The sequence below is a fragment of the Triturus cristatus genome, chromosome 1_1 (genome assembly GCF_964204655.1).
Source record: "Triturus cristatus chromosome 1_1, aTriCri1.1, whole genome shotgun sequence".
Taxonomy (NCBI): Eukaryota; Metazoa; Chordata; class Amphibia; order Caudata; family Salamandridae; genus Triturus; species Triturus cristatus.
The window spans coordinates 1,298,230,905-1,298,300,968 of record NC_140579.1 but is presented as its reverse complement, the minus strand read 5'-3'; the positions used below and the strand labels follow the sequence as shown (position 1 = coordinate 1,298,300,968).

At 45.4% G+C, this 70,064-nt stretch overlaps 1 protein-coding gene across 1 annotated transcript; it reads left to right on the top strand.

The window, feature by feature from the left end:
- The first annotated feature begins 35,256 nt into the window (after positions 1-35,256).
- Positions 35,257-48,187, top strand: LOC146871994 (uncharacterized). The gene is made up of 2 exons (XM_085599805.1): positions 35,257-36,304; positions 40,661-48,187. The coding sequence occupies exon 2, from the start codon at positions 40,703-40,705 to the stop codon at positions 47,165-47,167; it is 6,465 nt and encodes a 2,154-aa protein (XP_085455931.1). The 5' UTR covers positions 35,257-36,304; positions 40,661-40,702; the 3' UTR covers positions 47,168-48,187.
- The last annotated feature ends 21,877 nt before the right edge of the window (positions 48,188-70,064 follow it).

Sequence of the window (70,064 nt, the reverse complement as noted above, 5' to 3'; positions counted from 1 at the left end):
GCGCAGTGGTGTTTGGGTTGTGTAGGGGGTCATGCTGGGGGTAGTGTTTCAAGGTTTAGGGTAGCATAGTGGTGTTTGGGTAGTGTAGGGAGTCGTCCTGGGGGTAGTGTTTCAGGTTTTAGGGTACCACAGTGGTGTTTGGGTAGTGTAGGTGGTCGTGCTGGGGGTAGTGTTTTAGGGTTTCGGGAAGCGCAGTGGTGTTTGGGTAGTGTAGTGGGTCGTGCTGGCGGTAGTGTTTTAGGGTTTAGGGTAGTGCAGTGATGTTTGGGTAGTGTAGGGGGTCGTGCCTGGTGTAGTGTTTTAGGGTTTAGGGTAGCGCAGTGGTGTTTGGGTAGTGTAGGGGGTCGTGCCGGGGGTAGTGTTTTAGGGTTTAGGGTAGCGCAGTGGTGTTTGGGTAGTGTAGGGGGTCGTGCCGGGGGTAGTATTTTAGGGTTTAGGGTAGGGCAGTGGTCTTTGGTTAGTATAGGGGGTCGTACCGGGGGTAGTGTTTTAGGGTTTAGGGTAGCGCAGTGGTGTTTGGGTAGTGTAGGGGGTCGTGCCGGGGGTAGTGTTTTAGGGATTAGGGTAGTGCAGTGTTGTTTGTGTAGTGTAGGGGGTAGTGTTTTAGGGTTTAGGGCAGTGTAGTGGTGTTTATGTAGTGTAGGGGGTCGTGCTGGGGGTAGTGTTTTAGGGTTTAGGGTAGTGCAGTCGTGTTTGTGTAGTGTAGGGGGTCGTTCTGAGGGTAGTGTTTTAGGGTTTTGGGTAGTGCACTGGTGTTTGTGTGATGTAGGGGTCGTGCTGGGGGTAGTGTTTTAGGGTTTAGCTTATTGCAGTGGTGTTTGGGTAGTGTAGGGGGTCATTCTGGGGATAGTGTTTTAGGGTTTAGGGTAGTGCAGTGGTGTTTGTGTAATGTAGGGGTCATGCTGGGGGTAGTGTTTTAGGGTTTAGGGTAGTGCAGTGATTTTTGTGTAGTGTAGTGTGTCATTCTGGGGGTAGATTTAGGGTTTAGGGTAGTGCAGTGGTGTTTGTGTAGTGTAGGGGTCGTGCTCAGGGCAGGGTAGATTTAGAGTTAAGGGTAGTGCAGTGGTGTTTGTGTAGTGTAGAGGTCGTGCTGGGGTAGATTTAAGGTTTAGGGTAGTGCAATGGTGTTTGGGTAGTGTAGGGGGTCATGCTGGGGTAGTGTTTTATGGTTTAGGGTAGTGCAGTGGTGTTTGTGTAGTGTAGGGGGTAGTGCTGAGGGTAGTGTTTTAGGGTTTAGGGTAGTGAAGTGTTGTTTGTGTAGTGTACGGGGTAGTGTTTTAGGGTTTAGGATAGCGCAGTGGTGTTTGGATAGTGTAGGGGGTCGTGCCGGGGGTAGTGTTTTAGGGTTTAGGGTAGTGCAGTGTTGTTTGTGTAGTGTAGGCGGTAGTGTTTTATGGTTTAGGGCAGTGTAGTGGTGTTTATGTAGTGTAGGGGGTCGTGCTGGGGGTATTGTTTTAGGGCTTAGGGTAGTGCCGTGGTGTTTGTGTAGTGTAGGGGGTCGTCCTGAGGGTAGTGTTTTAGGGTTTAGGGTAGTGCATTAGTGTTTGTGTGATGTAGGGGTCGTGCTGGGGGTAGTGTTTTAGGGTTTAGCGTATTGCAGTGGTGTTTGGGTAGTGTAGGGGTCCTGCTGGGGGTAGTGTTTTAGGGTTTAGGGAAGTGCAGTGGTTTTTGTGTAGTGTAGGGGGTCATGCTGGGTAGGATTTCGGGTTTAGGGTAGTTCAGTGGTGTTTGTGTAGTGTAGGGGGTCGTGCTGGGGGTAGATTTAGAGTTAAGGGTAGTGTAGTGGTGTTTGTGTAGTGTAGGGGTCATGCTGGGGTAGTGTTTTAGGGTTTAGGGTAGTACAGAGGTGTTTGGGTAGTTTAGGGGGTTGTGCTGGGGTAGATTTAAGGTTTAGGGTAGTGCAGTGGTGTTTGTGTAGTGTAGGGGATAGTGTTTGAGGGTTTGGTGTAGCGCAGTGGTGTTTGGGTAGTGTAGGGGGTCATGCTGGGTGTAGATTTAGGGTTTAGGGTAGTGCAGTGGTGTTTGGGTAGTGTCGCGGGTCGTGCTGGGGTAGTGTTTTAGGGTTTAGGGTAGTGCAGAGGTGTTTGAGTAGTGTAGGGGGTCGTGCTGGGGTAGTGTTTTAGTGTTTAGGGTAGTGCAGTGGTGTGTGGGTAGAATAGGGGGTCATGCTGGGGGTAGTGTTTAAGGGTTTAGGGTAGCACAGTAGTGTTTGGGTAGTGTAGGGGGTCGTGCTGGGGATAGTGTTATTGGGTTTAGGGTAGCGCACTGGTGTTTGGGTAGTGTTAGGGGTTGTGCTGGGGGTAGATTTAAGGTTTAGGGTAGTGCAATGGTGTTTGTGTAGTGTAGGGTGTAGTGCTAGGTTTAGTGTTTTAGGGTTTAGGGGAGTGCAGTGGTATTTGTGTAGTGTAGGGGGTCGTGCTGGGGGTACTGTTTTAGGGATTAGGGTAGTGCAGTGGTGTTTATGTAGTGTAGGGGGTCGTGCTGGGGGTAGTGTTTTAGGGTTTAGGGTAGTGCAGTGGTGTTTGGTTAGTGTAGGGGGTCGTGCTGGGGGTAGTGTTTTAGGGTTTAGGGTAGCGCAGTGGTGTTTGGGTAGTGTAGGGGGTCATGCTGGGGGTAGTGTTTCAAGGTTTAGGGTAGCACAGTGGTGTTTGGGTAGTGTAGGGAGTCGTGCTGGGGGTAGTGTTTCAGGTTTTAGGGTACCACAGTGGGGTTTGGGTAGTGTAGGTGGTCGTGCTGGGGGTAGTGTTTTAGGGTTCAGGGAAGCGCAGTGGTGTTTGGGTAGTGTAGGGGGTCGTGCTGGGGGTAGTATTTTAGGGTTTAGGGTAGTGCAGTGATGTTTGGGTAGTGTAGGGAGTCGTGCCTGGTGTAGTGTTTTAGGGTTTAGGGTAGTGCAGTGGTGTTTGGGTAGTGTAGGGGGTCATGCCGCGGGTAGTGTTTTAGGGTTTAGGGTAGCGCAGTGGTGTTTGGGTAGTGTAGAGGGTCGTGCCGGGCGTAGTGTTTTAGGGTTTAGGGTAGTGCAGTGTTGTTTGTGTAGTGTAGGGGGTAGTGTTTTAGGGTTTAGGGCAGTGTAGTGGTGTTTATGTAGTGTAGGGGTTCGTGCTGGGGGTAGTGTTTTAGGGTTTAGGGTAGTGCAGTCGTGTTTGTGTAGTGTAGGGGGTCGTCCTGAGGGTAGTGTTTTAGGGTTTAGGGTAGTGCACTGGTGTTTGTGTGATGTAGGGGTCGTGCTGGGGGTAGTGTTTTAGGGTTTAGCTTATTGCAGTGGTGTTTGGGTAGTGTAGGGGGTCTTGCTGGTGGTAGATTTAGGGTTTAGAGTTGTGCAGTGGTGTTTGTGTAGTGTAGGGGGTAGTGTTTTAGGGTTTAGGGTAGTGCAGTGGTGTTTGTGTAGTGTTTGCGGGTTCGTGCATTGGTGTTTGTGTAGTGTAGGGGGTAGTGTTTTAGGGTTTAGGGTAGTGCAGTGGTGTTTGTGTAGTGTAGGGGGTAGTGCTGAGGGTAGTGTTTTAGGGTTTAGGGTAGTGAAGTGTTGTTTGTGTAGTGTATGGGGTAGTGTTTTAGGGTTTAGGATAGCGCAGTGGTGTTTGGATAGTGTAGGGGGTCGTGCCGGGGGTAGTGTTTTAGGGTTTAGGGTAGTGCAGTGTTGTTTGTGTAGTGTAGGCGGTAGTGTTTTATGGTTTAGGGCAGTGTAGTGGTGTTTATGTAGTGTAGGGGGTCTTGTGGGGGTATTGTTTTAGGGCTTAGGGTAGTGCAGTGGTGTTTGTGTAGTGTAGGGGGTCGTCCTGAGGGTAGTGTTTTAGGGTTTAGGGTAGTGCATTGGTGTTTGTGTGATGTAGGGGTCGTGCTGGGGGTAGTGTTTTAGGGTTTAGTGTATTGCAGTGGTGTTTGGGTAGTGTAGGGGTCCTGCTGGGGGTAGTGTTTTAGGGTTTAGGGTAGTGCAGTGGTTTTTGTGTAGTGTAGGGGGTCATGCTGGGGTAGTGTTTTAGGGTTTAGGGTAGTACAGAGGTGTTTGGGTAGTTTAGGGGGTTGTGCTGGGGTAGATTTAAGGTTTAGGGTAGTGCAGTGGTGTTTGTGTAGTGTAGGGGGTAGTGTTTGAGGGTTTGGTGTAGCGCAGTGGTGTTTGGGTAGTGTAGGGGGTCATGCTGGGTGTAGATTTAGGGTTTAGGGTAGTGCAGTGGTGTTTGGGTAGTGTCGCGGGTCGTGCTGGGGTAGTGTTTTAGGGTTTAGGGTAGTGCAGAGGTGTTTGGGTAGTGTAGGGGGTCGTGCTGGGGTAGTGTTTTAGTGTTTAGGGTAGTGCAGTGGTGTGTGGGTAGAATAGGGGGTCATGCTGGGGATAGTGTTTTAGGGTTAAGGGAAGCGCAGTGGTGTTTGAGTAGTGTAGGTGGTCGTGCTGGGGGTAGTGTTTAAGGGTTTAGGGTAGCACAGTGGTGTTTGAGTAGTTAAGGGGGTCATGCTGGGGATAGTGTTATTGGGTTTAGGGTAGTGCACTGGTGTTTGGGTAGTGTAGGGGGTCATGCCAGGGGGAGTGTTTTAGGGTTTAGGGTAGTGCATTGGTGTTTGTGTGATATAGGGGTCGTGCTGGGGGTAGTGTTTTAGGGTTTAGGGTAGTGCAGTGGTGTTTGTGTAGTGTAGGGGGTAGTGCTGAGGGTAGTGTTTTAGGGTTTAGGGTAGTGAAGTGTTGTTTGTGTAGTGTATGGGGTAGTGTTTTAGGGTTTAGGATAGCGCAGTGGTGTTTGGATAGTGTAAGGGGTCGTGCCGGGGGTAGTGTTTTAGGGTTTAGGGTAGTGCAGTGTTGTTTGTGTAGTGTAGGCGGTAGTGTTTTATGGTTTAGGGCAGTGTAGTGGTGTTTATGTAGTGTAGGGGGTCGTGCTGGGGGTATTGTTTTAGGGCTTAGGGTAGTGCAGTGGTGTTTGTGTAGTGTAGGGGGTCGTCCTGAGGGTAGTGTTTTAGGGTTTAGGGTAGTGCATTGGTGTTTGTGTGATGTAGGGGTCATGCTGGGGGTAGTGTTTTAGGGTTTAGGGTAGTGCAGTGGTTTGTGTGTAGTGTAGGGGTCATTCTGGGGAGGATTTAGGGTTTAGGGTAGTTCAGTGGTGTTTGTGCAGTGTAGGGGGTCGTGCTGGGGGTAGATTTAGAGTTAAGGGTAGTGTAGTGGTGTTTGTGTAGTGTAGGGGTCATGCTGTGGTAGTGTTTTAGGGTTTAGGGTAGTACAGAGGTGTTTGGGTAGTTTAGGGGGTTGTGCTGGGGTAGATTTAAGGTTTAGGGTAGTGCAGTGGTGTTTGTGTAGTGTAGGGGGTAGTGTTTGAGGGTTTGGTGTAGCACAGTGGTGTTTGGGTAGTGTAGGGGGTCATGCTGGGTGTAGATTTAGGGTTTAGGGTAGTGCAGTGGTGTTTGGGTAGTGTCGCGGGTCGTGCTGGGGTAGTGTTTTAGGGTTTAGGGTAGTGCAGAGGTGTTTGGGTAGTGTGGGGGGTCGTGCTGGGGTAGTGTTTTAGTGTTTAGGGTAGTGCAGTGGTCTGTGGGTAGAATAGGGGGTCATGCTGGGGATAGTGTTTTAGGGTTAAGGGAAGCGCAGTGGTGTTTGAGTAGTGTAGGTGGTCGTGCTGGGGGTAGTGTTTAAGGGTTTAGGGTAGCACAGTGGTGTTTGGGTAGTGTAGGGGGTCGTGCTGGGGATAGTGGTTTTGGGTTTAGGGTAGCGCACTGGTGTTTGGGTAGTGTAGGGGGTCATGCCAGGGGTAGTGTTTTAGGGTTTAGGGTAGTGCAGTGGTGTTTGGATAGTGTTAGGGGTTGTGCTGGAGGTAGATTTAAGGTTTAGGGTAGTGCAATGGTGTTTGTGTAGTGTAGGGGGTAGTGCTAGGTTTAGTGTTTTAGGGTTTAGGGGAGTGCAGCGGTATTTGTGTAGTGTAGGGGGTCGTGCTGGGGGTAGTGTTTTAGGGTTTAGGGTAGTGCAGTGGTGTTTGGTTAATGTAGGGGGTCGTGCTGGGGGTAGTGTTTTAGGGTTTACGGTAGCGCAGTGGTGTTTGGGTAGTGTAGGGGGTCATGCTGGGGGTAGTGTTTCAAGGTTTAGGGTAGCAGAGTGGTGTTTGGGTAGTGTAGGGAGTCGTGCTGGGGGTATTGTTTCAGGTTTTAGGGTACCACAGTGGGGTTTGGGTAGTGTAGGTGGTCGTGCTGGGGGTAGTGTTTTTGGGTTTAGGGAAGCGCAGTGGTGTTTGAGTAGTGTAGGGGGTCGTGCTGGGGGTAGTGTTTTAGGGTTTAGGGTAGTGCAGTGATGTTTGGGTAGTGTAGGGAGTCGTGCCTGGTGTAGTGTTTTAGGGTTTAGGGTAGCGCAGTGGTGTTTGGGTAGTGTAGGGGGTCGTGCCGGGGGTAGTGTTTTAGGGTTTAGGGTAGCGCAGTGGTGTTTGGGTAGTGTAGAGGGTCGTGCCGGGCGTAGTGTTTTAGGGTTTAGGGTAGTGCAGTGTTGTTTATGTAGTGTAGGGGGTAGTGTTTTAGGGTTTAGGGTAGTGCAGAGGTGTTTGGGTAGTGTAGGGGTCGTGCTGGGGTAGTGTTTTAGTGTTTAGGGTAGTGCAGTGGTCTGTGGGTAGAATAGGGGGTCATGCTGGGGATAGTGTTTTAGGGTTAAGGGAAGCGCAGTGGTGTTTGAGTAGTGTATGTGGTCGTGCTGGGGGTAGTGTTTAAGGGTTTAGGGTAGCACAGTGGTGTTTGGGTAGTGTAGGGGGTCGTGCTGGGGATAGTGTTATTGGGTTTAGGGTAGCGCACTGGTGTTTGGGTAGTGTAGGGGGTCATGCCAGGGGTAGTATTTTAGGGTTTAGGGTAGTGAAGTGTTGTTTGTGTAGTGTATGGGGTAGTGTTTTAGGGTTTAGGATAGCGCAGTGGTGTTTGGATAGTGTAAGGGGTCGTGCCGGGGGTAGTGTTTTAGGGTTTAGGGTAGTGCAGTGTTGTTTGTGTAGTGTAGGCGGTAGTGTTTTATGGTTTAGGGCAGTGTAGTGGTGTTTATGTAGTGTAGGGGGTCGTGCTGGGGGTATTGTTTTAGGGCTTAGGGTAGTGCAGTGGTGTTTGTGTAGTGTAGGGGGTCGTCCTGAGGGTAGTGTTTTAGGGTTTAGGGTAGTGCATTGGTGTTTGTGTGATGTAGGGGTCATGCTGGGGGTAGTGTTTTAGGGTTTAGGGTAGTGCAGTGGTTTGTGTGTAGTGTAGGGGTCATTCTGGGGAGGATTTAGGGTTTAGGGTAGTTCAGTGGTGTTTGTGCAGTGTAGGGGGTCGTGCTGGGGGTAGATTTAGAGTTAAGGGTAGTGTAGTGGTGTTTGTGTAGTGTAGGGGTCATGCTGTGGTAGTGTTTTAGGGTTTAGGGTAGTACAGAGGTGTTTGGGTAGTTTAGGGGGTTGTGCTGGGGTAGATTTAAGGTTTAGGGTAGTGCAGTGGTGTTTGTGTAGTGTAGGGGGTAGTGTTTGAGGGTTTGGTGTAGCGCAGTGGTGTTTGGGTAGTGTAGGGGGTCATGCTGGGTGTAGATTTAGGGTTTAGGGTAGTGCAGTGGTGTTTGGGTAGTGTCGCGGGTCGTGCTGGGGTAGTGTTTTAGGGTTTAGGGTAGTGCAGAGGTGTTTGGGTAGTGTAGGGGGTCGTGCTGGGGTAGTGTTTTAGTGTTTAGGGTAGTGCAGTGGTCTGTGGGTAGAATAGGGGGTCATGCTGGGGATAGTGTTTTAGGGTTAAGGGAAGCGCAGTGGTGTTTGAGTAGTGTAGGTGGTCGTGCTGGGGGTAGTGTTTAAGGGTTTAGGGTAGCACAGTGGTGTTTGGGTAGTGTAGGGGGTCGTGCTGGGGATAGTGGTTTTGGGTTTAGGGTAGCGCACTGGTGTTTGGGTAGTGTAGGGGGTCATGCCAGGGGTAGTGTTTTAGGGTTTAGGGTAGTGCAGTGGTGTTTGGATAGTGTTAGGGGTTGTGCTGGAGGTAGATTTAAGGTTTAGGGTAGTGCAATGGTGTTTGTGTAGTGTAGGGGGTAGTGCTAGGTTTAGTGTTTTAGGGTTTAGGGGAGTGCAGCGGTATTTGTGTAGTGTAGGGGGTCGTGCTGGGGGTAGTGTTTTAGGGTTTAGGGTAGTGCAGTGGTGTTTGGTTAATGTAGGGGGTCGTGCTGGGGGTAGTGTTTTAGGGTTTACGGTAGCGCAGTGGTGTTTGGGTAGTGTAGGGGGTCATGCTGGGGGTAGTGTTTCAAGGTTTAGGGTAGCAGAGTGGTGTTTGGGTAGTGTAGGGAGTCGTGCTGGGGGTATTGTTTCAGGTTTTAGGGTACCACAGTGGGGTTTGGGTAGTGTAGGTGGTCGTGCTGGGGGTAGTGTTTTTGGGTTTAGGGAAGCGCAGTGGTGTTTGAGTAGTGTAGGGGGTCGTGCTGGGGGTAGTGTTTTAGGGTTTAGGGTAGTGCAGTGATGTTTGGGTAGTGTAGGGAGTCGTGCCTGGTGTAGTGTTTTAGGGTTTAGGGTAGCGCAGTGGTGTTTGGGTAGTGTAGGGGGTCGTGCCGGGGGTAGTGTTTTAGGGTTTAGGGTAGCGCAGTGGTGTTTGGGTAGTGTAGAGGGTCGTGCCGGGCGTAGTGTTTTAGGGTTTAGGGTAGTGCAGTGTTGTTTGTGTAGTGTAGGGGGTAGTGTTTTAGGGTTTAGGGTAGTGCAGAGGTGTTTGGGTAGTGTAGGGGTCGTGCTGGGGTAGTGTTTTAGTGTTTAGGGTAGTGCAGTGGTCTGTGGGTAGAATAGGGGGTCATGCTGGGGATAGTGTTTTAGGGTTAAGGGAAGCGCAGTGGTGTTTGAGTAGTGTATGTGGTCGTGCTGGGGGTAGTGTTTAAGGGTTTAGGGTAGCACAGTGGTGTTTGGGTAGTGTAGGGGGTCGTGCTTGGGATAGTGTTATTGGGTTTAGGGTAGCGCACTGGTGTTTGGGTAGTGTAGGGGGTCATGCCAGGGGTAGTATTTTAGGGTTTAGGGTAGTGCAGTGGTGTTTGGATAGTGTTAGGGGTTGTGCTGGGGGTAGATTTAAGGTTTAGGGTAGTGCAATGGTGTTTGTGTAGTGTAGGGGGTAGTGCTAGTTTTAGTGTTTTAGGGTTTAGGGGAGTGCAGTGGTATTTGTGTAGTGTAGGGGGTCGTGCTGGGGGTAGTGTTTTAGGGTTTAGGGCAGTGCAGTGGTGTTTGGTTAGTGTAGGGGGTCGTGCTGGGGGTAGTGTTTTAGGGTTTATGGTAGCGCAGTGGTGTTTGGGTAGTGTAGGGGGCCATGCTGGGGGTAGTGTTTCAAGGTTTAGGGTAGCACAGTGGTGTTTGGGTAGTGTAGGGAGTCATGCTGGGGGTAGTGTTTCAGGTATTAGGGTACCACAGTGGTGTTTGGGTAGTGTAGGTGGTCGTGCTGGGGGTAGTGTTTTTGGGTTTAGGGAAGCGCAGTGGTGTTTGGGTAGTGTAGGGGGTCGTGCTGGGGGTAGTGTTTTAGGGTTTAGGGTAGTGCAGTGATGTTTGGGTAGTGTAGGGAGTCGTGCCTGGTGTAGTGTTTTAGGGTTTAGGGTAGCGCAGTGGTGTTTGGGTAGTGTAGGGGTCGTGCCGGGGGTAGTGTTTTAGGGTTTAGGGTAGCGCAGTGGTGTTTGGGTAGTGTAGAGGGTCGTGCCGGGCGTAGTGTTTTAGGGTTTAGGGTAGTGCAGTGTTGTTTGTGTAGTGTAGGGGGTAGTGTTTTACGGTTTAGGGCAGTGTAGTGGTGTTTATGTAGTGTAGGGGGTCGTGCTCGGGGTAGTGTTTTAGGGTTTAGGGTAGTGCAGTCGTGTTTGTGTAGTGTAGGGGGTCGTCCTGAGGGTAGTGTTTTAGGGTTTAGGGTAGTGCACTGGTGTTTATGTGATGTAGGGGTCGTGCTGGGGGTAGTGTTTTAGGGTTTAGCTTATTGGAGTGGTGTTTGGGCAGTGTAGGGGGTCTTGCTGGTGGTAGATTTATGGTTTACAGTTGTGCAGTGGTGTTTGTGTAGTGTAGGGGGTAGTGTTTTAGGGTTTAGGGTAGTGCAGTGGTGTTTCTGTAGTGTAGGGGTCGTACTGGGGGTAGTGTTTTATGGTTAAGTGTAGTGCAGTGGTGTTTGTGTAGTGTAGGGGGTAATGTTTGACGGTTTGGTGTAGCGCAGCGGTGTTTGGGTAGTGTAGGGGGTCGTGCTGGGGGTAGTGTTTTAGGTTAAAGGGTAGTGCAGTGGTGTTTGTGTAGTGTATGGGGTAGTGTTTGAGGGTTTAGTGTAGCGCAGTGGTGTTTGGGTAGTGTAGGGGGTTGTGCTGGGGGTAGATTTAGGGTTTAGGGTAGTGCACTGGTGTTTGGGTAGTGTAGGGGGTCATGCTGGGGTAGTGTTTTAGAGTTCAGGGTTGTGCAGAGGTATTTGGGTAGTGTAGGGGGTCGTGCTGGGGTAGTGTTTTAGTGTTTAGGGTAGCGCAGTGGTGTTTGGGTAGTATAGGGGGTCATGCTGGCGATAGTGTTTTAGGGTTAAGGGAAGCGCAGTGTTGTTTGGGTAGTGTAGGGGGTCGTACCAGGGGTAGTGTTTTAGGGTTAAGGGTAGCGCAGTGGTGTTTGGGTAGTGTAGGGGGTCATGCCGGGGTTAGTGTTTTAGGGTTTAGGGTAGCGCAGTGGTGTTTGGGTAGTTTAAGGGGTCGTGCTGAGGGTAGATTTAAGGTTTAGGGTAGTGCAATGGTGCTTGTGTAGTGTAGGGGTAGTGCTGGGGTATTGTTTTAGGGTTTAGGGTAGTGCAGTGGTATTTGTGTAGTGTAGGGGGTCGTGCTGGGTGTCGTGTTTTAGGGTTTAGGGTAATGCAGTGCTGTTTGTGTAGTGTAGGGGTTAGTGTTCTAGGGTTTAGGGCAGTGTAGTGGTGTTTATGTAGTGTAGGGGGTGGTGCTAGGGGTAGTGTTTTAGGGTTTAGGGTAGTGCAGTGGTGTTTGTGTAGTGTAGAGGGTTATCCTGGGGGTAGTGTTTTAGGGTTTAGGGTAGTGCACTGGTGTTTGTGTGATGAAGGGGTCGTGCTGGGGGTAGTGTTTTAGGGTTTTGGGTAGTGCAGTGGTGTTTGTGTAGTGTAGGGGGTCGTGCTGGGAATAGATTTAGAGTTAAGGGTTGTGCAGTGGTGTTTGTGTAGTGTATCGAGTCATGCTGGGGTAGTGTTTTAGGGTGTAGGGTAGTGCAGTGGTGTTTGTGTAGTGTAGGGGGTCGTGCTGGGGTAGGTTTAAGGTTTAGGGTAGCGCAATGGTGTTTGGGTAGTGTAGGGTGTCATCCTGGGTTAGTGTTTTAGGGTTTAGGGTAGTCCAGTGGTGTTTGGGTAGTGTAGGGGCTCGTGCTGGGGGTAGATTTAGGGTTTAAGGTAGTGCAGTAGTGTTTGTGTACTGTTTGCGGGTTCGTGCATTGGTGTTTGTGCAGTGTAGGGGGTAGTGTTTTAGGGTTTAGGGTAGTGCAGTGGTGTTTGTGTAGTGTAGGGGGTCGTATTGGGGGTAGTATTTTAGGGTTAAGGGTAGTGCAGTGGTGTTTGTGTAGTGTAGGGGGTAGTGTTTGAGGGTTTAGTGTAGCATAGTGGTGTTTGGGTAGTGTAGGGGGTCGTGCTGGGGGTAGTGTTTTAGGGTTTAGGGTAGCACAGTGGTGTTTGGGTAGTGTAGGGGGTCGTGCTGGGGATAGTGGTTTTGGGTTTAGGGCAGCGCACTGGTGTTTGGGTAGTGTAGGGGGTCATGCCAGGGGTAGTGTTTTAGGGTTTAGGGTAGTGCATTGGTGTTTGGATAGTGTTAGGGGTTGTGCTGGAGGTAGATTTAAGGTTTAGGGTAGTGCAATGGTGTTTGTGTAGTGTAGGGGGTAGTGCTAGGTTTAGTGTTTTAGGGTTTAGGGGAGTGCAGCGGTATTTGTGTAGTGTAGGGGGTCGTGCTGGGGGTAGTGTTTTAGGGTTTAGGGTAGTGCAGTGGTGTTTGGTTAATGTAGGGGGTCGTGCTGGGGGTAGTGTTTTAGGGTTTACGGTAGCGCAGTGGTGTTTGGGTAGTGTAGGGGGTCATGCTGGGGGTAGTGTTTCAAGGTTTAGGGTAGCAGAGTGGTGTTTGGGTAGTGTAGGGAGTCGTGCTGGGGGTATTGTTTCAGGTTTTAGGGTACCACAGTGGGGTTTGGGTAGTGTAGGTGGTCGTGCTGGGGGTAGTGTTTTTGGGTTTAGGGAAGCGCAGTGGTGTTTGAGTAGTGTAGGGGGTCGTGCTGGGGGTAGTGTTTTAGGGTTTAGGGTAGTGCAGTGATGTTTGGGTAGTGTAGGGAGTCGTGCCTGGTGTAGTGTTTTAGGGTTTAGGGTAGCGCAGTGGTGTTTGGGTAGTGTAGGGGGTCGTGCCGGGGGTAGTGTTTTAGGGTTTAGGGTAGCGCAGTGGTGTTTGGGTAGTGTAGAGGGTCGTGCCGGGCGTAGTGTTTTAGGGTTTAGGGTAGTGCAGTGTTGTTTGTGTAGTGTAGGGGGTAGTGTTTTAGGGTTTAGGGTAGTGCAGAGGTGTTTGGGTAGTGTAGGGGTCGTGCTGGGGTAGTGTTTTAGTGTTTAGGGTAGTGCAGTGGTCTGTGGGTAGAATAGGGGGTCATGCTGGGGATAGAGTTTTAGGGTTAAGGGAAGCGCAGTGGTGTTTGAGTAGTGTATGTGGTCGTGCTGGGGGTAGTGTTTAAGGGTTTAGGGTAGCACAGTGGTGTTTGGGTAGTGTAGGGGGTCGTGCTTGGGATAGTGTTATTGGGTTTAGGGTAGCGCACTGGTGTTTGGGTAGTGTAGGGGGTCATGCCAGGGGTAGTATTTTAGGGTTTAGGGTAGTGCAGTGGTGTTTGGATAGTGTTAGGGGTTGTGCTGGGGGTAGATTTAAGGTTTAGGGTAGTGCAATGGTGTTTGTGTAGTGTAGGGGGTAGTGCTAGTTTTAGTGTTTTAGGGTTTAGGGGAGTGCAGTGGTATTTGTGTAGTGTAGGGGGTCGTGCTGGGGGTAGTGTTTTAGGGTTTAGGGCAGTGCAGTGGTGTTTGGTTAGTGTAGGGGGTCGTGCTGGGGGTAGTGTTTTAGGGTTTATGGTAGCGCAGTGGTGTTTGGGTAGTGTAGGGGGCCATGCTGGGGGTAGTGTTTCAAGGTTTAGGGTAGCACAGTGGTGTTTGGGTAGTGTAGGGAGTCATGCTGGGGGTAGTGTTTCAGGTATTAGGGTACCACAGTGGTGTTTGGGTAGTGTAGGTGGTCGTGCTGGGGGTAGTGTTTTTGGGTTTAGGGAAGCGCAGTGGTGTTTGGGTAGTGTAGGGGGTCGTGCTGGGGGTAGTGTTTTAGGGTTTAGGGTAGTGCAGTGATGTTTGGGTAGTGTAGGGAGTCGTGCCTGGTGTAGTGTTTTAGGGTTTAGGGTAGCGCAGTGGTGTTTGGGTAGTGTAGGGGTCGTGCCGGGGGTAGTGTTTTAGGGTTTAGGGTAGCGCAGTGGTGTTTGGGTAGTGTAGAGGGTCGTGCCGGGCGTAGTGTTTTAGGGTTTAGGGTAGTGCAGTGTTGTTTGTGTAGTGTAGGGGGTAGTGTTTTACGGTTTAGGGCAGTGTAGTGGTGTTTATGTAGTGTAGGGGGTCGTGCTCGGGGTAGTGTTTTAGGGTTTAGGGTAGTGCAGTCGTGTTTGTGTAGTGTAGGGGGTCGTCCTGAGGGTAGTGTTTTAGGGTTTAGGGTAGTGCACTGGTGTTTATGTGATGTAGGGGTCGTGCTGGGGGTAGTGTTTTAGGGTTTAGCTTATTGGAGTGGTGTTTGGGCAGTGTAGGGGGTCTTGCTGGTGGTAGATTTATGGTTTACAGTTGTGCAGTGGTGTTTGTGTAGTGTAGGGGGTAGTGTTTTAGGGTTTAGGGTAGTGCAGTGGTGTTTCTGTAGTGTAGGGGTCGTACTGGGGGTAGTGTTTTATGGTTAAGTGTAGTGCAGTGGTGTTTGTGTAGTGTAGGGGGTAATGTTTGACGGTTTGGTGTAGCGCAGCGGTGTTTGGGTAGTGTAGGGGGTCGTGCTGGGGGTAGTGTTTTAGGTTAAAGGGTAGTGCAGTGGTGTTTGTGTAGTGTATGGGGTAGTGTTTGAGGGTTTAGTGTAGCGCAGTGGTGTTTGGGTAGTGTAGGGGGTTGTGCTGGGGGTAGATTTAGGGTTTAGGGTAGTGCACTGGTGTTTGGGTAGTGTAGGGGGTCATGCTGGGGTAGTGTTTTAGAGTTCAGGGTTGTGCAGAGGTATTTGGGTAGTGTAGGGGGTCGTGCTGGGGTAGTGTTTTAGTGTTTAGGGTAGCGCAGTGGTGTTTGGGTAGTATAGGGGGTCATGCTGGCGATAGTGTTTTAGGGTTAAGGGAAGCGCAGTGTTGTTTGGGTAGTGTAGGGGGTCGTACCAGGGGTAGTGTTTTAGGGTTAAGGGTAGCGCAGTGGTGTTTGGGTAGTGTAGGGGCTCATGCCGGGGTTAGTGTTTTAGGGTTTAGGGTAGCGCAGTGGTGTTTGGGTAGTTTAAGGGGTCGTGCTGAGGGTAGATTTAAGGTTTAGGGTAGTGCAATGGTGCTTGTGTAGTGTAGGGGTAGTGCTGGGGTATTGTTTTAGGGTTTAGGGTAGTGCAGTGGTATTTGTGTAGTGTAGGGGGTCGTGCTGGGTGTCGTGTTTTAGGGTTTAGGGTAATGCAGTGCTGTTTGTGTAGTGTAGGGGTTAGTGTTCTAGGGTTTAGGGCAGTGTAGTGGTGTTTATGTAGTGTAGGGGGTGGTGCTAGGGGTAGTGTTTTAGGGTTTAGGGTAGTGCAGTGGTGTTTGTGTAGTGTAGAGGGTTGTCCTGGGGGTAGTGTTTTAGGGTTTAGGGTAGTGCACTGGTGTTTGTGTGATGAAGGGGTCGTGCTGGGGGTAGTGTTTTAGGGTTTTGGGTAGTGCAGTGGTGTTTGTGTAGTGTAGGGGGTCGTGCTGGGAATAGATTTAGAGTTAAGGGTTGTGCAGTGGTGTTTGTGTAGTGTATCGAGTCATGCTGGGGTAGTGTTTTAGGGTGTAGGGTAGTGCAGTGGTGTTTGTGTAGTGTAGGGGGTCGTGCTGGGGTAGGTTTAAGGTTTAGGGTAGCGCAATGGTGTTTGGGTAGTGTAGGGTGTCATCCTGGGTTAGTGTTTTAGGGTTTAGGGTAGTCCAGTGGTGTTTGGGTAGTGTAGGGGCTCGTGCTGGGGGTAGATTTAGGGTTTAAGGTAGTGCAGTAGTGTTTGTGTACTGTTTGCGGGTTCGTGCATTGGTGTTTGTGCAGTGTAGGGGGTAGTGTTTTAGGGTTTAGGGTAGTGCAGTGGTGTTTGTGTAGTGTAGGGGGTCGTATTGGGGGTAGTATTTTAGGGTTAAGGGTAGTGCAGTGGTGTTTGTGTAGTGTAGGGGGTAGTGTTTGAGGGTTTAGTGTAGCATAGTGGTGTTTGGGTAGTGTAGGGGGTCGTGCTGGGGGTAGTGTTTTAGGGTTTACGGTAGCGCAGTGGTGTTTGGGTAGTGTAGGGGGTCATGCTGGGGGTAGTGTTTCAAGGTTTAGGGTAGCACAGTGGTGTTTGGGTAGTGTAGGGAGTCGTGCTGGGGGTAGTGTTTCAGGTTTTAGGGTACCACAGTGGGGTTTGGGTAGTGTAGGTGGTCGTGCTGGGGGTAGTGGTTTAGGGAAGCGCAGTGGTGTTTGGGTAGTGTAGGGGGTCGTGCTGGGGGTAGTGTTTTAGGGTTTAGGGTAGTGCAGTGATGTTTGGGTAGTGTAGGGAGTCGTGCCTGGTGTAGTGTTTTAGGGTTTAGGGTAGCGCAGTTGTGTTTGGGTAGTGTAGGGGGTCGTGCCGGGGGTAGTGTTTTAGGGTTTAGGGTAGCGCAGTGGTGTTTGGGTAGTGTAGAGGGTCGTGCCGGGGGTAGTGTTTTAGGGTTTAGGGTAGGGCAGTGGTCTTTGGTTAGTATAGGGGGTCGTGCCGGGGGTAGTGTTTTAGGGTTTAGGGTAGCGCAGTGGTGTTTGTGTAGTGTAGAAGGTCGTGCCGGGGGTAGTGTTTTAGGGTTTAGGGTAGTGCAGTGTTGTTTATGTAGTGTAGGGGGTCGTGCTGGGGGTAGTGTTTTAGGGTTTAGGGTAGTGCAGTCGTGTTTGTGTAGTGTAGGGGGTCGTCCTGAGGGTAGTGTTTTAGGGTTTAGGGTAGTGCACTGGTGTTTGTGTGATGTAGGGGTCGTGCTGGGGGTAGTGTTTTAGGGTTTAGCTTATTGGAGTGGTGTTTGGGCAGTGTAGGGGGTCTTGCTGGTGGTAGATTTAGGGTTTACAGTTGTGCAGTGGTGTTTGTGTAGTGTAGGGGGTAGTGTTTTAGGGTTTAGGGTAGTGCAGTGGTGTTTCTGTAGTGTAGGGGTCGTACTGGGGGTAGTGTTTTATGGTTAAGTGTAGTGCAGTGGTGTTTGTGTAGTATAGGGGGTAGTGTTTGAGGGTTTGGTGTAGCGCAGCGGTGTTTGGGTAGTGTAGGGGGTCATGCTGGGGGTCGATTTAGGGTTTAGGGTAGTGCACTGGTGTTTGGGTAGTGTAGGGGGTCATGCTGGGGTAGTGTTTTAGAGTTCAGGGTTGTGCAGAGGTATTTGGGTAGTGTAGGGGGTCGTGCTGGGGTAGTGTTTTAGTGTTTAGGGGAGCGCAGTGGTGTTTGGGTAGTATAGGGGATCATGCTGGTGATAGTGTTTTAGGGTTAAGGGAAGCGCAGTGTTGTTTGGGTAGTGTAGGGGGTCGTACCAGGGGTAGTGTTTTAGGGTTAAGGGTAGCGCAGTGGTGTTTGGGTAGTGTAGGGGGTCATGCCGGGGTTAGTGTTTTAGGGTTTAGGGTAGCGCAGTGGTGTTTGGGTAGTTTAAGGGGTCGTGCTGAGGGTAGATTTAAGGTTTAGGGTAGTGCAATGGTGCTTGTGTAGTGTAGGGGTAGTGCTGGGGTATTGTTTTAGGGTTTAGGGTAGTGCAGTGGTATTCGTGTAGTGTAGGGGTTCGTGCTGGGTGTAGTGTTTTAGGGTTTAGGGTAGTGCAGTGCTGTTTGTGTAGTGTAGGGGTTAGTGTTTTAGGGTTTAGGGCAGTGTAGTGGTGTTTATGTAGTGTAGGGGGTGGTGCTAGGGGTAGTGTTTTAGGGTTTAGGGTAGGGCAGTTGTCTTTGGTTAGGATAGGGGGTCGTGCCGGGGGTAGTGTTTTAGGGTTTAGGGTAGCGCAGTGGTGTTTGTGTAGTGTAGAAGGTCGTGCCGGGGGTAGTGTTTTAGGGTTTAGGGTAGTGCAGTGTTGTTTGTGTAGTGTAGGGGGTAGTGTTTTAGGGTTTAGGGCAGTGTAGTGGTGTTTATGTAGTGTAGGGGGTCGTGCTGGGGGTAGTGTTTTAGGGTTTAGGGTAGTGCAGTCGTGTTTGTGTAGTGTAGGGGGTCGTCCTGAGGGTAGTGTTTTAGAGTTTAGGGTAGTGCACTGGTGTTTGTGTGATGTAGGGGTCGTGCCCGGGGTAGTGTTTTAGGGTTTAGCTTATTGGAGTGGTGTTTGGGCAGTGTAGGGGGTCTTGCTGGTGGTAGATTTAGGGTTTACAGTTGTGCAGTGGTGTTTGTGTAGTGTAGGGGGTAATGTTTTAGGGTTTAGGGTAGTGCAGTGGTGTTTCTGTAGTGTAGGGGTCGTACTGGGGGTAGTGTTTTATGGTTAAGTGTAGTGCAGTGGTGTTTGTTTAGTATAGGGGGTAGTGTTTGAGGGTTTGGTGTAGCGCAGCGGTGTTTGGGTAGTGTAGGGGGTCATGCTGTTGGTGGTGTTTCAGTGGTTAGGGCAGTGAAGTGGTGTTCGGGCAGTGTAGGGGGTTGTGTTTGGGGTGGTGTTTCAGGTATTAGGGCAGTGCAGTGGTGTTCGGGCAGTGTAGGGCGTCATGCTGGGGGTAGTGTTTCAGGTTTTACGGCAGTGCAGTGGTGTTCGGGCAGTGTAGGGGGTAATGCTGAGTGGTGTTTTAGGGTTTAGGGCAGTGCAGTGGTGCTCGGGCAGTGTATGGGGTTGTGCTGGGGGTGGTGTTTTAGGGTTTAGGGCAGTGCAGTGGTGTTCGGGCATTGTAGGGGTCATGCTGGGGGTGGTGTTAGGGTTTAGGGCAGTGCAGTGGTGTTCAGGCAGTGTAGGGGATCGTGCTGGGGGTGGTGTTTTAGGGTTTAGGGCAGTGCAGTGGTGTTTGGGCAGTGTAGGGGGTCATGCAGGGTGTTGTGTTTCAGGGTTTAGGGCAGTGCAGTGGTGTTCGGACAATGTAGAGGGTCTTCCAGGGGGTGGTGTTTCAGGGTTTAGGGCATAGATGTTTGGGAAGTGTAGGGTGTCTTGCTGGGGGTGGTGTTTCAGGGTTTAGGGCAGTGGTGCAGTGGTGTTCGGGCAGTGTAGGGGGTCTTGCTGGGGGTGGTGTTTCAGGGTTTGGGGCAGTGGTATTCGGGCAGTATAGGGGGTCATGCTGGGGTGGTATTTCAGGGTTTAGGGCAAGGGTGTTCAGGCAGTGTAGGGGGTCTTGCTGGGGGTGGTGTTTCAGGGTCTAGGGCAGCGCAGTGGTGTTCGGGCAGTGTAGGGGTTCATGCTGGTGGTGGTGTTTCAGGGTTTGGGGCAGTGGTATTCGGGCAGTATAGGGGGTCATGCTGGGTTGGTATTTCAGGGTTTAGGGCAAGGGTGTTCAGGCAGTGTAGGGGGTCTTGCTGGGGGTGGTGTTTCAGGGTCTAGGGCAGCGCAGTGGTGTTCGGGCAGTGTAGGGGTTCATGCTGGTGGTGGTGTTTCAGGGTTTAGGGCAGTGCAGTGGTGTTCGGGCAGTGTAGGTGGTCGCTCTGGGGGTGTTGTTTCAGGGTTTAGGGCAGTGCAGTGGTTTTCGGGTAGTGTAGGGGGTCATGCTGAGGGTGGTGTTTCAGGTTTTAGGGCAGTGCAGTGGTGTTCGGGCTGTGTAGGTGGTCGTGCAGAGGTGGTGTTTCAGGGTTTAGGGCAGAGCAGTGGTGTTCGGGCAGAGTAGGGGGTCGTGCTGGGTGTGGGTTTTCAGGGTTAGGGCAGTGGTTTTTGGTCAGTGTAGGGGGTCTTGCTGGGTGTGGGTTTTCAGGGTTAGGGCAGTGGTTTTCGGTCAGTGTAGGGGGTCTTGCTGGGGCTGGTGTTTCAGGGTTTAGTGCAGTGGTGTTTGGGCAGTGTAGCGGGTCATGCTGGGGCTGGTATTTCAGGGTTTAGGGCAGTGCAGTGGTGTTCGGGCAATGTAGCGTGTCCTGCTGAGGCTGGTGTTTCAGGGTTTAAGTTTAGGGCAGTGCGGTGGTGTTCGCGCAGTGTAGCGGGTCGTGCTGGCTGGTGTTTCAGTGTTTAGGGCAGTGCAGTGGTGTTCGGGCAGTGTGGGGGTCATGATGGGGGTGGTGTTTCAGGGTTTAGGGCAGTGCAGTGGTGTTCAGGCAGTGTAGGGGGTCTTGCTGGGTGTGGTGCTTCAGGGGTTAGGGCAGTGGTGTTCGGGCAGTGCAGGGGGTCTTGCTGGAGGTGATGTTTCAGGGGTTAGTGCTGTGCAGTAGTGTTCAGGCAGTGTAGGGGGTCTTGCTGGGGGTAGTGTTTCAAGGTTTAGGGCAGTGCACTGGTGTTTGGGCAGTGTAGGCGATCATGCTGGGGGTGGTGTATAGTGTATAGGCCAGTGCAGTGGTGCTCGGGCAGTGTAGGGGGTTGTGCTGGGGGTGGTGTTTCAGGTTTTAGGGCACCAATAGACTATCAGCCAAACCGGCGCTCCGCTCCCTCCACTGGCTCCAAGAACCGATTAGGTTCAAGGCCTTGTGCTTAGTACATAAGGCAAGGCAGGGTCTCGGCCCACCAACGATCTCCACCATGATTCGTCCATATAAAGCCAATCAGAATCTTCGATCAGACGATCTGTACTTGGCAGAGATCCCTAGGATCAAGAGGTCTAGGAGTGGTGGTAGACTTTTCTCCTATAATGCCTCCAAACTCTGGAATTCCTTGCCTCTCCACCTTCAATCAATCCCTGACCACCTGGCTTTCGGAAGCAACTAAAGACCATGCTCTTTCCTGAAGCCCTTCTTGTCCCCTGTGTCAGTTACTAGCGCTGGGATGCTTCCGGGTAGCCATGCGCTCTATAAATGCCCTTCCTTCCTTCCTTCCTTTTAGGGTTTAGCGCAGTGCAGTGGTGTTTGTGTAGTGTAGGGGGTTGTGCTGGGGGTAGTGTTTTAGGGTTAAGGTTTAGGGCAGTGCAGTGGTGTTTGGGTAGTGCAGGGGGTCGTGCGGGGGTAGTGTTTTAGGGTTTAGGGTAGTGCAGTGGTCTTGGTGTAGTGTAGGGGGTCATGCAGGGGGTGGTGTTTCAGGTTTTAGGGCAGTGCAGAGGTGTTCGGGCAGTGTAGGGGGTCTTGCAGGAGATAGTGTTTCAGGGTTTAGGGCAGTGCAGTGGTGTTCGGGCAGTGGAGGGGGTCGTGATAGGGGTGATGTTTCAGGGTTTAGGGCAGTGCAGTGGTGTTCGGGCAGTGTGGGGGCTGTGCAGTGGTGTTTGGACAGTGTGGGGGGTTGTGCAGGGGGTTGGTGTTTCAGGGTTTAGGGAAGTGCAGTGGTGTTCGAGCAGTGTGGGGGTCATGCTGGGGGTGGTGTTTCAGGGTTTACGGCAGTGCAGTGGTGTTCAGGCAGTGTAGGGGGTCCTGCTGGGGCTGGTGTTTCAGGGTTTAGGGCAGTGCAGTGGTGTTCGGGCAGTGTAGGGGGTCCTGCTGGGGCTGGAGTTTCAGGATTTAGGGCAGTGCAGTTGTGTTCAGGCAGTGTAAGGGGTCGTGCTGGGGCTGGTGTTTCAGGGTTTAGGGCAGTGCAGTGGTGTTCGGGCAGTGTAGGGAGTCTTGCTGGGGGTGGTGTTTCAGGGTTTAGGGCATAGATGTTTGGGAAGTGTAGGGTGTCTTGCTGGGGGTGGTGTTTCAGGGTTTAGGGCAGTGGTGCAGTGGTGTTCGGGCAGTGTAGGGGGTCTTGCTGGGGGTGGTGTTTCAGGGTTTGGGGCAGTGGTATTCGGGCAGTATAGGGGGTCATGCTGGGGTGGTATTTCAGGGTTTAGGGCAAGGGTGTTCAGGCAGTGTAGGGGGTCTTGCTGGGGGTGGTGTTTCAGGGTCTAGGGCAGCGCAGTGGTGTTCGGGCAGTGTAGGGGTTCATGCTGGTGGTGGTGTTTCAGGGTTTGGGGCAGTGGTATTCGGGCAGTATAGGGGGTCATGCTGGGTTGGTATTTCAGGGTTTAGGGCAAGGGTGTTCAGGCAGTGTAGGGGGTCTTGCTGGGGGTGGTGTTTCAGGGTCTAGGGCAGCGCAGTGGTGTTCGGGCAGTGTAGGGGTTCATGCTGGTGGTGGTGTTTCAGGGTTTAGGGCAGTGCAGTGGTGTTCGGGCAGTGTAGGTGGTCGCTCTGGGGGTGTTGTTTCAGGGTTTAGGGCAGTGCAGTGGTTTTCGGGTAGTGTAGGGGGTCATGCTGAGGGTGGTGTTTCAGGTTTTAGGGCAGTGCAGTGGTGTTCGGGCTGTGTAGGTGGTCGTGCAGAGGTGGTGTTTCAGGGTTTAGGGCAGAGCAGTGGTGTTCGGGCAGAGTAGGGGGTCGTGCTGGGTGTGGGTTTTCAGGGTTAGGGCAGTGGTTTTTGGTCAGTGTAGGGGGTCTTGCTGGGTGTGGGTTTTCAGGGTTAGGGCAGTGGTTTTCGGTCAGTGTAGGGGGTCTTGCTGGGGCTGGTGTTTCAGGGTTTAGTGCAGTGGTGTTTGGGCAGTGTAGCGGGTCATGCTGGGGCTGGTATTTCAGGGTTTAGGGCAGTGCAGTGGTGTTCGGGCAATGTAGCGTGTCCTGCTGAGGCTGGTGTTTCAGGGTTTAAGTTTAGGGCAGTGCGGTGGTGTTCGCGCAGTGTAGCGGGTCGTGCTGGCTGGTGTTTCAGTGTTTAGGGCAGTGCAGTGGTGTTCGGGCAGTGTGGGGGTCATGATGGGGGTGGTGTTTCAGGGTTTAGGGCAGTGCAGTGGTGTTCAGGCAGTGTAGGGGGTCTTGCTGGGTGTGGTGCTTCAGGGGTTAGGGCAGTGGTGTTCGGGCAGTGCAGGGGGTCTTGCTGGAGGTGATGTTTCAGGGGTTAGGGCTGTGCAGTAGTGTTCAGGCAGTGTAGGGGGTCTTGCTGGGGGTAGTGTTTCAAGGTTTAGGGCAGTGCACTGGTGTTTGGGCAGTGTAGGCGATCATGCTGGGGGTGGTGTATAGTGTATAGGCCAGTGCAGTGGTGCTCGGGCAGTGTAGGGGGTTGTGCTGGGGGTGGTGTTTCAGGTTTTAGGGCACCAATAGACTATCAGCCAAACCGGCGCTCCGCTCCCTCCACTGGCTCCAAGAACCGATTAGGTTCAAGGCCTTGTGCTTAGTACATAAGGCAAGGCAGGGTCTCGGCCCACCAACGATCTCCACCATGATTCGTCCATATAAAGCCAATCGGAATCTTCGATCAGACGATCTGTACTTGGCAGAGATCCCTAGGATCAAGAGGTCTAGGAGTGGTGGTAGACTTTTCTCCTATAATGCCTCCAAACTCTGGAATTCCTTGCCTCTCCACCTTCAATCAATCCCTGACCACCTGGCTTTCGGAAGCAACTAAAGACCATGCTCTTTCCTGAAGCCCTTCTTGTCCCCTGTGTCAGTTACTAGCGCTGGGATGCTTCCGGGTAGCCATGCGCTCTATAAATGCCCTTCCTTCCTTCCTTCCTTTTAGGGTTTAGCGCAGTGCAGTGGTGTTTGTGTAGTGTAGGGGGTTGTGCTTGGGGTAGTGTTTTAGGGTTAAGGTTTAGGGCAGTGCAGTGGTGTTTGGGTAGTGCAGGGGGTCGTGCGGGGGTAGTGTTTTAGGGTTTAGGGTAGTGCAGTGGTCTTGGTGTAGTGTAGGGGGTCATGCAGGGGGTGGTGTTTCAGGTTTTAGGGCAGTGCAGAGGTGTTCGGGCAGTGTAGGGGGTCTTGCAGGAGATAGTGTTTCAGGGTTTAGGGCAGTGCAGTGGTGTTCGGGCAGTGGAGGGGGTCGTGATAGGGGTGATGTTTCAGGGTTTAGGGCAGTGCAGTGGTGTTCGGGCAGTGTGGGGGCTGTGCAGTGGTGTTTGGACAGTGTGGGGGGTTGTGCAGGGGGTTGGTGTTTCAGGGTTTAGGGAAGTGCAGTGGTGTTCGGGCAGTGTGGGGGTCATGCTGGGGGTGGTGTTTCAGGGTTTACGGCAGTGCAGTGGTGTTCAGGCAGTGTAGGGGGTCCTGCTGGGGCTGGTGTTTCAGGGTTTAGGGCAGTGCAGTGGTGTTCGGGCAGTGTAGGGGGTCCTGCTGGGGCTGGAGTTTCAGGATTTAGGGCAGTGCAGTTGTGTTCAGGCAGTGTAAGGGGTCGTGCTGGGGCTGGTGTTTCAGGGTTTAGGGCAGTGCAGTGGTGTTCGGGCAGTGTAGGGAGTCTTGCTGGGGGTGGTGTTTCAGGGTTTAGGGCAGTGGTGTTCGGGCAGTGTAGGGGGTCTTGCTGGGGGTGGTGCTTCAGGGTTTAGGGCAGTGGTGTTTGGGCAGTGTAGGGGGTCATGCCGGGGGTGGTGTTTCAGGGTCAAGGGCAGTGCAGTGGTGTTCAGGCAGTGTAGGGGGTCGTGATAGGGGTGATGGTTCAGGGTTTAGGGCAGTGCAGTGGTGTTCGGGCAGTGTGGGGGCTGTACAGTGGTGTTTGGACAGTGTAGGGGGTTGTGCAGGGGGTTGGTGTTTCAGGGTTTAGGGAAGTGCAGTGGTGTTCGGGCAGTGTGGGGGTCATGCTGGGGGTGGTGTTTCAGGGTTTAGGGCAGTGCAGTGGTGTTCAGGCAGTGAAGGGGGTCCTGCTGGGGCTGGTGTTTCAGGGTTTAGGGCAGTGCAGTGGTGTTCGGGCAGTGTAGGGGGTCCTGCTGGGGCTGGAGTTTCAGGGTTTAGGGCAGTGCAGTTGTGTTCAGGCAGTGTAGGGGGTCGTGCTGGGGCTGGTGTTTCAGGGTTTAGGGGAGAGCAGTGGTGTTTGGGCAGTGTAGGGGGACGAGCTGGGGGTGGTGTTTCAGGGTTTAGGGCACAGCAGTGGTGTTTGGGCAGTATAGGGGGTCATGCTGGGGGTGGTGTTTCAGGGTTTAGGGCAGAGCAGTGGTGTTCAGGCAGTGTAGGGGACGTGCTGGGGGTGGTGTTTCGAGGTTTAGGGCAGAGCAGTGGTGTTCGAGCAGTGTAGGGAGTCATGCTGGGGGTGGTGTTTTACGGTTTATGGCAGTGCAGTGGTGTTCGGGCAGTGTAGGGGGTCGTACAGGGGGTGGTGTTTCAGGGTTTAAGGCAGTGCAGTGGTGTTTGGGCAGTTTAGGGGGTCGTACAGGGGTGGTGTTTCAGGGTTTAGGGCAGTGCAGTGGTTTTCGGGCAGTGTAGGGGGTCTTACTGAGGTGGTGTTTCAGGGTTTAGGGCAGTGGTGTTCGGGCAGTGTAGGGGGTCTTGCTGGGGGTGGTGTTTCAGGGTTTAGGGCAGTGCAGTGGTGTTCGGGCAGTGTAGGGGGTCTTGCAGGGGGTGGTGTTTCAGGGTTTAGGGCAGTGGTGTTCGGGCAGTATAGGGGGTCTTGCTGGGGATGGTGTTTGATGGTTTAGGGCAGTGCAGTGGTATTCAGGCAGTGTAGGAGGTCATGCGGGGGTGGTGTTTCCGGGTTTAGGGCAGTGCAGTGGTGTTCGGGCAGTGTAGGGGGTCATGCTGGGGGTGGTGTTTCAGGGTTTAGGGCAGTGACGTGCTGTTCGGGCAGTGTAGGGGGTCGTGCTGGGTGTGGTGTTTCAGGCTTTAGGGCAGTGCAGTGGTGTTCAGGCAGTGTGAGGGGTCATGCTGGGGCTGGTGTTTTAGGGTTTAGGGCAGTGCAGTGGTGTTCAGGCAGTGTAGGGGGTCATGCTGGGGTTGGTGTTTCAGGGTTTAGGGCAGTGCAGTGGTGTTCGGGGAGTGTAGGTGGTTGTGCTGAGGCTGGTGTTTCAGGGTTTAGGGCAGTGCAGTGGTGTTCGGGCAGTGTAGGTGGTCGTGGTTGGGCTCGTGTTTCAGGGTTTAGGGCAGTGCAGTGGTGTTCGGGCAGTTTAGGGGGTCGTGCTGGGGGTGGTTTTTCAGGGTTTAGGGCAGAGCAGTGGTGTTCGGGCAAGGTAATGTTAATGTTAATAAAAATGTATAAAGCGCAAGTACGCCGGGTGACTTCATGGCACTAAAGGCTCCAAGAGCTGTCAGAGAACAACATAGAAGCTAGCCCTGTGCAAATAGCCAGGTTTTCAGGGATTTCCTAAATTGCAAAAGATCTGTGCAAGACTATTTCCAACGGGAAGGAGTTCCACAGTTTGGGGGCAAGGGTGGCAAATCTGCGGCCACCTTGACGTACCTGTTTAAACGTCGGGATGGAGAGAAGTGTGATTTAACTTTCACTAGTAGGTCTTGGAAGATCTCATTGCTGATAGTGGGGAAGCAACTGAGAGTGCTGTTGTTTCTATGTACCACCGAGAGGTCGAGTGAAGAAGGGTGATTAGGAATACTGGCCTTTATAGTAATGATTTTATCAATAAAGTATTTAATTAATGAGTTACATAATGCTTGGGAGGGTTTGGCCTTCAAAAGAATTAGCTCAGGGTTAGATAGTTCGTTATTTATGGTAAAAATGTCTTTAGAATTTTTATTGGAATTAAGAATACGTGTGGAGAAGTGGGCAGCTTTGGCAGTGAAGATGCTTTTTTTGTAGTCTTTCCAGGCAGAGATATATAGCAGTTTTTTTTTCGGGAGAGTACTTCCGACGCCACTGCCTCTCCAATTGGCATAGGGCCAGTTTCTGGTTCTTAAGTTCATTGGAAAACCATCTTTGTGCATCCGCATGACGTGCTAGTTTACCTTTTTTTAAGGGTGCATGCTTATTACTGGCATTGTATAGCCATTCGGATACCGTCTTTTCCATAGTATTAACATCGCTACCAAGAGATGGGGCTGTATTAGATAGTGTGTCAAGAAAGTTTTCTTTGTTGATGGAGTTCCATCTCCTAGCAAAACCTCCTTCGCCCAGATTGATTTTCTCAGTGGGCAAGTGTAGGGGGTCGTGCTAGTGCTAGTGTTTCAGGGTTTAGGGCAGAGCAGTGGTGTTCGGGCAGTGTAGGGGCACGTACTGGGGTGGTGCTTCAGGGTTTAGGGGAGAGCAGTGGTGTTCGGGCAGTGTAGGGGATCGTGCTGGGTGTGGTGCTTCAGGGGTTAGGGCAGTGGTGTTTGGGCAGTGTAGGGGGTCTTGCTGGAGGTGATGTTTCAGGGGTTAGGGCAGTGCAGTAGTGTTCGGGCAGTGTAAGGGGTCATGCTGGGGGTGGTGTTTCAGTGTTTAGGGCAGTGCAGTGGTGTTCGGGCACTGTAGGGGGTTGTGCTGGGGGTGGTGTTTCAGGTTTTAGGGCAGTACAGTGGTGTTCGGGCAGTGTAGGGCGTCATGCTGGGGGTAGTGTTTCAGGTTTTAGGTCAGTGCAGTGGTGTTCGGAAAGTGTAGGGGGTCATGCTGGGGATGGTGTTTTAGGGTTTAGGGCAGTGCAGTGGTGTTCGGGCAGTGTAGGGGGTCGTGCTGAGGGTGGTGTTTTAGGGTTTAGGGCAGTGCAGTGGTTTTCGGGCATTGTAGGGGTCGTGCTGGGGGTGGTGTTTTAGGGTTTAGGGCAGTGCAGTGGTGTTCGAGCATTGTAGGGGGTCGTGCTGGGGGTGGTGTTTTAGGGTTTAGGGCAGTGCAGTGGTCTTTGGGCAGTGTAGGGGGTCGTGCAGGGGGTTGTGTTTCAGGGTTTAGGGCAGTGCAGTGGTGCTCGGACAGTTTAGGGTGTCTTGCAGGGGGTGGTGTTTCAGGGTTTAGGGCGGAGCTGTTCGGGAAGTGTAGGGTGTCTTGCTGGGGGTGGTGTTTCAGGGTTTAGGGCAGTGGTGCAGTGGTGTTCGGGCAGTGTAGGGGGTCTTGCAGGGGGTGGTGTTTCAGGGTTTAGGGCAGTGCAGTGGTGTTCGTGCAGTGTAGGGGGTCTTGCTGGGGGTGGTGTTTCAGGGTTTGGGGCAGTGCAGTGGTGTTCGGGCAGTGTAGGGGGTCTTGCTGGGGGTGGTGTTTCAGGGTTTAGGGCATTGGTGTTCGGGCAGTGTAGGGAGTCTTGCTGGGGTGGTGTTTCAGGGGTTAGGGCAGTGCAGTGGTATTCGGGCAGTGTAGGGTGTTGTGCAGGGGGGTGGTGTTTCAGGGTTTACGGAAGTGCTGTGGTGTTCGGGCAGTATAGGGGGTCATGCTGGGGCTGGTGTTTCAGGGTTTAGGGCAGTGCAGTGGTGTTCAGCAGTGTATGGTGTCCTGCTGGGGCTGGTGTTTCAGGGTTCAGGGCAGTGCAGTGGTATTCAGGCAGTGTGGGGGTCATGCAGGCTGGTGTTTCAGGGTTTAGGGCAGTGGTGTTCAGGCAGTGTAGGGGGTCTTGCTGCAGGTGTTGTTTCAGGGGTTAGGGTAGTGCAGTAGTGTTCAGGCAGTGATGGGGGTCTTGCTGGGGGTAGTGTTTCAGGGTTTAGGGCAGTGCAGTGGTGTTCGGGCAGTGTAGGGGGTCATGCTGGGGATGGTGTTTCAGTGTTTAGGGCAGTGCAGTGGTGCTCGGGCAGTGTAGGGGGTCGTGCTGGGGATGGTGTTTCAGGTTTTAGGGCAGTGCAGTGGTGTTCTGGCAGTGTAGGGCATCATGCTGGGGGTAGTGTTTCAGGTTTTAGGGCAGTGCAGTGGTATTCGGGCAGTGTAGCTGGTCGTGCTGTGGGTAGTGTTTCAGGGTTTAGGGCAGTGCAGTGGTGTTCATGCTGTGTAGGGGTCGTGCTGGGGTAGTGTTTTAGGGTTTAGGGCAGTGCAGTTGTGTTTGTGTAGTGAGCATCGCATGTGCTGCATCGCTAGGCGAGACCTAAAAAGCATTGCACCAAGATGACTGCCAACTCTTCCTGGATTGAAGTTTTGGCAGCCAATTAGAGCCAAGCTCGTGCTTGTGTAGTTAGGTCCCGCCCAGAAATAACGATTTTTTTCCTTAATAGCTCGAAAACTATTGAACGGATTTACACCATTTAAAACAAGCATTGGCATAGCCAATAGGTCTCGCTTTTGGGACCTTATCAGTGTTTAGCCATGCAACAGTTGATGTTGTTGCACCAAGGATATTGTGATTAATAACTAAATACTTATAAGGTTCCAAAATCGAGACCTATTGGCGACGCCAATGCTTGTTTTTCTTTCTCTCCTTCATTCCAACAGTGCGACTTTTCCTTCCTTGCACAATAGGTGCAACTTTTACAGCAACAATACGAGCTTAATGGGGTAACCTCAGTGGAAAGACCCCTTTAGCCAGGCAGTAGCAACAGTTCGAGTATCCTTTTCTTACAGTACAGGTACAGCTAGGGCAAAAGTAGTGCCATAAGCCTACTCTTACAGAACAGGTACAGCTAGAACAGCAGCAATACAAGCTTTACTCCCTCAGGGGACTTGTGCAAATCTAACAGGAGGGCTAATGTTATAATTTGGGCATACTGCCCTGATCTGCGCCTTGCTTTAACTTGGAGTACTGGGCGCAGTCTGGGTTAGTATGCTTCTTTCACAATGACTGCACGCACTAGTGAAAGGCGGACCAGTTGGAGGCATGGATCCAGCTTTCACTGTGGAGGCAGCAATACAACCTCCACTTGAAAGGGGCAGAGATTCCCTGCGGGTGGGTGCAGTGAGTTATTACACCCAACTACATGGGTATGTCTAGGTGGTCCATGTGACCTCCTTTTCTCCTCAAGGGGCATGCACGGAGGAGGGGGTAGGAACTGACTGTGGACTATCTCTAGGATGCTCCTGCATCTGTAGCATGGCACAGGCGCAGAGGCAAAGTGTATCCTCATTTGCATGGCGCCAAGCTTCTATAGTACCAGAATGTTCCAGGGACGTGAAATGCATGTTGTGCCTAAGGGCACTACTGATACCACAGCCCCAAGAGGTCAAGCTTCCCTTCCCTTATATGGCAGGACAGGTTGGCAAATACCTTACCAATGTGTTTTTTGTTTCCATTCTTTGTTAATTGTTATGCCAATCTTTTATGTTTCAACTATGTTTTGAGATTACAGTAATTGAGAGGCAATATAACCTTTTTTTGGTACAAAGAAGAATCATATTCCTGTGATGTGCATTGAAAGCAAGAACATGATTTTTTACAGATTCCAAGTACATTTGAAAAGTATATACAATTGTTAATGTATTATCTTTTTTTATTATCGCAAGCATAGGACCACCATGTCTTGATGGTGGCATGTTTTCTTTTTTTCTTCTGTTTGTGGCATATGCTTGACATAAAAAATTGAAAAAATAAACATCACACCAGCCTGCTAAAGACAGACATTTTGGCTTTCCCAATGCTTGCACTCAGACTTGCACTGGTGGGAAACAAAGCCCTGTTCCACAAATGAGCAACATCAATTTAAAGTATGTAGCAATAATATCTAAAGATAAAAAATATTTGCAGGATTATACACTTAAATCAAAGCAGTGATGGTTTAAGATGAACCATGAATGTTGGTTAAAAAAATAAATAAGGTTTCAGTAGGTGACCTGATAGGTCAGTGTCACCAAGGCACCACCTTTCCATTCCTGGATTTTGCTTTCACATACCATTGCTATCAGGTGTGTTAGTCCAGTCACTGATAGGTAAAAGCAAACAGGGAATGGAAAAGTTGTGGCCCGGTGACACGGGATTTCTGGTCAGCCTCGGGTGGAGGCAGTTATAGACTCCTGGGTTGTGTGTTTGACCACACACATTGAAGGGTAGCTGTATCTTAAGTAAGTCATCATTAACGATGCCCAGGGCAAGCACACAAGTGCCAACTTGAACCTCTTCCAAATGGTTTTGAATACGCAGGCACATAAGCTGTTGAGGGGCGTATAGGCTCTGGTGGATATCTGACGCTGCAACCCTGAGTGACTCCAAAAAGAGCTGAAAGTAGATAATCCGCATGACAATATTTGCATTTACTGTACTCTACAAAGTACAACCTATATTAGTCATGACAAAAACTTTCCCCAAAATGCTTGCATGAAAAGCATATGCGTTTTTCCTTGTTTGCTAAACTTCTGTCAAATATGCAAACCCCGAGGACAACTTTTTTGAGCTATTCCAGCGATGCGCGTGATCTGTCCTTTTTTGGCAGGCCGAGGGTCTGCTGCGTGCGTCACTTCCTTTCTAAAGCCTGTAGCTGCAGGGCTGCATGGCTACCAGTGCCCAGGGTCTGCATTTTCCGCCACACAGAATATGCAAATCTTAGAATTCCAGCAGGCAGTCGGCAGGGAGGGTCTCGGGAATGTGAAATGAAACATTTCGCCTTGTGATTTTTACCGCTGCGTTTGCATAGTGTGTAGCGCGTGGCGGACCTTGGGACAGCCGCGGTGCTTTGGCGGGAGAACTGCACGTGTTGTGACGGACTGCCCACGCGACGTGGGAGCGTTTAAAACAAGCGTTGGCCGCGCGCGAGCGGCTGGAGACGCAATATGTGGTGGGGAAGGGGGAGAAGCGGGAGTTGTGTGCGCGCGTGCGTCATCGTGATCGCGATCGCTCTGAAAGCGAAAGTGATCGCGATGACGCACGAGTTTTCAAAGTGCTGCTGGCGGCCGGCTGCGCGCGTGCACGATCGCGTGAACGCAAGCGTTAGGCCAGCCAGCAGCACTTTGAAATTCCCACATACAAAATGTCTCTTCGAGCCTTTGGCTCAGCGAGACCTAAAAAGGTCGCTTTATGAACCAAGCACTACCTTTTTGCCATATTTGGTGTAATTCCGTTCAGCAGTTTCAGCTGTAACCGTGTCTGCAGTTTCCTATGGGAAATTGATTTTTTGACCTCTATTTTTTGAATTTCTCAGGAACTACTGAGCTATTTGATGATGATTTACACCATTTAAAAAAAAAGGTCTCTTTCTGAACCAAGGGCTACCCTTTTGCCAAATTTGGTGTAATTCCGTTCAGCAGTTCGGGTTGTAGTCGTGTCTAAAGTTTCCTATGGGAAATAACATGGAGAAAACGCTTTTTGGGACCCCCCTTTTTTATCGGCCCCCACTTGGTGAATCACCCCGAAACTTTCAGGATAGCAGTTGACCGGAGTGGGACCAACGTTTTGAAAATTTTGCGAATATTCTTTAAACGGCACCAAAGTTATTGGGAAAAGAAAAAACGCTTTTTGAATAGAAACAAGGTCCTAACTATAACTACCTACTGGCTGTATTAGATAGTGTGTCAAGAAAGTCTTCGTTGTTGATGGAGTTCCATCTCCTAGCAAAACCTCCTTTGGCCACATTGATTTTCTCAGTGGGCAAGTGTAGGGGGTCGTGCTGGTGCTGGTGTTTCAGGGTTTAGGGCAGAGCAGTGGTGTTCGGGCAGTGTAGGGAGACGTACTAGGGTGGTGTTTCAGGGTTTAGGGGAGTGGTGTTCGGGCAGTGTAGTGGGTCATGCTGGTGGTGGTGTTTCAGTGGTTACAGCAGTGAAGTGGTATTCGGGCAGTGTAGGGGGTTGTGTTTGGGGTGGTGTTTCAGGTATTAGGGCAGTGCAGTGGTGTTCGGGCAGTGTAGGGCGTCATGCTGGGGGTAGTGTTTCAGGTTTTACGGCAGTGCAGTGGTGTTCGGGCAGTGTAGGGGGTCGTGCTGAGTGGTGTTTTAGGGTTTAGGGCAGTGCAGTGGTGCTCGGGCAGTGTATGGGGTTGTGCTGGGGGTGGTGTTTTAGGGTTTAGGGCAGTGCAGTGGTGTTCGGGCATTGTAGGGGTCGTGCTGGGGGTGGTGTTAGGGTTTAGGGCAGTGCAGTGGTGTTCAGGCAGTGTAGGGGATCGTGCTGGGGGTGGTGTTTTAGGGTTTAGGGCAGTGCAGTGGTGTTCAGGCAGTGTAGGGGATCGTGCTGGGGGTGGTGTTTTAGGGTTTAGGGCAGTACAGTGGTGTTTGGGCAGTGTAGGGGGTCATGCAGGGTGTTGTGTTTCAGGGTTTAGGGCAGTGCAGTGGTGTTCGGACAATGTAGAGGGTCTTCCAGGGGGTGGTGTTTCAGGGTTTAGGGCAGAGGTGTTCAGGAAGTGTAGGGTGTCTTGCTGGGGGTGGTGTTTCAGGGTTTAGGGCAGTGGTGCAGTGGTGTTCGGGCAGTGTAGGGGGTCTTGCTGGGGGTGGTGTTTCAGGGTTTGGGGCAGTGGTATTCGGGCAGGATAGGGGGTCATGCTGGGGTGGTATTTCAGGGTTTAGGGCAAGGGTGTTCAGTCAGTGTAGGGGGTCTTGCTGGGGGTGGTGTTTCAGGGTCTAGGGCAGCGCAGTGGTGTTCGGGCAGTGTAGGGGTTCATGCTGGTGGTAGTGTTTCAGGGTTTGGGGCAGTGGTATTCGGGCAGTATAGGGGGTCATGCTGGGGTGGTATTTCAGGGTTTAGGGCAAGGGTGTTCAGGCAGTGTAGGGGGTCTTGCTGGGGGTGGTGTTTCAGGGTCTAGGGCAGCGCAGTGGTGTTCGGGCAGTGTAGGGGTTCATGCTGGTGGTGGTGTTTCAGGGTTTAGGGCAGTGCAGTGGTGTTCGGGCAGTGTAGGTGGTCGTTCTGGGGGTGTTGTTTCAGGGTTTAGGGCAGTGCAGTGGTTTTCGGGTAGTGTGGGGGGTCGTGCTGAGGGTGGTGTTTCAGGTTTTAGGGCAGTGCAGTGGTGTTCGGGCTGTGTAGGTGGTCGTGCAGAGGTGGTGTTTCAGGGTTTAGGGCAGAGCAGTGGTGTTCGGGCAGAGTAGGGGGTCATGCTGGGTGTGGGTTTTCAGGGTTAGGGCAGTGGTTTTCAGTCAGTGTAGGGGGTCTTGCTGGGTGTGGGTTTTCAGGGTTAGGGCAGTGGTTTTCGGTCAGTGTAGGGGGTCTTGATGGGGCTGGTGTTTCAGGGTTTAGTGCTGTGGTGTTTGGGCAGTGTAGCGGGTCATGCTGGGGCTGGTATTTCAGGGTTTAGGGCAGTGCAGTGGTGTTCGGGCAATGTAGCGTGTCCTGCTGAGGCTGGTGTTTCAGGGTTTAAGTTTAGGGCAGTGCGGTGGTGTTCGCGCAGTGTAGCGGGTCGTGCTGGCTGGTGTTTTAGTGTTTAGGGCAGTGCAGTGGTGTTCGGGCAGTGTGGGGGTCATGCTGGGGCTGGTGTTTCAGGGTTTAGGGCAGTGCAGTGGTGTTCGCGCAGTATAGGGGTCGTGCTGGGGTGGTGTTTCAGGGCTTTGGGCAGAGCAGTGGTGTTCGGGCAGTGTAGGGGGTCATGATGGGGGTGGTGTTTCAGGGTTTGGGGCAGTGCAGTGGTGTTCAGGCAGTGTAGGGGGTCTTGCTGGGTGTGGTGCTTCAGGGGTTAGGGCAGTGGTGTTCGGGCAGTGCAGGGGGTCTTGCTGGAGGTGATGTTTCAGGGGTTAGGGCTGTGCAGTAGTGTTCAGGCAGTGTAGGGGGTCTTGCTGGGGGTAGTGTTTCAAGGTTTAGGGCAGTGCACTGGTGTTTGGGCAGTGTAGGGCGTCATGCTGGGGGTAGTGTTTCAGGTTATAGGGCAGTGCAGTGGTGTTCGGGCAGTGTAGGGGGTCGTGCTGGGGCTAGTGTTTCAGGGTTTAGGGCAGTGCAGTGGTGTTTGGACAGTGTAGGGAGTCGTGCTGGGGTAGTGTTTCAGGGTTTAGGGCAGTGCAGTGGTATTCATGCTGTGTAGGGGCTTGTGCTGGGGTAATGTTTTAGGGTTTAGGCAGTGCAGTTGTGTTTATGTAGTGAGCATTGCATGTGCTGCATCGCTAGGCGAGACCTAAAAAGCATTGCACCAAGATGGCTGCTAACTCTTCCTGGATTGAAGTGTTGGCAGCCAATTAGAGCCAAGCTCGTGCTTGTGTAGTTAGGTCCCGCCAAGATATATAAAGATTTTTTTCCTTTAATAGCTCGAAAACTATTGAACGGATTTACACCATTTAAAAAAAAGGTCGCTTTATGCACCAAGCACTACCTTTTTGCCATATTTGGTGTAATTCCGTTCAGCAGTTTCAGCTGTAACCGTGTCTAAAGTTTCCTATGGGAGAATGATTTTTTGACCTCTATTGTTTGAATTTCTCAGGAACTACTGAACGGATTTACACCATTAAAAAAAAAAGGGTCTCTTTCTGAACCAAGGGCTGCCATTTTGCCAAATTTGGTGTAATTCCATTCAGCAGATCGGGCTGTAGTTGTGTCTAAAGTTTCCTATGGGAAATAACATGGAGAAAACGCGTTTTGGGACCCCCCTTTTTTATCGGCCCCCGCTTGGCGAATCATCCCGAAACTTTCAGGATAGGAGCTGACCCGAGCGGGACCAACATTTTGAAAATTTCACGAAGATTCTTCAACCGCCGCCTAAGTTATTGGGAAAAGAAAAAACGCTTTTTGAATAGAAACAATGTCCTAACTATAACTACCCACTGGCGACCGCCAGTAGATAATATATATATATATATATATATATATATATATATATATATATATTACCTACTGGCGGTCGCCAGTAGGTAGTTATAGTTAGGACCACGTTTCCATAGGAAAACCTCAACATTCTATTTTGAATAACTTTGGCGCCGGTCGACGAATCCTCGCGAATTTCTCAAAATAGGTGGGGCGCTACGCTCCGCTCCTACCCTGAAAGTCTCGGGGGGATCCGTCAAGCGGGGGCTGAGATAAAAGGGGGGTCCCAAAACGCGTTTTTCCCATGCATTTTTCCATAGGACCTTTAGAACGACCTACAGCCCGAACGGCTGAACAGAATTACTCAAAATTTGGCAGAGAGGTAGTCCTCAGGTCAAGGAAGTGCCTTTTGTAGGTTTGGTGTAAATCTGTTCAGTAGATTCTGAGAAAATAGCCTTTAAATCAATATATATATCTGAGCCCGCTTACGGTACGCTTACCGTACGCTTACGGTAAGCGTACGGTGGCGTGCGCGAGCGCGATTCTGATTGGCTCTTAGATCTTAGTAAACATTCGAATCGGCCGAAACCAGGAAGCGGCGGCCGCCATTTTGTGTATTTCACTCTGAAAAAAAAGAGTGAAAACAAAGAAAGGGGGCAATGAGGAGAGTTACAGACCCCCTAACAATTGTAAGGGGGTCAAAGAAGGACAGAAAAGTACAAAAAAAACATTTATTGATTTTAAAAAAAATCACGGGGTACGCGTACGGTAAGCTTACGGTAAGCGTACGGTAAAAAAAATAAAAATAAATAAATGAAAATCAGATTTAAGAGTTTAGAAATTAGGGAGCTCTAAAAAGAGCTGTTGTGTTTATGGAGTCATTTTTTTAGTGGTACTTACAAGTAAGTACCGATGCAGAGTCTAAGGTTCAAGAGGAAGACTCTGTTCCCTTCATCATTGAAGTGCACACCATCTCCTCTATAAATGTCTTGCATGTCGTAACGCAAGTTGTTGTGGTAAATGGCACCCATACCATAGTCACGGAGGAAAGCAGAAACAGATTTGTTGACGTGCTTTCTTGCTTTGTCAATCTGTGGACAGAAATGATTGGACCAGTTCCATTTTTGCCTTTGGCATATGTTGGAAAACACAAAGGCAGTTTTAGGGAAAAGTGTAAACAGTTGTGCAAAGGTGTCCTTCATAAGCATTTCCAGACCTACCCCAGTCAAAGTGCCTAGGTCATTGCCACCACAGTGCACTATTATGAGGTCAGGGTGTTGGATTTGCATGAAGGATTTCACCAATGGCATCAATTGGTGCCACTTTAACCCTCTCTGACCAATCCATTTAATGTCTACATTTGGCAAAGCAAGGTCTCTCACCATATCTGTTTTCTCTGCAAACTTTTCACTCCAGAAGACATAGCTGTGCCCTACAATCCACACTGTGAACATCTTCAAAGGAGAACTGGATGCACTCAGGAGGTGTCTTTCAGTAGAATGGCAATATGAAAATAAAGACAGTTTGGAAATGGAGGCATACATATTTTTTACAAAACAAAAAGAACTGATTGGCTGTTTCATACCATTCTAGAATAAAAAATAGGCTGTATGTGAAAATTAATAGAAGCATGTTTTGTATTGGTACAAAAAAATGTGTAACCAAAGAACAGTACTATGGATTTGCAGTTAGGTTTGAAAAGTCAAGCACTCTTGCTCTGTGGAATTGAAACATTGTGTGTCGAACTTCTGACCTAACTGCACACAGCAGTGTTCCATGAGCTGTTGCTATGGTAGCAGGCAGAAGTCAAGTTGGGGGAAGGGTACTAGGCAGAAGTCAAGTTGGGGGCAGGGTACTTTTGGAAAAGGGTTGGTTTTCAACCAATAGAAATGTGTCATTACATTTGAAAAAAAGGGGGAAGCACTGAGATTTGAAACTTACATGTATATGTGTGGAAAAATAGAGGGAAAGTTTGCCATTATCTGGTTCTGCTGAGAGGAGAGAGGTGTACAGAACAGAGATCCTGGCTCTGATAATCTGCTGTTTGAGTGACACATTTCTTTCACAACTAACTAAATTTAAAGGTGAGTTTACAGTTTGAGAGGGGATGTATGTGGTAACTTAAGAAATGAATAATAGAAATGGGAATTGTTTTTGTTGTAGTTACACATGGTGGATTCATAATGTGTCAGTCTGTAAAAGAGATTTTCACTTGGCCCGAAAAAAAAAGAGCAGTAAGTGTGCTTTCAAATTGGCAAAGAAATTTCGTTTTGGCACTTATGTGAAAACATGACTCTGTGTGCATAGAAGAATTATAGGCAGAAATGTATTGCGTCTTGCTCTGGTGATTTCACAGTTGCAGTAGATGGAAAAGAGGAGCGAATTTTTGGGGGAAGAAGCAGAGGCTTAGCACACACCCATGTGCTTGCCATGTATAGTCATGCACAGTAATTAGAAGCGGGTGGGGTTTTCAGGTTTAAGTCTGTAATGCAAATACATTCAGCATCACTAAGGCTGGTTGCCCCTGCTGGAGTGTAGGCAGTCACAGAGAATACACACGGTGGTGGTCTGAAAAAAAAACAGCTTGGACATGTGCATTTAAATAAATTTAAAAAAAGGTTTCAGAATGTGTCAGTCTGTAAAAGTGATTTCAAAGTGTAAAAAGAGATTTTCACTTGGCCCGAAAAAAAAAGGAGCAGTAAGTGTGCTTTCAAATTGGCAAAGAAATTTCGTTTTGGCACTTATGTGAAAACATGACTCTGTGTGCATAGAAGAATTATAGGCAGAAATTTATTGCGTCTTGCTCTGGTGATTTCACAGTTGCAGTAGATGGAAAAGAGGAGCGAATTTTTGGGGGAAGAAGCAGAGGCTTAGCACACACCCATGTGCTTGCCATGTATAGTCATGCACAGTAATTAGAAGCGAGTGGGGTTTTCAGGTTTAAGTCTGTAATGCAAATACATTCAGCATCACTAAGGCTGGTTGCCCCTGCTGGAGTGTAGGCAGTCACAGAGAATACACACGGTGGTGGTCTGAAAAAAAAACAGCTTGGACATGTGCATTTAAATAAATTTAAAAAAAAGGTTTCAGAATGTGTCAGTCTGTAAAAGTGATTTCAAAGTGTAAAAAGAGATTTTTACTTGGCCCAAAAAAAAAAGAGCAGTAAGTGTGCTTTCAATTTGGCAAAGAAATTTCGTTTTGGCACTAATGTGAAAACATGACTCTGTGTCCATAGAAGAATTATAGGCAGAAATGTATTGCGTCTTGCTCTGGTGATTTCACAGTTGCAGTAGATGGAAAAGAGGAGCGAATTTTGGGGGGAAGAAGCAGAGGCTTAGCACACACCCATGTGCTTGCCATGTATAGTCATGCACAGTAATTAGAAGCGAGTGGGGTTTTCAGGTTTAAGTCTGTAATGCAAATACATTCAGCATCACTAAGGCTGGTTGCTCCTGCTGGAGTGTAGGCAGTCACAGAGAATACACACGGTGGTGGTCTGAAAAAAAAACAGCTTGGACATGTGCATTTAAATAAATTTAAAAAAAAGGTTTCAGAATGTGTCAGTCTGTAAAAGTGATTTCAAAGTGTAAAAAGAGATTTTTACTTGGCCCAAAAAAAAAAGAGCAGTAAGTGTGCTTTCAATTTGGCAAAGAAATTTCGTTTTGGCACTAATGTGAAAACATGACTCTGTGTCCATAGAAGAATTATAGGCAGAAATGTATTGCGTCTTGCTCTGGTGATTTCACAGTTGCAGTAGATGGAAAAGAGGAGCGAATTTTTGGGGGAAGAAGCAGAGGCTTAGCACACACCCATGTGCTTGCCATGTATAGTCATGCACAGTAATTAGAAGCGAGTGGGGTTTTCAGGTTTAAGTCTGTAATGCAAATACATTCAGCATCACTAAGGCTGGTTGCTCCTGCTGGAGTGTAGGCAGTCACAGAGAATACACACGGTGGTGGTCTGAAAAAAAAACAGCTTGGACATGTGCATTTAAATAAATTTAAAAAAAAGGTTTCAGAATGTGTCAGTCTGTAAAAGTGATTTCAAAGTGTAAAAAGAGATTTTCACTTGGCCCAAAAAAAACAGAGCAGTAAGTGTGCTTTCAAATTGGCAAAGAAATTTCGTTTTGGCACTTATGTGAAAACATGACTCTGTGTGCATAGAAGAATTATAGGCAGAAATGTATTGCGTCTTGCTCTGGTGATTTCACAGTTGCAGTAGATGGAAAAGAGGAGCGAATTTTTGGGGGAAGAAGCAGAGGCTTAGCACACACCCATGTGCTTGCCATGTATAGTCATGCACAGTAATTAGAAGCGAGTGGGGTTTTCAGGTTTAAGTCTGTAATGCAAATACATTCAGCATCACTAAGGCTGGTTGCTCCTGCTGGAGTGTAGGCAGTCACAGAGAATACACACGGTGGTGGTCTGAAAAAAAAACAGCTTGGACATGTGCATTTAAATAAATTAAAAAAAAAGGTTTCAGAATGTGTCAGTCTGTAAAAGTGATTTCAAAGTGTAAAAAGAGATTTTTACTTGGCCCAAAAAAAAAAGAGCAGTAAGTGTGCTTTCAATTTGGCAAAGAAATTTCGTTTTGGCACTAATGTGAAAACATGACTCTGTGTGCATAGAAGAATTATAGGCAGAAATGTATTGCGTCTTGCTCTGGTGATTTCACAGTTGCAGTAGATGGAAAAGAGGAGCGAATTTTTGGGGGAAGAAGCAGAGGCTTAGCACACACCCATGTGCTTGCCATGTATAGTCATGCACAGTAATTAGAAGCGAGTGGGGTTTTCAGGTTTAAGTCTGTAATGCAAATACATTCAGCATCACTAAGGCTGGTTGCCCCTGCTGGAGTGTAGGCAGTCACAGAGAATACACACGGTGGTGGTCTGAAAAAAAAACAGCTTCGACATGTGCATTTAAATAAATTTTAAAAAAAAGGTTTCAGAATGTGTCAGTCTGTAAAAGTGATTTCAAAGTGTAAAAAGAGATTTTCACTTGGCCCGAAAAAAAAAGGAGCAGTAAGTGTGCTTTCAAATTGGCAAAGAAATTTCGTTTTGGCACTTATGTGAAAACATGACTCTGTGTGCATAGAAGAATTATAGGCAGAAATGTATTGCGTCTTGCTCTGGTGATTTCACAGTTGCAGTAGATGGAAAAGAGGAGCGAATTTTTGGGGGAAGAAGCAGAGGCTTAGCACACACCCATGTGCTTGCCATGTATAGTCATGCACAGTAATTAGAAGCGAGTGGGGTTTTCAGGTTTAAGTCTGTAATGCAAATACATTCAGCATCACTAAGGCTGGTTGCCCCTGCTGGAGTGTAGGCAGTCACAGAGAATACACACGGTGGTGGTCTGAAAAAAAAACAGCTTGGACATGTGCATTTAAATAAATTTAAAAAAAAAGGTTTCAGAATGTGTCAGTCTGTAAAAGTGATTTCAAAGTGTAAAAAGAGATTTTCACTTGGCCCAAAAAAAAAAGAGCAGTAAGTGTGCTTTCAAATTGGCATAGAAATTTCGTTTTGGCACTTATGTGAAAACATGACTCTGTGTGCATAGAAGAATTATAGGCAGAAATGTATTGCGTCTTGCTCTGGTGATTTCACAGTTGCAGTAGATGGAAAAGAGGAGCGAATTTTTGGGGGAAGAAGCAGAGGCTTAGCACACACCCATGTGCTTGCCATGTATAGTCATGCACAGTAATTAGAAGCGAGTGGGGTTTTCAGGTTTAAGTCTGTAATGCAAATACATTCAGCATCACTAAGGCTGGTTGCTCCTGCTGGAGTGTAGGCAGTCACAGAGAATACACACGGTGGTGGTCTGAAAAAAAAACAGCTTGGACATGTGCATTTAAATAAATTTAAAAAAAAGGTTTCAGAATGTGTCAGTCTGTAAAAGTGATTTCAAAGTGTAAAAAGAGATTTTCACTTGGCCCGAAAAAAAAAGAGCAGTAAGTGTGCTTTCAAATTGGCAAAGAAATTTCGTTTTGGCACTAATGTGAAAACATGACTCTGTGTGCATAGAAGAATTATAGGCAGAAATTTATTGCGTCTTGCTCTGGTGATTTCACAGTTGCAGTAGATGGAAAAGAGGAGCGAATTTTTGGGGGAAGATGCAGAGGCTTAGCACACACCCATGTGCTTGCCATGTATAGTCATGCACAGTAATTAGAAGCGAGTGGGGTTTTCAGGTTTAAGTCTGTAATGCAAATACATTCAGCATCACTAAGGCTGGTGGCCCCTGCTGGAGTGTAGGCAGTCACAGAGAATACACACGGTGGTGATCTGAAAAAAAAAAAAAGCTTGGACATGTGCATTTAAATAAATTTTAAAAAAAGAGCAGTTTGTGTGCATTGAAAATGGCAAAGAAATTTCGTTTTGTGACTATTGTGAAAAGAAATGTAGTAATATATTTAAATACAATAAAGGATTTTTTTTTTAGTTTTTTTCAGGTATTGCTGAAGAACAGTGAACAAAATTTAAGATGCCTACAAAATCTCGAGTTCAAAAAACGCTAAAAAAAAAACTATATTTGAGGACAACTGGAGGACCAAAGTTAGTAGAAGATGCTGATGTTGGGAAAAAGAAAAAATCTTCTGGTAAGCAAAAAAGACAATTCCTAAACAAAATATTGAAAACAAACAAAAATGTACAAAATGTCTGTTCTCGGAAAAATGTAACAAAACCTACAGAACAGCAAAAAATTGAGGATTTAGTTAATGCAAATATACCTTCTGCAATTGAAAAGTTTAACATAAACAGAAAAACAGCATTTAAAGAGATACGTAGAAAAATGTTTCAGAGAAGAGTTATGTCCAATTTGATAAAGGATATAAAGAAATATAAGCAGAAGGCTAAATATTATAAGAGAAAAAAAGAAATTGAAGCCATTGCAGCAAAAGCATTAGAATTAAAAAGGAAACTATTCATATTAATTTTGAATAGGATGCGTACATTAGATAAAATGGTTAATGTACTGAAATCACAAAGCAAAAGCAAAAGAGTAGTGAACAGAACAAACTTTTGTAAAGTGTTTTTAGGAAAGTGGATGCATAGTTCAAGTAGTGAACCTTTTTTTAATGAAGAAAGCTATTTTCAAAGCAATAGTTTGCTGCATGCAGTTGACACCAGAGGTCGTTCATACGAAGTAAAAAACGGTTGCATAATGGAGAAGGAGATAATGGTTCCAAGAGATGAGGTACAAGTGATGGCAGATGAGGCAATGGGGAGACGTCCTAAAGCCCCAGTGTACACTTGGAATTGTAGTAGTATTTGCACTGTGCGTCAGGAATCTATTGACAGATTTCGAGAGTTTCTAAGAGAATATAGTAAAAAAAGTGTAAAACAAAAGATTAAGGTGCTTCAAAGTCTGGATCCATGCAGAGTGAGAGAGAATACTGGTTTGCAGGGTCATTCTCTTGCTTGTCTATCTAGAAAAGTGTGCAATAGTGTTTTCCATCATTTTAGGATGCTGGCTGTTCATCATACTGAAATAAGAAAGTTTGTGAGACGGTTGTATTTTGCCAAAAGTCCAGCAATAAAGTTAAATGAATTGAATAGGGCTCTGTTCCGAGGAACGGTATCAGATGTAGAGAAGGTTGTTGATGAAATTCAGTTTTGTTACTTTGGTCCTGAACAAAACAGTGCAGAGAAGGACACAATAAATGAGGCAGAAGTGGAAGAGAATGTAGAACCCTCTGTAAGTAACACATTTAATGATCACATAACAAAATTTGCAATAGTCTCTAATGAAAGACCAAATGTTACTTGTATTTGTTGCCGCAGAACTCATTATAGAAAACAAACTAGGAATGTTGATCTCTACAGAAAGAGTGAAAATGAAGATAATTATAAGTGGATGGATTTTGCCACATATATATTTCTTGAAAATTGTTTTGAATTGGGTGAAGATCAGCGTATTTGCAAATACTGCTACAACAAGTTAGAGGAAAATAGAATGCCGACCAGAGCTGTACATAATAATTTAGAATTGGATGCTATTCCTGCTGAACTTTCTGAATTAAATACATATGAGTCTATACTCATTCAATGTGTTCATCCGTTCCAGACCATAGTACGTATGGAGCCCAAAACTGGTAAATTACCTCCTTCAGATTTACTGAGAGGTTTAAAAGGTAGAGTGGTGTATTTGCCCTTGGATTTGAAAAAAAATATGGAAACTATTGATGCAGATACTTTGGAAACTGAACCATTAATTATTCTGGTTAATGGTGTCCCTACAAAGAATAAGAAGATTTGGCAGGAGCTGGTAGATGTGCGGAAAGTACAAAGAGCAAATTTGTATTTGAAAAAAAATAACAAATGGTATGAATCAATTTATATAGAAGAAGAAGAAGAAGAAGAAGATTTACAAGGAGACACAGAAACACCAACTGGACAAATTGAAAAAGTGGACAAGTCAAAGGAAGAAGAAATTTATGAACATTTTAGCATACATCCTCTCCATTCGAAAGAAGTTATGGGAGACAATATTGATCTCTTTCAGATGAAGAAAGCAAAAGGAAATCCTGTGAGTGTATGGGAGGAGAGCTTGGAAGCTCGATGTTTTCCCCAGCTGTTTCCTAAAGGAAAAGGAGGACGATACGATGAACGTCCGGAACAGATTCCAGCTTCTGAGTATCGGACTACAAGACTATATGCTGAAGATCCCAGATTTCGACAAAGTATCCCTTATTTGTTCCATCTTTTATTTGAAAGCGACTTGTCTGCACTGTCTTATGCAGTAAATCACATTTTAAAAAGTGGAGTACATTTACAAAATGTGTCTGCTAAGGATTTTATGGAGAAAGTGCAGCACCGAGATGATCATTTGGAAACACAACTGATCAATCTGATGGCTTGTCAGCGTGGGACAAATGAATATTGGTACCGACGCCATGGTGAACTAAAATGCATGTTACGCAACTTAGGAACACCAACATGGTTCCTTACCCTAAGCTGCGCCGAGTACGCTTGGGATGATTTACTGGATTTTCTACGAGAGGCCAATTCAAACATTGAAAACATCGAATACAAGACAGCAGGAGAACTGTGCTCATTGGATCCGGTTAATGTTTGCAGATATTTCAATCATAGATTTGAGGCTATGATGTCCTTCATCTGCAATAAAAAAAATCCACCCCTTGGAGAAGTAGTGGATTTCTTTTGGAGAAAAGAGTACCAGGCAAGAGGTGCTCCTCATATTCATATGCTGCTGTGGATCAAGGATGCCCCAAAGTTTGGAACAGATACTGATGAAGCAGTGTTATCTTACATTGAAGAATATGCAACATGTGCTATACCTAAAAACACAGAAGAGAACAAGTTAAAGGAGCAAGTTCTACGTTTCCAAAGTCATCGGTGTGGAAAATACTGTCGACGGAAATACAAGAGCAAAGAAAAATACTACACTAAATGTCGATTTGGATTTCCTAGACCTGTTCTTACAAATGGAAGAGTCAACAGTTTTATGTCAGCTGTGAGACATACTATCACAAGAAAATCACCTAAGAATACCTACAACCTTAAAAGAAAAGAAGAATCAAAAAATATAAATGACTACAACCCAGTCATTTTATCCATGTGGAACGCTAACATGGATATACAGTATGTTGCTGACAATTCCATTGCTGTTGCTCGATATGTAACGTCTTACATTACGAAATCAGAAAAAACAGAATTGAAGGAAATGTGGGAAGAGATTTCTCACGAGAAGACTGTCAGTAAGAAGCTGTACAGTTTTAGTTTGAAGATGTTATCGCATCGAGAAATTGGATCCTACGAATGTTCAGATAGGTTATCTTCTGCAAGTCTCTACTCGAAGTCAAGAAGAATAATTTGGGCAAGTTTAGGCCTTGCAGCAATGAGAAATCGGGTACTGAAATCTGTTGGAGAAATTGAATATTTGGCCGAGAATGACCCAGAAAGTACAGACATATTGAAAACAAACATGTTGGACACATATTATCCCAAGAGAAGTCATCATCTGGAGAACATGTGTCTCTATGAAGTGCTGCAGAACTACATTTATTCACGGAAAGCTGCAGAAGACATCAACAGTGGAAAATATAAAGTTGTTGGTGAAGAAGGATGTTTGGTGAAGCAAACCAAAGGAAGTTTGATAAATCACCGGAAGCTGAGTTGCGACACTACCGACAAGAAAGAATTTTACTACTTGGCTCTTTTACAGTTGTTTAAACCATGGCGTACAGAGGATGAACTACTGGGAGAATTCCAGAGCTATGAAGATTCTTTTAATGCTTGCAAAGACAGCATACAATGCAGTACATTCTCAACTTATCTGCAAATGTTAAATGAAGAAATTGAACAGGAAACTACAATTGCAGCAGAAATAGCTAGAGACAGTTCTCAGGACAGCCAAAGTTCAGGAACACACAGTCAAGATCCCCTAGGACAACCAATCGTTGAAAATGAAGCATCAATAGCCATGAATGAAGTGGAAACGGCTATGAATCTAGCTCAAGAAGAATTTATAGACTTAGAAAATTTGGAAAGACAACTGAATCAAGAGCAGCAACAAATTTATGAAGAGATCAGAAACAAAATTGATCACGGATTTCTACATATCAAAAAAGAGTGCTCATGCACATCATTTCATCCAATCAGGATGTATGTAAGCGGACAAGCTGGCACTGGAAAAAGTTTCCTAATTAAAGTCATCAGAAGCTACCTAAAGCAAAAAACGGATTCTACTTTGTCTTGTGTGGTTACTGCTCCAACTGGGTTAGCAGCATATAACATAAAAGGAATCACCTTACATCGTTTGCTAATGTTACCAGTGGAGCATGAGAACAAAATACAATTCAACAAGCTAACTGGAGAAGCATCCTTGGAAGTTTCACGAGTATTGAAGAAGATGCAAGTTCTCATTATTGATGAGGTGAGCATGGTATCAAACTTAATGCTTGCCTTTGTGCATTTAAGAATGCAGCAAATTTTGAAGACAGACTATGACGTGTTATTTGGTGGAAAACACGTCATAGTTTTTGGGGATCTTTTGCAACTTACTCCAGTTAAAGGACAACCAGTGTTTAATACTGTGACACATGAAGACACGAAGAAGTCATTGGGAAGCATTGGAAATACAAATATTTGGTCCTTCTTTGAGTACAAGGAACTTACAACTAATATGAGGCAAGCAAACGATGAAGAATATGGAAGTATTCTGAAAGATATCAGGATTGGACTACTCACAGATGTTGGGAAAAAAGCATTACAGAGTCGGCTGCTACATAATTTATTTCCAAAGGAAGAAATAGTTGCAGAGAAAATATACAAGAATATTGCAGAAAACAAAAGTGTCATCTGCTTAATGCCAACTCTACGTGAATGCTCAATATTTAATGAGGAGCTTTTGAAATTGGAAAAGGAAGACATCAGGAAATTGGAAGCAGTGGACAAAATTGAGGATGGAAGAATTACAGTCACAGTAACAGGCAAACTGAAAAATAAATTGGACTCACTAGAGAAGAACATCTCCAAAACAGCAGGATTAGAAAAAAATCTTTATGTTTGCATGAACTGTAGAGTGTTTTTAAGGAGAAATTTGGATGTTGAGAAAGGCTTAGTGAATGGAGCGATGGGAAGAGTTGTGGGTTTTATTAATTATCAGAAAAAAGAAGGAATTGAATGTTTACAGATAAAATTTGATCAGATAGAGGAAGTTAAAGACATTTGTCGTTGTTCAGTTCGTTTCATGCTTGTGAAAGACTTATATGTACGTAGGAAGCAGTTTCCGTTTTCACTAGCATATGCTGTAACTATCCACAAGTCTCAAGGATTGACTGTAGATTGTGCATTTGTGAACATTGGTTCAACTGTGTTCAAAGAAGGTATGGCATATGTAGCTTTGTCACGAGTCAAAACATTATCAGGTTTATTCATGATAGACTTTGATGACTCAAAAGTTAGTGCTGATACAAACTGTGTAAAGGAGTATAATAGATTAAGAAGAAGCTATGCTCCTCATTTAGGTCAGTATCCTGTGTTGGAGAAACGTGTAGTTTCTCGTAAAAGGAGAAATGAGAATATCTGTAATGAAGATGTAGAGAAGAGGAAAAAAAAGAGGAGTGATGTAATTGCAAGCAAAAAGAATAAGGAAAATGAAGAACAGGTTGTAGGATGTCATTTTGAAAATAGCTCTGGTGTCAACTGCTACGCTAATGTAGTGCTGAATGTTGCATTTTATCTGGAAAGTTTGCAAGAGCAGATAATAGTAAATCAGGGAAAAAGATTCTGTTCAGAGCTCAGTCTCCTTTTTCAAAAGCTGAGTAAAGATAAAACTCAAATAGAAAGTGCTACTGAAATTAGAAAACTTTTAGATGTATGTTCAGGACGAACACAGTTTTCTCAAAATGAACAGCAAGATGCACACGAATTTTTGATGTATTTTCTTCAGGTAGTGGAAGAAGAAGGAGTTCCCATTGACATTTTTTTTGGTCTCTCTTATAAATGGGAACATAGTTGTGATAATTGTTATAATATATGTGGCTCTATTGTTGATAATGAAAGGTTTATTTATTTGACATTGCCAGAGAGTAAAACAGTCACTTTTGCAAAATTAGTTAAAGATGCTAATCATAGCATGAAATGTGGTGAGTGTAATTCTGACATGTTTTCAACATTAATTTTAAGGGAATACGGACAGTATGTAATTTTAATGATGCAACGATGTAGAGCTGATGGATCAAAATTGGATACTTTAATAAAGAAGTTTACAGGACAGCAATTATCAATTTCAGGAAAAACTTTTGTAACTGTTGCAATAATTTTCCATGATGGACCTACTGTTACTTCTGGACATTACACAGTTTATCTAAAATGTGAAAAAGGCTGGACACTGTGTAATGATTCCAAATTGATTTTCAAACAACGTTTGCCTTTTGATTTAGCAAATTCCTATCTAATCTTCCTGAAACCTAAATTTTAGAGAGATTTGGCAAGATCTGGACAAAATAATTTTACCATTTTACTGGATTACCATTGCAATTTTGTAGAAAAAAGATTTTTAAAATTATCATTTGGCCTAAAGGAAAGATAACCAATTGTAATGTGGACTTTTTTAAATTTTAATGCAATTTTCAAAAACCAATAATTTAGAGATAATCGGTAACTTCTGCACATTTTAATTTATGGAATGCTATTGGACTGCCATTGGAAATTTTTTCAAAAATGATTTAAAAAATTACTATTTGGCCATGTGGAAAAGTAAGCAATTCTATTGTGGACTAAATAAATTATTCAAAAAATTTTCGTGAACCAAAATGTTACAGAGAATTGGTGAGATCTGGACAGATTAAACTTTAGAATTTTAATGGTTTTCCCTTGGAAATTTATTCCAGGAAAAAAAAAAAAATACTATTTGGCCTAAAGGAAATAAAATCAGATGTATTTTGGAGTTATTTGAGATATAATATTGTGATTATACTTCTGAAACAAACATATCAGACGGTATTTTAAAGAAAAAAGTATTGTTTTTAGATGATATTTTTTTAGAATAATATGCATTTCTGTAATGATAAGTTTAAGTGAGAAGACATTCTGGGCTTTTTTAATACAATCTTTGTGATTGTTAATTTTTTTTGCCCGCTGTAAAATGATGAATGCAATTGCTTTCACAATTAATAGTGAAATGCAATATATTCTGAAAACAGCAAAAATAAGGCAAAAATATTTTTTTTTAAAAAATGTAAATATGTGTATTGTATTATAAAATGGATAAAAAATATTAATACTTTTTTCTTTATTTTCAGATCGATATAGAAAATTTTCGGAAACTACAACCATTTTAAAAACTATTTTTAAAAAAAACAAATGAATAAATATTTTTTTGAGTGAGTATGGTAAGTTAAAAATAAAAATTGTAGTCTCTCAAGGACTTTGTAATGAGATAAATGATTTTTAGTGTTTTTTTTTAAAAAATAAAAAAAAGGTACGCTTACCGTACGCGTACGGTAAAAAAAAAAAAAAAAAGTTTTTAAAAAAAAAGAAAAAAAAAGATGAAAGATAAGGTTGGCTCTTAAAAGAACCGTTGTGTTCATGCAGGGACAGAGGAAAGAAAGATTGGGAATATTAGACGGTACGACAAGTGTGCTGATCTATTTTACTGTTCACCAGGGAAACACTGGTCTCCCTATAAGTAATTAGATCGTGACAAGTGGCGCACCGTACTTCAACCCTCGCAAACCGAGGGTTAATTTCCAGAGGGCCAGCAAAAGGAGATTCTCCCCCCACAGATGAAGGGCTCACCTGACCTGCAGAAGAAGGAGTCTGCCCTGCAGATGATGGTCCAGGCTGAGCTGCTGTGGATGTACTGGCTCGTCTTTCTGAAGAGTTACCTCCAAAAAGATGACCATGTGTCCTTCTGTGTACTTCCTGGAGGTGTCTCTTCATGGTGTGATTCCCAAAGGAATACTTCCTGTTAGGATTACCTCTAGAAAGTACACGCTTACACAGCTTGCAAGTAACTAAGGGTGCATTCACCTTTTGCTGGCCTTCTGGAAAAGTAAAATACTCCCAAACGTAAGAAGGCTTTACTTTCCTCGCTCTCTGCCTCAAGACAGTGCTGCTGGTGCTAGCCTCACTCTCAGAAGAGCTCTGCTGTTCTGCCATCGTATCCCAAAGACAAACCAGCTCCTTCTCCCAAGGGATCACAAGCAGAAATGAGGGGAATGGGTGTGGTGTAGGAGAGTTCTAGAACTGAAAGTAGTTTCAACCAATCAAAAGTTGTGTTTCAAGATCACATGACCTACCGTACGCTTACGGTACGCTTACGGTACGCTTACGGCAAAAAGTACGCGTGCGCGTAAAAAAGACACGCGCTTGCGCGCATGCGCATAACAGTCATTTCCCGGCACTTCCGCGTAACGTGCGCGTGTTGCGTAAGCGCGCACGCGTCCCACGCGCAGTACGCGCGGCTACGCAAAGTACGTAACTATACGCAAGCAGCGTAGATAGATTACGGGCGTTGCGTAAACCGTACGCTTACCGTGAGCTTACGGTACGCGTACTATAAAAAAAAAAAAAAAAAAAAAAAAAAAAACTGGAAATAAATTTTACATGTTTATTTTAAAAAATATATATAAAAAAAATATTTAAGGATTTTAAAAATTTAAGCATAGTCTTTATAAAAGATAAGAAAATTAAATTAAAAATATGTTTGAAAAAAATGAAGAATAAAAAAAAAAATAGCATATAAAAAACCTTGCAAATTCACTGAAAAAACCATGGGTTTCACACACGTTATATTTAGGAATTAGCATTTAAAAAACCTTGCAAATTCACTGAAAAAACCATGGGTTTCACACACGTTATAGTTAGGAATTAGCATTTAAAAAACCTTAGAAATTCACTGAAAAAACCATAGGTTTCACACACGTTATAGTTAGGAATTAGCATTTAAAAAACCTTAGAAATTCAGTGAAAAAACCATAGGTTTCACACATGTTATAGTTAGCTGGACATTTTACTCGTAAAAAACCAATGAAATTGCCCCGTTATAGTTAGTTCAGCTAACTATAACTCGCGCGCCCGCAATGCACTGCTGATGACGTCACATATTACATCACTCATGACATGGTCAGTGACATCACTCATGACATCACTGATGACATCTCAAATGACATCACTGATGACATCACTGATGACATCATCCTTGTGATAGAGTGGCAGACCTCCTCTCACCTTAATATAAGCTTTGATACACACATTCAAAAATAGAGACTAAAAATTTCAAAACAATGGACATACCAATACCAGTTACAACAACCTCTTCAGTAATTCTAAGATCCACATACACATCCACTCATTCACCAACAGTCCTATACAGTCACTCATACATGTACTCACTCATCATATGTACTCATACATCTATACATCCTGTTACACAATGCCACTCATCCATAGAGTTACTCACACACATAGTCACTCATGCTAATAAAGAATAAAACATACATTTACTTGCATATACAGTAATACACACACCACCATACTTACTTCTACGGAAACTTACACATACTTAGTCTTTTAAACAATCACTTATAGAAACACATACTTATTCATACAGGAACTCTTTCAATCTCTCCCTCTCACATATACTCACATATATACACCAATAGTCACATATACTAGTTAAAAACATATGTAGTTACTCCTGAAGACACTATTGAGACAGTCATTCACTCACTAACACACCCATACACACACTCATCCACCCATACAGTCCTGCACACATGCTGTCTTCAACACATACAAACAGTGAGTCACTCATTCATGCATCTATGCACTACGTAATACCCCCCACCGTACCATACAGACACTCAGACTGATACTCAAAAAAACAACTAATAACCTATATAGACACCCATGTAGCTACTCACCAACCCATGCAGCCACTTATACACAAAGTGAGAGATACACTTAATCAGTCAGTAACACAATCAATTTTTCAAAAACAAATCATCCATTTAGACACTTATATACCCATTTATTCTTCCATCGACCTTGAGATACACATATATAAAACATATTTATTTTTCTGAAAAACACACATTCACTGGATGATGTCATCAGTGATGTCATCAGTGATGTCATTTGAGATGTCATCAGTGATGTCATGAGTGATGTCACTGACCATGTCATGAGTGATGTAATATGTGACGTCATCAGCAGTGCATTGCGGGCGCGCGAGTTATAGTTAGCTGAACTAACTATAACGGGGCAATTTCATTGGTTTTTTACGAGTAAAATGTCCAGCTAACTATAACATGTGTGAAACCTATGGTTTTTTCACTGAATTTCTAAGGTTTTTTAAATGCTAATTCCTAACTATAACGTGTGTGAAACCTATGGTTTTTTCAGTGAATATATATATATATATATATATATATATATATATATATATATATATATATATATATATATATATATATATATATATATATATATATATATATTACCTACTGGCGGTCGCCAGTAGGTAGTTATAGTTAGGACCCCTTTTACATAGGAAATCCGCAACATTCTATTTTGAATAACTTTGGCCCCGGTCGACGAATCCTCGCGAATTTCTCAAAATAGGTGGGGCGCTACGCTCCTCTCCTACCCTGAAAGTCTCGGGGGGATCCGTCAAGCGGGGGCTGAGATAAAAGGGGGGTCCCAAAACGCGTTTTTCCCATGCATTTTTCCATAGGACCTTTAGAACGAGCTACAGCCCGAACGGCTGAACAGAATTACTCGAAATTTGGCAGAGAGGTAGTCCCTAGGTCAAGGAAGTGCCTTTTGTAGGTTTGGTGTAAATCTGTTCAGTAGATTCTGAGAAAATAGCCTTTAAATCAATATATATATCTGAGCCCGCTTACGGTACGCTTACCGTACGCTTACCGTACGCGTACGGTGGCGTGCGCGAGCGCGATTCTGATTGGCTCTTAGATCTTAGTAAACATTCGAATCGGCCGAAACCAGGAAGCGGCGGCCGCCATTTTGTGTATTTCACTCTGAAAAAAAGAGTGAAAACAAGAAAAGGGGGCAAAGAGGAGAGTTACAGACCCCCTTACATTTGTGAGGGGGTCAAAGAAGGACTGTAAAGTACAAAAAAAACATTTATTGTTTTTTAAAAAAATCACGGGGTACGCGTACGTTGAGCTTACGGTAAGCGTACGGAAGAAAAATTGCGTGCGCGAGCGAGATTCTGATTGGCCCTTAGATCTTAGTAAACATTCGAATCGGCCGAAACCAGGAAGCGGCGGCCGCCATTTTGTGTATTTCACTCTGAAAAAAAAGAGTGAAAACAAGAAAAGGGGGCAATGAGAAGAGTTACAGACCCCCTAACATTTGTAAGGGGGTCAAAGAAGGACAGAAAAGTACAAAAAAAACATTTATTGATTTTTTAAAAAATCACGGGGTACGCGTACGGTAAGCGTACGGTAAAAAAAAATAAAAATAAAAAAATGAAATGCAGAATTAAGAGTTTAGATATTAGGGAGCTCTAAAAAGAGCTGTTGTGTTTATGAAGTCATTTTTTTAGTGGTACCTACAAGTAAGTACCGATGCAGAGTCTAAGGTTCAAAAGGAAGACTCTGTTCCCTTCATCATTGAAGTGCACACCATCTCCTCTATAAATGTCTTGCATGTCATAACGCAAGTTGTTGTGGTAAATGGCACCCATACCATAGTCACGGAGGAAAGCAGAAACAGATTTGTTGACGTGCTTTCTTGCTTTGTCAATCTGCGGACAGAAATGATTGGACCAGTTCCATTTTTGCCTTTGGCATATGTTGGAAAACACAAAGGCAGTTTTAGGGAAAAGTGAAAACAGTTGTGTAAAGGTGTCCTTCATAAGCATTTCCAGACCTACCCCAGTCAAAGTGCCTAGGTCATTGCCACCACAGTGCACTATTATGAGGTCAGGGTGTTGGATTTGCATGAAGGATTTCACCAATGGCATCAATTGGTGCCACTTTAACCCTCTCTGACCAATCCATTTAATGTCTACATTTGGCAAAGCAAGGTCTCTCACCATATCTGTTTTCTCTGCATACTTTTCACTCCAGAAGACATAGCTGTGCCCTACAATCCACACTGTGAACATCTTCAAAGGAGAACTGGATGCACTCAGGAGGTGTCTTTCAGTAGAATGGCAATATGAAAAGAAAGACAGTTTGGAAATGGAGGCATACATATTTTTTTCAAAACAAAAAGAACTGATTGGCTGTTTCATACCATTCTAGAATAAAAACTAGGCTGTATGTGTAAATTAATAGAAGCATGTTTTGTATGGGTACAAAAAAATGTGTAACCAAAGAACAGTACTATGGATTTGCTGTTAGGTTTGAAAAGTCAAGCACTCTTGCTCTGTGGAATTGAAACATTGTGTGGCGAACTTCTGACCTAACTCCACACAGCAGTGTTCCATGAGCTGTTGCTATGGTAGCAGGCAGAAGTCAAGTTGGGGGAAGGGTACTAGGCAGAAGTCAAGTTGGGGGCAGGGTACTTTTGGAAAAGGGTTGGTTTTCAACCAATAGAAATGTGTGATTACATTTGAAAAAAAGGGGGAAGCACTGAGATTTGAAACTTATATGTATATGTGTGGAAAAATAGAGGGAAAGTTTGCCATTATCTGGTTCTGCTGAGAGGAGAGAGGTGAACACAACAGAGATCCTGGCTCTGATAATCTGCTGTTTGAGTGCCACATTTCTTTCACAACTAACTAATTTTAAAGGTGAGTTTAGAGTTTGAGAGGGGATGTATATGGTAAATTAAGAAATGAATAATAGAAAAGCAATTCTTTTTGTTGAAGTTGTGTTTATTATTTTCTGTTTTGGGAGAAATTTAAATGTGAGGAACATGTAAAATAATATGGACTATGTTTTCACGATAAATTAAGGTGTACTGGAAAAAAAAAGAATAGTTTAAGGGTTTGAGGTTGGACTCAGTAATGCAAATACATTCAGCATCACTAAGGCTGGTTGCCCTTGCTGGAATGTAGGCAGCCACCCAGGTTACACATGGTGGTGGTCTGAAAAAGCAGTTTGGACATGTGCATTTAAGAAAATCAAAAAAGTGGTTTCATAATGTGTCAGTCTGTAAAAGTGATTTTCACTTGCCAAAAAAAGAGCAGTAAGTGTGCTTTCGTTTTGGGACTAATGTGAAAACATGACTCTGTGTGCAAAGAGGAATTATAGGCAGAGATTTATTGCGGTTTGCTCTGGTGATTTCACAGTTGCATTAGTAGGAAAAAAGGGGAGCCATTTTTTGGTGCAGAAGCAGACTCTTAGCACACACCCAGCTGCTTTCCATGTATAACAGTCACTCCCCGACACTTCCGCGTAACGTGCGCGTGTAGCGTACACGCGTACGCGTCCCACGCGGAGTACGCGCGGCTACGCAAATTGCGTAACTATACGCAAGCAGCGTAGAAAAATTACGGACGTTACGTGAACCGTACGCTTACCGTGAGCTTACGGTACGCGTACTAAAAAAATAATAAAAAAATAGAAAAAAAGTACTGCTAATAAATTTTACATGTTTATTTTAAAAAATATATTAAAAAAAACATATTAAAGAATTTTAAAAATTTAATCATAGTCTTTATAAAAGGTAAGAAAATTAAAATAAAAATATGTTAGAAAAAATAGAAGAAAAAAAAAAAAATTAGCATTTAAAAAACCTTGCAAATTCACTGAAAAAACCATGGGTTTCACACACGTTATAGTTAGGACTTAGCATTTAAAAAACCTTAGAAATTCAGTGAAAAAACCATAGGTTTCACACACGTTATAGTTAGGAATTAGCATTTAAAAAACCTTAGAAATTCAGTGAAAAAAACCATAGGTTTCACACATGTTATAGTTAGCTGGACATTTTACTCGTAAAAAACCATTGAAATTGCCCCGTTATAGTTAGTTCAGCTAACTATAACTCGCGCGCCCGCAATGCACTGCTGATGACGTCACATATTACATCACTCATGACATGGTCAGTGACATCACTCATGACATCACTGATGACATCTCAAATGACATCACTGATGACATCATCCTTGTGATAGAGTGGCAGACCTCCTCTCACCCTAATATAACCTTTGATACACACATACAAAAATAGAGACTAAAATTTACAAAAGAATGGACATACCAATAACAGTTACAACAACCTCTTCAGTAATTCTAAGATCCACATACACATCCATTCATTCACCAACAGTTCAATACAGTCACTCATACATGTACTCACTTATCATATGTACTCATACACCTATACATCCTGTTACACAATGCCACTTATCCATAGAGCTACTCACACACATAGTCACCCATGCTAATAAAGAATAAAACATACATTTACTTGCATATACAGTTATTCACACACCACCACACTTACTTCTACGGAAACTTACACATACTTAGTCTTTTAAACAATCACTTATAGAAACACATACTTATTCATACAGGAACTCTTCCAATGTCTCACTCTCACATATACTCACTTATTTACACCAATAGTCACATATACTAGTTTAAAACATATGTAGTTACTCATAAAGACACTATTGAGACAGTCATTCACTCACTAACACACCCATACACACACTCATCCACCCATGCAGTCCTGCACACATGCTCTGATCAACACATACAAACAGTGAGTCAATCATTCATGCACCTATGCACTACGTAATACCCCCCACCGAACCATGCAGACACTCAGACTGATACTCAAAAAACCAACTAATATCCTATATAGACACCCATGTAGATACTCACCAACCCATGCAGCCACTTATACACAAAGTGAGAGACTGATACAGATATTTATATATTTAAACATTACTCACTAAGCCATGTATTCACTATGATACACTTAATCAGTCAGTTACACAATCAATTTTTCAATAAGAAATCATCCATTTAGACAGTAATATACCCATTTATTCTTTCATCGACCTTGAGATATACATATATAAAACATATTTAATTTTCAGAAAAACACACATTCACTGGATGATGTCATCAGTGATGTCATTTGAGATGTCATCAGTGATGTCATGAGTGATGTCACTGACCATGTCATGAGTGATGTAATATGTGACGTCATCAGCAGTGCATTGCGGGCGCGCGAGTTATAGTTAGCTGAACTAACTATAACGGGGCAATTTCAATGGTTTTTTACGAGTAAAATGTCCAGCTAACTATAACATGTGTGAAACCTATGGTTTTTTTCACTGAATTTCTAAGGTTTTTTAAATGCTAATTCCTAACTATAACGTGTGTGAAACCTATGGTTTTTTCACTGAATTTCTAAGGTTTTTTAAATGCTAAGTCCTAACTATAACGTGTGTGAAACCCATGGTTTTTTCAGTGAATATATATATATATATATGTATGTATATATATATATCTATATATATATATATTCAATGAAAAAACCATAGGTTTCACACACGTTATAGTTAGGAATTAGCATTTAAAAAACCTTGCAAATTCACTTAAAAAACCATAGGTTTCACACATGTTATAGTTAGCTGGACATTTCCCTCGTAAAAAACCATTGAAATTCCCCCGTTATAGTTTGCGCAGGCAACTATAACTCACGCGACCGCAATCCTCTGCTGATGACGTCAGATATTACATCACTGTATTTAGACACCTATTTACCCATGTCTTCTTCCATTAATCTTTAGCTATACATATATTACAAATATTTTTTTTTCTGAAAGACACATATGTCATCAGTGATGTAATATCTGACGTGGGCGTGTACCAAAGTGTCTTCTGGAAGTTGAAGTTCTGCAAAAAATAAAATCCCAAGTGGGTGTTGCTGGCATCCAGGAATTTTTAAACAATCCCCAGCAGTGAGTACATTGAAACTGCAAGTCCCGAAAACACTGCCCATCTAAGCCGACAAACAGGGAACCTCACCGCTCTATCGGCAACCTCGTTACAAAGTTTCCATCGATCTGCATCTCCTCGCAGCAGTGCGGTCTCGCGACTGAGCCCAGCCGCTATGTATGAAAAGAAAGGGTTGCCCTGCTTGAGACCGCACACACGGTGAGTAACCACTTTATTGAAGACTTGGCAGGTTATACAGGCTCACAGCACAAATCCTCTCTTGGAAGCCTGACGCGTTTCGAACATCCTTGTTCTTAATCATAGGCACATCCCAAGCGGAGCCGCCACAGTGTTGCAGAACAGTTATTTGAATTCACCAACATCCCGCCCACATGGGCGTGTACCAAAGTGTCTTCTGGAAGTTGAAGTTCTGCAAAAAATAAAATCCCAAGTGGGTGTTGCTGGCATCCAGGAATTTTAAAACAATCCCCAGCAGTGAGTACATTGAAACTGCAAGTCCCGAAAACACTGCCCATCTAAGCCGACAAACAGGGAACCTCACCGCTCTATCGGCAACCTCGTTACAAAGTTTCCGTCGATCTGCATCTCCTCGCAGCAGTGCGGTCTCGCGACTGAGCCCAGCTGCTATGTATGAAAAGAAAGGGTTGCCCTGCTTGAGACCGCACACACGGTGAGTAACCACTTTATTGAAGACTTGGCAGGTTATGCAGGCTCACAGCACAAATCCTCTCTTGGAAGCCTGACGCGTTTCGAACATCCTTGTTCTTAATCATAGGCACATCCCAAGCGGAGCCGCCACAGTGTTGCAGAACAGTTATTTGAATTCACCAACATCCCGCCCACATGGGCGTGTACCAAAGTGTCTTCTGGAAGTTGAAGTTCTGCAAAAAATAAAATCCCAAGTGGGTGTTGCTGGCATCCAGGAATTTTAAAACAATCCCCAGCAGTGAGTACATTGAAACTGCAAGTCCCGAAAACACTGCCCATCTAAGCTGACAAACAGGGAACCTCACCGCTCTATCGGCAACCTCGTTACAAAGTTTCCGTCGATCTGCATCTCCTCGCAGCAGTGCGGTCTCGCGACTGAGCCCAGCCGCTATGTATGAAAAGAAAGGGTTGCCCTGCTTGGGACCGCACACACGGTGAGTAACCACTTTATTGAAGACTTGGCAGGTTATACAGGCTCACAGCACAAATACTCTCTTGGAAGCCTGACGCGTTTCGAACATCCTTGTTCTTAATCATAGGCACATCCCAAGCGGAGCCGCCACAGTGTTGCAGAACAGTTATTTGAATTCACCAACATCCCGCCCACATGGGCGTGTACCAAAGTGTCTTCTGGAAGTTGAAGTTCTGCAAAAAATAAAATCCCAAGTGGGTGTTGCTGGCATCCAGGAATTTTAAAACAATCCCCAGCAGTGAGTACATTGAAACTGCAAGTCCCGAAAACACTGCCCATCTAAGCCGACAACCAGGGAACCTCACCGCTCTATCGGCAACCTCGTTACAAAGTTTCCGTCGATCTGCATCTCCTCGCAGCAGTGCGGTCTCGCGACTGAGCCCAGCTGCTATGTATGAAAAGAAAGGGTTGCCCTGCTTGAGACCGCACACACGGTGAGTAACCACTTTATTGAAGACTTGGCAGGTTATGCAGGCTCACAGCACAAATCCTCTCTTGGAAGCCTGACGCGTTTCGAACATCCTTGTTCTTAATCATAGGCACATCCCAAGCGGAGCCGCCACAGTGTTGCAGAACAGTTATTTGAATTCACCAACATCCCGCCCACATGGGCGTGTACCAAAGTGTCTTCTGGAAGTTGAAGTTCTGCAAAAAATAAAATCCCAAGTGGGTGTTGCTGGCATCCAGGAATTTTAAAACAATCCCTAGCAGTGAGTACATTGAAACTGCAAGTCCCGAAAACACTGTCCACCTAAGCCGACAAACAGGGAACCTCACCGCTCTATCGGCAACCTCGTTACACAGTTTCCGTCGATCTGCATCTCCTCACAGCAGTGCGGTCTCGCGACTGAGCCCAGCCGCTATGTATGAAAAGAAAGGGTTGCCCTGCTTGAGACCGCACACACGGCGAGTAACCACTTTATTGAAGACTTGGCATGTTATACAGGCTCACAGCACAAATCCTCTCTTGGAAGCCTGACTCGTTTCGAACATCCTTGTTCTTAATCATAGGCACATCCCAAGCGGAGCCGCCACAGTGTTGCAGAACAGTTATTTGAATTCACCAACATCCTGCCCACATGGGCGTGTACCAAAGTGTCTTCTGGAAGTTGAAGTTCGAAACGCGTCAGGCTTCCAAGAGAGGATTTGTGCTGTGTACCTGTATAACCTGCCAAGTCTTCAATAAAGTGGTTACTCACCGTGTGTGCGGTCTCAAGCAGGGCAACCCTTTCTTTTCATATATATATCTATATATATATCTCCACTGGAAAAAAACATAGGTTTCACGGACGTTATTGTTAGAAATTAGCATTTAAAAAACCTTAGAAATTCACTGAAAAAACCACAGGTTTCAGGGACGTTATAGTTAGTTGGACATTTCACTCATACAAAACCAGAGAAATTTGGTCGTTATAGTTCTTTCAGCTAACTATAACTCGTGCCCCCGCAATGCACTGCTGATGACGTCACATATCACATCACTCATGACATGGTCAGTGACATCACTGATGACATCACTGATGACATCTCAAATGACATCACTGATGACATAACTTATTACATCATCCACGTGAAAATCTGATGCACCTCCTCACACCCTAATATAACTTTTGATACACCCACTGTAAAATACAGACTACCATTTTTGAAACCATAGACACACCAATACCAGTTACTAGACACGCACTCACTGATTCCCAGGTCTACACACACATCCACTCATTCACCCATACAATTACTCATACATGCAGTCACTTATCAAAACAACACTATCATATGCACTCATACACCTATAGACACTCACACAACACCACTCATCCTGAGTTACTCACATACCTAGTCAGCCATGCAAAGAATCAATCACACTTCCATTTAATCACCTATAGAGTTATACACACACCACATCACTTATTCATACAGATACTAATGCATTCTTACTCTCTTATACAATCACTTATACAAGTACACACTTATCCGTACAGCCACTCTCACAATCACTGACTCTCACGTATAGTCATTTATATACTCCAACTCTCACATACACTGCCTTTTACATATTTAGTTACTTGGAGATGTTCCACTGAGGCATCCATTCACTCACCAACACACCCATACACACACTCCCCCACCCATACAGCTGTTTCCACATGCACCCTTGAACCCATACACCCAGTAAATCCACCACTCACACATCTAGGCACATAGTCACATACCTCCTACCACCCACACACACACTCAGGCACCCATACAAATACCCAGGCAACCAATCGATAACCCATATAGAGACACATTTAATCACTCACTTATACAGTCAGTCACGCACCTACTAAATCCTCCATCCAGACAGTTATACACCCACTCATTCTTCAATACACTTTGGCATATATATATAAAACATATTTAAACTTTATAGAAACACACAGTCACTGGATGATGTCATCAGTGATGTCATCAGTGATGTCATTTGAGATGTCATCAGTGATGTCATTGGTGATGTCACTGACCATGTCATGAATGATGTAATATGTGACGTCATCAGCAGCGCATTGCGGGGGCACGGGTTATAGTTAGCTGAACTAACTATAATGGCCGAATTTCTCTGGTTTTGTATGAGTAAAATGTCCAGCTAACTATAACGTCCCTGAAACCTGTGGTTTTTTCAGTGAATTTCTAAGGTTTTTTAAAAGCTAATTTTTAACTATAACGTCCCTGAAACCTATGGTTTTTTCAGTGAATTTCAAAGGTTTTTTAAATGCTAATTTCCAACTATGACTACAAAGGTAAGAAATGTGAAGAAAGAGGAAGAAAAGCGCAGAAAGAAGCTAGACAAATGCAGAAAGAGACAACAGAAGTCTAGAAAGACAAAGAAAAGTGCAGGAAGAAGTAAGAGATGTGCAGAAAGAACCAACAGAGGAGCAGAAAGTCCTCCTGTGTCCCCAACGTTTTACTGACTGGTACTGGTGGTAACTGACTCTGATTAACCAGGCCTAGAGCCATTGCTATGCTAAAAGACACTTAGAATACAGTGAAAACGGAAACATGCACTTTCGGGACGGAGGCAAGATGGCGGCCGCTGCTGTGGCTGTGTGAGCTGACTCGCTACCTCCACCGGTTGTGAAAAACCCCTCTCCTCACCTTTAAGCCCGTCTGTACTCCATGATTTGGCAATCTTGGTCTTGGTTCTGGGAGGCGCCGTTGCCATGCCAGCTGGTGCCCTGGAAAGCCCTTAGTGCCGTCTCCGTGTTTGCGCGCAGCACGTACCTACCTGAAAAGATGCTGCCGAAAGCCGGGACGAAAGGAGCAAAGAACTGCGGCCCTTCAGGGAATTCTGTGGGCGGTCAACAACCGCCCTCTGCTTCGGTTCCAAAACTGTACCCGCCCTGTTTAAAGCCCATGGAGATAAGCACAGAGAGACACTTCCCAAATGCGAAGGGAAAGGGAAAGCGAACTCTGTCAATCCGGCGATGGCATCTACCAATATACCATTTACAATATCTACCGCTGCAGCACAGATTTCGTCTCAGCTGATGCCGCAAAATCCTGCAATTCTAGAGATGACCCACCAGCATCTGAGGTGACTCTGGAACCTTCAAAACTTGCCATTGATAAACTAACTGCTGTTGGGGGCACAGGAACGCCAGAGCCTGCGCCAGAGCCTGCTTGCAATGCTTTCCAAGACGATAATAATGGCACAAGCATTCTAGGACATCAAACCAAATGCATTATGGGCCCTGTAGTCTCTTTAGAAAACTCACTGATTAATCCCATGTCCGCGCTTTAAGCAAGCTTGGGTAAGGATGTGTCTTTAACCCACAAAGATGAGGAGGCGCCTGATAAATTCTATTCCCTCTCCAACTATTCTCATTCCTCCGGCGATGAACACTCAGCTAACGACTCTGCGGCGGATGAAAGCGATTCTAATAGCCTTCACTGGGAGGAGGAGAATGACAGAACATTGCTGGGCCAAGGCGCAACCGCCGCTCCACATAATTCTAAGGCATCAGCAAATCAATCTAAGGGGGCAACTGGTCCTATGACATGGGATTATTGCTTTTCGCCAAGTTTGAACAGTAATGAGATCCCAGTAGAGATTCAATCGACGGGTAATAACAAGGTTTTGGCTCAAGATGAAATCAGACTTCCTATAATATACCAAACTATCATGGCCCTCAGAGAGGAAACCAAATCCGAGAGCTTAAGAACACAGGGTGCTTACCGTAAACTACAAAATTCAGAAGAGTTGCCAAGTCCTGCTCTGATTTTCTACTCGAATGGGGGAAGCTGAAATGAGGATCTCTCAATTAGAGGATGAGTTAGTTGCCCAAAAAACACTCACAGAAACTATTAAGACCATTAAGGATGATACCGTGTGGAAACTGACTGATATTGAAAATCGCTCAAGACGGAACAATCTCCGCATTCTTGGTATTCCCGAGGGGAAAGAAGGGGGTGATGCCCAACAATTTGTGGTAGAACTCTTTGCCGAAGCATTTCCTGAGCTCCAACACTGGATATGGCAAACGCAAATCCAAACAGCTCATCGCTTTCCCTTTAATATTCGCAAGAAAACTGATGTATTAACTGAGCAAAGACCCCGCGTGATCCTTATTTCATTTAATAACTTTCTAGCTAGAGAAGCTATATATGATCTTGCCAGACCTGATAAAAAGCACAAGGCCAAGGGGTGCGACTTTTTTGTTCGACCTGACTTTTGTCAGGCTACCGTAGAGAAAAGATGGCTCTTGCGCCAATTGATACCTGCTTTTCAAGCTAAAGGGGCTCAGGTTTTTCTTCTAAACCCTGAAAAGCTAAAAGTTATCATTCATGGGCAAACTCATTTTTTTGTATCTGAGATTCAAGCTCAAGAATTTTTGTCCTCCATTTAACTTTGTCAGTGATACTTATCACAATAATGCCTTTTAAGTTCTCGCTTAGAGAGGGGGGGCGTTCACGCTGGTTGGGGCTGAGTCTCGCTTGTCATCACCAGGGACTGAGTTCCCTAAGCCTCGTGACTTGGGAAGAGGGATGGGGGTGGGAGTGGGGGTGGGAGTTCCTGGGAGGGGGGGGCACCTTAGTTGGGGGTGGTGAGGGAAGCAGGGCAAATGAAATGCTTAATTTATTTTATTTGTATGTGCATCTTTATTCGAATGGAGAAAAAACACCTATAATGATGAATTCAGCAATATCCAAAAAATCTATTGGAAATTTTGGCCCAGGCCAAACGCATATTCAATTACTACATATTGAGAATGGCTAGAGACAAATTGTCTATTTGTACCATCAATATTTGTGGGCTTAACGATTATAAAAAAAGGAAATTATTTACTAAAGTAATTAAGCAGCTACAAATAAAAATACTTTGTGTACAAGAAACACATATCTCTTGGTGCAACCGCAACCTACTTAGAGATCTGGGCCTGGATCTTTTAGCTTGCACACATCAGGACCTTACCACTCGTGGGGTAGCAATCTTAGCGAATCATGGAACTATTATTTGTAGGCGTAAGAAAGAGGATCAACTAGGACGCTGGGTGACCCTTGTGGCAGATATTAATGGCTCTCTTTTTACCATTTGTTCTATATATGGCTCTAATTCCGATTACCCAGAAATTTTGAACAATATCAATATTGAACTTGCCACTTGGCCATCGCCTCTGGTTATTTGTGGCGATTTTAATATTCACTTAGAACATAACTTTGATCTAACCGGTGGCGTGCCATATTCTGCCCGCAAGAATAAAACATTTAAGGCTCTACAGGGCCTGGTCAAGGAGTATGATTTAGTGGATATATGGTATCGACACAACTCCAGAGAGCCCGGATATACATTTTTTTCAGCACCACATAAAAAACTTGTACGTCTTGATTATTTTTTTGCTCACAACAGTTAGCAGGTAAAGTTAATATTAACCTATATCCGAGACTTATTTCTGACCATAACCCATTAATTATTGAGATGCCACTGCACGGCGTCCCTAGGAATATAAATACATGGACATTTGACAAAAAACTTTTACTGGAAGAGGCTTATTGCCAACACATAGCCAAATGGATCTCTGAATTTTTTAATATCAATAATGGCTCCGCTCCTGAAATCACTGTATGGGATGCATTTAAAGCTGCTCTACGTGGGGAATCACTTAACTTTTCATTATATCTTCAGAGGAAGACTAATGATAGGATAAAATCTTGAATAGACGAATTAACAATAGCAGAGCTAGAGCTTATTAAGAAGTTTAGCGCAGGTCAATCTATTGATGAATGTTTAAATTTAATTTCTGTTACTAAAACCAAAATACACTCTCATTCTGCCGAAGAACCTGCTTCTAAGTATATACAATATCGATCAGACATTTTTGAATTTGGAGAGCAAACAGGGAAACTTCTGGTTAAACGTATAAAACAAAGAGCTGTGAATAATGGTATCAATAGAATAAAGGATAAACAGGATCAAATTGTAGATACCCCGCAAGGAATACTAAAGGTATTTCACAACTTTTATAGTCAACTTTATAAGGCCGAAGAAGAAGCTGCTACCAATAGCATTATGGGATTTTTAAAAAGAATAATTACGAATAAAGTAACTATGGAACAAAACGAGATTCTCAATTCCCCAATTACTTGGGATGAAATTGAGGCCGCAATCTTATCCTTAGCAACTGGCAAAGCAGTTGAGCCAGACGGAATCCCCCTAGAGTTCTTCAGGAAATTTCGGCAAACGCTAAAACCTAATTTAATCTCGCTGTTTCAGTTAGCTCAGCGGGGACAGACTCCTAAATCTTGGCAAAAGACTACGATCATTGTGTTCAAGAAAAATGGAAAACCTGAGCTTAATCCAGGCTCCTATAGACCAATCACACTTATTACGGCCGACAGCAAGATATATGCAAAAATAATTGCTTCTAGGCTTTGTACTGTTATAACTCCCTTAGTATCTCTTAGATAACACGGGTTTATCCCTGGAAGAGCTACCACAGATCATATCAAGAGAGCAATAGCCCTTTTCGACTGGGCACAGGCCACAGGATCTCCACTTGGGATGATCCTGTTGGACGCAGAAAAAGCGTTTGACAGGGTCTCCTGGCGGTTCCTGTGATCTGTATTGTACTGGAAAGGATTTTCCCCTGAATTTATTCAAGCCATTCAAGCTTTATATACATCTCCAGAAGCAGTTATTCGTATATCCGGACAAAATTCACAAACATTTAACATCACCAGAGGTACCCGACAGGGCTGCCCATGTTCTCCACTATTATTCTCGCTCTATATTGATCCTTTTTTAGAAAAACTTGAAAGGGAAACGAATATTGAGCCCGTAATTGTGAATAATACTCTGTATAAAACTATGGCCTATGCGGACGATATAGCGATTTTTACCAGCAATTTACAACGTGCTCTCCCCACTGTGGTTATCTGCTCCAAACAGTTTGGTGATTTGTCCGGTTATAAATTGAACGTGGATAAAACACAATGTCTGCATTCGGATAAATCCTGCCCCCTAGATATTATAACCTCAGAGGCTACCTATCTGAGGTCAGAATTATGCCGGATGTAGAACACATTCCCGAACTCAATTTATTACCTATCGTTAATACTATTAATACTTCTCTGGAGAGGCTAGATCATTTGTCATTACATGGCCGATGCAATGTTATTAAAATGTCTATTTTTCCCAAAATCTTATATTTCTTCCAAACAATCCCATTAATTTTTCCACCCTCTCTTTATTCTAAAATTGAACAGATCTGTTTTCGATTCTTATGGAGTTACCGAAAGCCTAGAAGGGCAAAAAAACGGATGATCCTTCCAAGATTAAGGGGAGGCTGGGGCATGCCGGATTTCCTATTATACCATCTGGCTGCTTTATTGCAGCATATGGAGATACTTGTTACCGCCAAAACAGTTAGATCTGATGCTACTAACCTAACAATTTATGAGATGCTCTTAGGTGAACATGCTCGACAAAGATTAGTTAAAACTCTTGAACCCAGCTACTAAAAGAAAACTAGATTTAAAATAATCAAATCCACATATTTTGTTTGGAAGAAAATTAGGAAACAATTTATTATATCCAATATTAATCTGTATACACCCCTTTCAGCGTATGGTCTATTACCGTCAATATTCCAGGATAGTCTCAAATTTAGATGGGCTGATTTGGGGATTACGATTATTGGTGATCTAAGTCAAGATGGTAACCTGAAACCATTCACATTCTTACAAAAGGAGTTTGGCCTCCCCAAATGTGATTTTTTTAAATTTCTACAAATTCTGAGTTTTCTTGGCTCTAAATTGCAAGCGGGACAGGGGAATCTAGGTCCAATTAGCATAATTGAAACGCTGCTACGACAATCACGTATTGGGGTAATATATCAGACCTTGTTGACGGAATCTCCCGACGATTTAATATCGCAATGTGCTCATTGGGAGAGGCAACTGGATAAAGGTGGCATAAATTTGGTCAAATCACTGGAATTGGCAAATTCAGTAGTTTTGTCTGGCAGTTTGAAATCGCAACATTTTTCGGCAGCCTTTGATCTGTATTAGTCCCCTGCCAAAATCTCCAAATGGACTCATCCCCAGGGGAACTCATATAACTCCTGTAATCGGTGTGATTTATATGGGGCTTATTCAATTCATATGTTTTTTTTATGTCCAGGTTTAAGAACTTTTCTTCAAGACATTAATCACTTTTTAAACCTAATTCTATTAATGCCTGTTATATGGACCCCAGAGTTGGTAATTTTTGGGGTGGAGAGTGAGACGGAAGGAATATTCCGTGAAAGTGCCGAAACTAGCTTTCTCTTTATTACCATGTCTATTACGAGACTATGCATAACTACTCACTGGATCAATGCCGATGCTCCTATCTTTTGCAATTGGAGATTAAGGATACTCCGGTTATATAATTTAGAACTATCTGTTTATAAAAGATGTGGCCTCAAGAAACGAATATGGGGCCATAAAATCTGGGCCCGATCACTAAATGGCTAGAAACGATTGTGTAGATTTGACCTCTTTATTTCTTATATATATCTCTTTGTCTAATGCATTTTGGATTATATAATCTTTTTTTTTTTGTCTTCCAAACTTTATTATGTATTGCTGATGTATTGGGCGCTCTCTCTACTCCATGCTCTTTTTTTTCTTTTTTTTTCTCTCTTTGTTTGATTATTAGAGATGTACAGATTGTTCGAACTCTGTGTCTAATAAAAAAGCATTTAAAATAAAAAAAAATAAAAAAAGAATACAGTGAAAACACCTACATACACTAGGGAACACTATGCGTTGTGGTACCCCTGTGAATAGGATGACGTCCTCTGTATTTGCCATAAGTTAGTGCCTGGATCATTGCATGAGTACATGGGTAGTGACTGGATGATTAGAGTGCTGCAAGGACAGTGCATGGTGATTGTATAACTGCTTGGGTTTTGGCGGAGTGATTGGATAAGTACATGACGCTGGATGGGTGATTAGAGGAGTGCATGGGTAGTGACAGGGGGATTGCTTGAGTGCATGGGTACTACCTGGGTAATTGCAGGAGTGAATCAGTACTGTGTAGGTGGTTAGAGGTCTGCATGGGTAGTGCATAGGGGATTGTAGCAGTGATCAGTTAGTGCCTGGATCATTGCATGAGTACATAGCTACTGACTGAAACATTAGAATACTGCAAGGAGAGTGCCCGAGTGAATTTATAAGTGCTTGGGTATTGGCAGAGTGTTTGGATTAGTACATAGTAGTGGCTGACTGACTGGAGGAGTGCACGGGGAGTGACTAGGTCATTGCATGAGTACATGGGTACTGATTGGATGATTAGAGTACTGCAAGGAGAGTGCATGGTGAAATTATAAGTGCTTGGGTTTTGGCAGAGTGATTGGATAAGTACATGGTGCTCGCTGGATGATTGGAGGAGTGCATGGGTAGTGACAGGGTGATGGCTGGACTGCATGGGTAGTGCTCATGGTATTTTAGCAGTGCATGAGTTAGTGAATGGGTCATTGCATGAGTGCCTGGGTAGGGATTGGATGATTAGAGTGCTGCAAGGAGAGTGCATGGTGAATTTATAAGTGCTTGGATTTTGGCGGAGTAATTGGATAAGTACACACATGTCACATCAGCCCCCACCCCCTCCCTTCACCACTGTGCAACCGCGTCTCCTGGCGGGTTTTAAGTTGGGGGATTAATTCCCCTTGAATCCTGAGGGTCCCTGGGGGCCAACTAGCCCACCAGGTACCTCCAGTAAGCGCCACAGAGCTGCTTTGCAGAGAGGTGGTCCGAGGCCATGCCCCTTTTTACACCTCTCTGCAACGCAACTCTGTGGTGCTTACTGAACGTACCTGGTGGGCTAATTGGCCCCCAGGGACCCTCAGGATTCAATGGGACTTAATCCCCCAACTTAAAACGCGCCAAAGGGCGCGTTTGCACACTTGTCACATCAGGCCCCCTCGCCTTCACCACTGTGCAAATGCGCCCCCTGGTGCGTTGTAAATTGGGGTATTAAATCCCCTTGAGTCCTGAGGGTCCCTGGGGGCCAACTAGTCCACCAGCTACCTCCAGTGAGCGCCAAAGAGCTGTGTTGCAGAGTGGTGTAAAAAGGGGGCGTGGCCTTGGACCACCTCTCTGCAAGGCAGTTCCCTTGCACCACACACCTCACCGCCATTTTTAGATCTCGCCTACACAGCGCGCATGCGCTGCATAGGAGGACCTTTAGCTGTCGTTCTGATCTTTTTCGAAGTACACACTCGTGCTTGTGGCGGCATCCACCTTGCGGGAGCACGCAGCAGCTCTCATGCTAATTGGCCGCTGCTTGCTCCCGCAAGGCGGATGTCGCTACAAGCACAAGTGTGTGCTTGAAAACAGCTGCTGCCTGTTCCCTTCTGAACTGCTTGTCTTTCACGCGTGCGCTTGTTTACATTGAGTGCGTCATCGCTCCTGGTTAATCTCTCCACTGCCTCTGTAGCCATCTCTCTCTGCCTCACTTCCACTTCTACTCATATAGAGCCTTGAGACACTATATTGTATTCAGGTCACGACTCCCCTTTCAATAACGCTCTTCTATGCACTAAAACGCACAGTAATGCTCCTTTTTCGACAGCATGATTTAGGACCAGCACGTCTACTCTCCCTTATCAAACAGCACTTTAACATGGATGCAGGTGAGAGTGAGCTGTGCTTTAAAAATGCATCACTGTACTTCGACACCATTGTAAGCTGTAAGTGCAAGCTGTTAGGCGTAATCGTACTGCCATGTAACTGCTATGTATCGTTTATTGTTTGGTTATCATGTTTCATTCAGACACAGACGAGACCCAACAATTATTCCATGTCAAAAGTCTCTTTAAATGGTGCAGAATCTCACAAACTTGTGGAATTCTGTTAAATCCAGAGACCAGACAGCTAGGCCTAATTTACCTAGTCAAAAATTTAGCAACTTCCTTGTCTCTTTTTCTAAGAAATATTCTGGTTGTATTTTAAATGTGACGGTCATTATTCTTTTGTTCTAAGTGTTTCCCAGCTAACATTCACCCCTGCCTCCACCTTCAGGAGTTTCATTGAACTAGCTTGCCACATACAGTAAATTCCGTGCACTGTATTTGAATTCACAAGCTCTTCTTATTGCTTCCTATATCTCATTTCAACACACTTTCCTCACTGATTAAGCATGATGAACTCTCACATCGATTATGTCAATACCTTGAACTTTGCTCTTTCAACCAAGATTATTGGTCATATCCAGCATGCACAGAAGGCCGAGTTTGAGTGACCTACAGTGTGAAAAAATTGGATTTTAAATATTTACACGTCTGCATCTGTGTCTACATCAAAGCTGCACTTTACCTTACCCATAAAATCTCTCCCTATGTTTATCCGTGACTGCACTGTTCCTTCATTAAACAAGCATTGGCATAGCCAATAGGTCTCGCCTTTGGGACCTTATAAGTATTTAATTATGCAGCACAATATCCTTGGTGCAACATCAACTGTTGCATGGCTAAACACTTATAATGTCCCAAAGGCGAGACATATTGGCTATGCCAATGCTTGTTACTTCCTGCAGCAGGGAGAATTTTGGTGTACTTATACATATCCATTTTGAGGTTCTTCATAGCACCCAATCACATTCTTCAGTTTTTGAACTTTTTGACTACATCTGCTGTCAAAATATGTCTTGTGCTTCTAGTTTTTGTCTTATACCCGTCGCTTCACACAGTGCTTTCCACTTACGCATAATTCACCTTTCATTGAAACATTTCTTCAGAAAACAGATGCCCTCCATTGTCAAATACAAATTTATATGG

Coding starts and splice junctions, on each gene's coding strand:
- LOC146871994 (XM_085599805.1), top strand. CDS start 40,703: ATGCCTACAAAATCTCGAGTTCAAAAAACGCTAAAAAAAAAACTATAT.